The 72,089-nt window shown below is 38.6% G+C and overlaps 3 protein-coding genes and 1 long non-coding RNA gene across 4 annotated transcripts; 3 read left to right on the forward strand and 1 right to left on the reverse strand.

The window, feature by feature from the left end:
* The first annotated feature begins 21,617 nt into the window (after positions 1-21,617).
* On the forward strand, positions 21,618-38,367 carry LOC122658758. Its single transcript, XR_006332492.1, has 4 exons — positions 21,618-21,627; positions 22,189-22,192; positions 23,925-23,930; positions 37,980-38,367. It is a non-coding gene; the product is annotated as an uncharacterized LOC122658758 (long non-coding RNA).
* On the forward strand, positions 22,987-37,330 carry LOC122658757 (serine/arginine-rich splicing factor RSZ22). Its single transcript, XM_043853856.1, has 6 exons — positions 22,987-23,068; positions 24,016-24,119; positions 30,744-30,832; positions 35,738-35,954; positions 36,314-36,427; positions 36,925-37,330. Exons 2-6 carry the CDS (start codon positions 24,031-24,033, stop codon positions 36,959-36,961), a joined length of 546 nt encoding a protein of 181 aa, XP_043709791.1. The 5' UTR covers positions 22,987-23,068; positions 24,016-24,030; the 3' UTR covers positions 36,962-37,330.
* Positions 38,368-49,738: 11,371 nt separating the features above from the next.
* Positions 49,739-54,597, forward strand: LOC122659167 (cyclic nucleotide-gated ion channel 17-like). Its single transcript, XM_043854309.1, has 6 exons — positions 49,739-50,314; positions 51,314-51,526; positions 51,618-51,925; positions 52,621-52,732; positions 53,435-53,671; positions 53,851-54,597. Exons 1-6 carry the CDS (start codon positions 49,739-49,741, stop codon positions 54,595-54,597), a joined length of 2,193 nt encoding a protein of 730 aa, XP_043710244.1.
* Positions 54,598-70,939: 16,342 nt separating this feature from the next.
* Positions 70,940-71,464, reverse strand: LOC122659168 (zinc-finger homeodomain protein 11-like). The gene has a single exon (XM_043854310.1). It carries the CDS (start codon positions 71,462-71,464, stop codon positions 70,940-70,942), a length of 525 nt encoding a protein of 174 aa, XP_043710245.1.
* Positions 71,465-72,089: the final 625 nt, after the last annotated feature.

Consider the following 72,089-nt stretch of genomic DNA (forward strand, 5'->3'; position numbering starts at 1 on the left):
AAAGATAATAAATGAATATCAGAATACAATGGAAGATAAAAGAAAAACTACCCAAAAGATAGATTATATTAATTATAGTACAATCCCAAGTACTTATGTTATATTATATACATATCCATTTATGTTCAAAGTACAATACATAGAAAAAAGATTATGCTTCCGAAGGTATGGAAGCAATAAAACTATAAGATCTTCACGAGGCAGCAAGTACGAAAGTTCTACAGCTTCATCACGCATTGTTAAGCGAATCGGTACCTGCAAAGTCATCTAAAAGAAACAATCCACGAGGGATGAGCTCCATCGAGCCCAGTAAATGAATAATAAATCATATAAGCAGGTACAACCATCATCATCATCAATCTATATGCCAGGTTCAATTTTATTACTATAGTCCACCTAACATCACAACTAAGTCACTAGGTATATGCTACTTGCAATGATTGCGGTTGCCACCTCAATCATTGCGGGTGGAACCCGCGCTGGGATCAGGAGCACCGACTCCCTCCCTTGGTAGACCTCAAGTTAACCATGACAACCTGACCCGGCATCTGCTACCCTCGACTGTTCAGGAGGCCATGATCACACAACACCTGCACCCCTGTTGGGAAGGGCTGTAGCATAAGGATATGTTCGCCTAGCCCAATGATCTACATGATAAGTATGAGTTGAGTGGTGTCAACTGTATCCCATTCTATGGGCTACTACAAACCTCATTTTCAGTATGAAATGGATGATGCTCCCGCATCCCATACTATGGCTCACCATGCCTTTCATTTCCAAGCCGTCTATTACGGCATCTAATCTAATAGTTCATATAGCATGCATTTTAGTCATCAATCAAATTATCAACATGCTCATAATCACAATCCACAGTTACATCTGAAATCTTAATGTCCAAAAGTAAATAAATAATCATATAACACAGATATTAATAATGAAAAGTAGTTTTGTATCTTTGGCATGTACACAAGGTTACACCCACAAGGATGATCCAATATCCACTCACCTTGACAATGCTCTGCCGGATCCAAAGACTGTTGGCCCACAAGAGTGCACGGATACGCGTTGTCGGACGAACAATCAAAGCCTAGGTAAATAAATTAGAAAATTACATTAATACACACTAAATTGCCCTAGAAAATTAGGGGTGACCCCGGTCAATCTTCCAGACCAAAGTAGGACTCAAAACTGCCATGACAGTAGTAGTGGTTAATTGGTACTGGTCCATCTAATGGACCAGTGGCAATGGACCAGTAGGCTGCTGTGGCCCAAAATCAAAAGGGGTTTGAAGCTTTTAAACCCAAAAGGTTCCTAGGTACTATTTTAGGTTATTGCAGGGGTTAGGGTCATGTTACTCAACCATATTTTGTACTGGTTGATTGGACTGGTCTATCCAATGGACTAGTGGCAATCAACCCATAGCTCTAAGTGTAGGCACAGGGTTGAGTTAATGAGTTTTAGGCTAGGGTTTACACCAAAGGCCCATGAAAGGGTGTTTCAGACCTTGGGGTAGGTCAGGGTCAGCACAGGCTTTGATTTCCTACAGTGGTTGATTGGTACTGGTCCATTAGCAATGGGCCAGTAGGGGTTATAGTCACAGATTTGGAGAGGGTTCCCACCAATGGCTTTAGATGGCACAACAGTACTTCCATCAATGATTGGGGTCATGGTTCCATGTCAAGTACAAGTTTGGTTGCCCAAAACTTATCCTGGGGAATCAGTTTGGCTCAAAACAGGGTTACAAGGCATCATTTTTAGCTGGGATTTCATGTAGGACCCTATGCAGGGCATCACAGACCCATAGACAGGCTAGGGGTTACACAGGTTTTAATTTCTTGCAGTGGTTAATTCATAGTGGTTGATCCAATCGACCACTGCAATCGACCAGTGCATGAATAGTTCAAACTTTTAAAGGATAAATCTATTTTGGCTTAGATCTACAGATTAGGAGCATGCATGGATGATTAGGAGTTGCTGTGGGGTTCCATGCATGACATCCAACATATACATGGTGATAAATCCAACATGCATGAGGTTCTTGGGGGTTCGGGTCCCTATGCTAGCATGCTTGGCTTGTACACTAGATTAACAGATTTTTACACATTTATCAGTTCTGTAATAGCTCTGGTTCAGGAAATAAGGCCATGAATTCATCATACATTTAGGTATTAAGGCTCCTACACTTATATGGACCATTCAAGGCTAGCAATGGGCATGAGAATCAGTTATGCAAGCTGTTAATATCAGTTACAACATGTATTTATCATGGCAGAGGTAGATGATAGGCCAAACATACCAGATTCATACATGCATGTAAGAATCTAAGCATCTAAGGTTAGCAAAACATGATTTTTATTATGAAACTCATGGGAACATGGCTGGACAGCCAACAACAGAGAAGATTCAGGGATTACAGCCATGGTAATGGCTATGAAAATAGCAGGGAATAGCTGGGTTTAGGTTTACCTTGAAGGATCCAAGCACAAAGAGGTCCCGAGCCTTCTCCTTCCTGTTCTTCTCCTCTCTTTCTCCTTCTCCTTCTCTTCCTTCTCTTCAACGAGATAAGCAAAGGAGGTTTTTGGTCTAAGGCTGGCTTATTTATAAGCCCAGCCACTAAGGGCTGTTTGGCTGAATCTGTCGGTATCCTAATAGCTCATAAGTATAAATACTAGAATGGGCTTAGGACTTTATAATTCTTCTAATAATATTATGGGCCTAGTAGTATAATGGGCCTAGTAACTTAAAACTTGACCTATGGATAACCTCTACCCCAAACATGTCCTAGCAAAATGAACCTAAAGACCTAAGACCAACCAAGCAAGACCTAATGCCTAGATGGGTTATTAGAGAACCTAAATCACTATTCACCTCACAATACAACTCAAATCGTGGAGAGGAGTAGAGAGAAAGAAAGAAAGAAGAAGAAGAAGGAAGGAGAAGGAAGGGGGAGGTGAAGCCAATGTACATCCTTAGTGAGCATACTCTCTCTCTCTCTCTCTCTCTCTCTCTCTCTCTAAATCCTATTACTTCTTTCCCTTCTTCACTCATTAATGAGGGGTTTGATTATGAATCTCCTACCATTAATGGTCTCACCAACCTTAGGGTGGAACTATTAATGGAAGAAAATTTATGATAGCCAGTGGGGATTATATAAATCCCTAAAATTTCACTCTACTTCTTGCTTGAGACCCCAACTTCATGGGTAAACCCTAAATTTGAGACCAATGGTTTGGGGATCTATGTAACTAGAAGGGGGTGATGTTCATAGAACTTGGATTGAGGCTCATGGAGAGCCTTACGTTTGTTTCCACAAATCTAATGACCCTTCCCTTTGGACCCTCCAAGTCTTGATGCCAAAATCCTAGAAGCACCCTTGAATTGCAACCCATTATAGGGTTGGGATCTTAACCCTTTAATGGAGTGTAAACCATAGCCAAGAAGCCCTAACTAACCCTAAGAATACCCCCATTTTAGCCCAAGACTTTGGGGCTGCAAAACCATTCTCAGAATGGTATGAACAGCAAGACTAGCACATGGATAGGCACATGATGTATGTGCCAGTCCTTGAAATGTTGTAGGTGTCATGGCTACTACCAGGGGACAGGCACATGGACAGGCACATGTAAGTGTCAGTCCCTGAGAAACTAATTCTGTCGGTGGAAAGTCCCGAGAGGGACAGGCACATGGACAGGCAGATGACATCTACCGGTCCTGGCCTTGCTGTATGTGTCGGTCCCCTGTTTTCAGCCTTGTTTGATGACTTGTTGGGCCCAACTCTTCTGGCCCTAAGACACTAACCTCACCCCACATTATACACCCTCTTTAGGTTGACTTACCTAGCTCGGGGGCATATTAGTATGTGGGACGGGGTGCTTGGCATCGATCGTCGATTTGAAGAACACAGTATTGACGACTGACCGAGAATCAAGGTGAGTGAGTTAAGCAAACGTCTTAATTTATGGAATGTTTGTGTGTCGTGTCTTGCGAATGCCATTCATGCATGTGTCCTATATTGTATAATTAGATGTAGGATGATATACGTGTTTAGATGTTGATAGGACTTTACATTCTTGTCTTGTGATATTATTTATTCTATTGTACTATGGTGCAAATGGTATCGGATTTTGTTATAGGACTCGGGTGCCGGTTGGTGCTGGACCTGGGGTTTCCATAATGTGGATTTACTCATAGCATGTAGATTTTGGGCTTTAGAAGCGGGATCCAAGTGTCTGTGGGTGCTGGGCTTGGGATTGCCGTACTTATAGTTGCAGTAGAGTTGTCCATTGCAATGGGTGGAAAAGGGATGGTGACCGGCCGACCGCCCTCGATATTCACATCTCGTACTTGTATGTGTACGTATAGGCTAAAGGGGCGAGAGGATAGCTGGCCGATTATATTTCGGTATCTATAGACTCGGCCTCTAGCCTATGCACATGCGTACCTCACTCATACAATAGGTGAATGCTGGCTAGGATAAATGTTTACCCAATACTATGACCCTTACCGACAGGGGGTTAAGTGTCGATTAAATCCATGGGTTCTGACCGTTATTTGGGTATACCCACTCTAGAATTTCGGGCACTGACCGTATTTTGGGCCGAACGCCAGGATGGGGTTTGACTTGGGGGTTTGCGTATAGCTCTAGGTGGAGATCGGTACGGCAGGCTTCCAGCGCAACTCGGGTTTGTCATCGCCGGTATACCATCCGTTTATGGTACTGATGTCAGGGTTGCTACCTAAGGTATTGCTATAGTACTATACCTAACTTAGATGTGTTGTTAAGTGGATAACAATAAAACTATACATCATCATTCATTCATGTAGCATGATTGTAAATTGTATGTGATGTACGATCTACCTTGGTGGCATGGGACACCTTGGTATCCGTTCATCATGTACGGTTTGCAGTCAACCCCATTTATTATTATTGTGCATGTTTATATGGCTTAGCTACTCATTGGGCTCAGTGGAGCTCACTCCTCGAGAAAATATATTTTTAGATGATGCAGGTACATTCAAGTGAGGGGTGGAGCGGAGTACGAGACTCTCGATACTGGTTACGTTGATTGGTGGACTCCGGAGATCGTGGAGCATGGATCGGAGTGCTGCTATGATGTGTGTTCCTCGGTGGGTCAGTGATTTATGGCCGGTGGCCATCTTTTGATATGCTTAATTATTCCTTTTTTATTTACAGGTGTATTCTTTTGATTCCTTTCATGATAAATGTATTATTTATACAGTAGGTAATATATAGGTCCTAATTAAAATGATCTGTAATGGAACGGCAAACTTAAATAAACATTATATAAGTTATCACGTAGGTTTTGTAAACTCTGATATTACTATTTTAACCTGTTTGATCTTCTGTGGTCGTGTGTATGACTTAATCTTGTTTACTGTATCTGTGATCTTGGCGGTTTTGGAAACGTATTGGTACGCTCCAATTGCATTCCCTGTGGTTCAGGGTTGGGGGTGTAACAACTTGGTATCAGAGCATGATGCTCTACTATGGGACTAACTCGAGATTCACACAACCTGATTTACTCTTTATTAGGATTGTGTAATAAAAGCCTTATCAACACATAAGATGTAAGAAACCAAATGAAAAGACAGAACTTAGTTAATAGTGTTGATACGTCGACGACGTGTACAAAAGAGGTAGAGAGTATCCATAGAACATAAACTAATTGAAATAAAGAGAACAAAGTACATGCCAAAAAAAAAAGTGCAGAAAATACATAAAGTCTTAAGTGGTGTTCCCGGTACAAAAGCTATATAGGCAACAAAATGGGGAACAACTCCTAGGCTGGGGTCGGGAGAATCCATACACCTTTAACGCCGCTCCACATGGACCATCCTGTTGTAGATAGCTCTGTAAAGACTCTGCAGCTCTTTGATGTTGGTGGTGTTACTCTGTGCAACCTCAGTCAATGTAGCCAGCTGGGCAGCAATGAACCCCAAGCTAGGCTCTGCTACTCCTGAAGATGAGGCATCGACATTGTGCCTACCTGCTAGCCAGGCGCGTCCACCGCGGCGCCTAACTAGAGGAGAAGGCTCTCGACTATGTTGACTTTCCTGAGGCTGCACATCACCTCCCTGCTCCTCACCTACCTCCCCATTTATTTCCTCCTCGCTCTCGTCATCATCATAGTTTCTGCCGGCTCGTCTCTCTATAGGCTCTGGGTCATCCCCACTACCCTCATCACCTTTCATGCGCATCTTCCGCATGGTGACAAGGTCGAACCACGACTCTCCCGTCTCAGCCCAATCTTCCTCATCAAACTAAATGCCAAAATGATGGAAGACTTTTGTCAATAGCCTTCCGTAGGGTAGGTCGCTCTCTATGGGTCTATATCCTTTGTGGGCCATGTTGCACATGATGATGTTGGGCAGGTTGAGTGGTTGCTCCTCATATAAGCATAGAGCGATGTAGGAATGCATTAAGGAAGCCTGATGTAGGTGACCAGTTATAGGGATGAGATTTTGCTGCGCTAATCGAGCCAATACCTTGAAGGTGGGGTGGAACTTTGAAATCAATAAAGCCTTATCCGTACCATCACTCCTTAAACACTTCCTAAGATCGGAGTTCTCATCCTTAGTCAAGTGTTTTAGCGGATTGCTCTTACCAGGGAAGTACCGGATCTTTCCTTCGTTGGGAACACCAATGATGGCCGCCAACTCAGCCGCACTGAAGGAAAAGTCTTGACCCTTGACCCGGCTGGATATCCAGAATCCCCTTCTAACATGCTCCTCGGCAGTGAGATTGTTGTATAACTGTCTAACAAAGTGGGGGTACACCGTGTCAGGAGGATGAAGCATGCTGGTCTAACCCTGGGCTGCGAATCGTTGTGCTATCTTAAAGGAACAAAGCTCTTTCTCATCAACTTTTCGCTCACGAAGGACCGGCTTTTCTGTGAGGGAGTTCCAACGGTCAGCATGCTCTACTATACGGAACATGACATGGTTGAATTCATGGGGCTGTGGACCTCTACCTCTACCCCTACCTCCGCCTCTACCTCTACTGCGGATCTGGCTCCTGTCCAGCCGTGGCAGGACCTTGATGGTCCAGCACCCCTTTTAGATCATTACACCTGGCATCAAATATAACCAACAGTCATCAATATGATGGATATTTTGATCCATCTCTCTCTAACTCTCTCGTTTGAACTCTTGAATCCGACCCAACTTCATTCCTCAGAACTTCTCGTATCTCTTTCTCTTCCCCCTTTCTGCATCTTCTTCACGGGATCCGGTGACACAGGTGTATGCGATTGAGTGACTCTGCTTTGTAAACCTAAAACCCTAACAGATAAAAAGAAAATGAGAGGAAGACTAAGGTTCAATAGCTGGAGCCTGGTACCTCCCAAGCCTTCAACAAACTTATATACAACAGATATCAGATCTTGAAAAGAACTGGAACCTCCCAACCCTCGATTCAACAAGCTTTTATACAATAGAAATTAGATCTTGAAAAGAAAATCATGCATTCTAGCGACATCTTCGCCTAGATCTGACAATAAGACTAAGAAGAAAACAAGATCTGCAGACCCTAAATACACCTACACTTCATATAAACTACTTAAATGAAATTTGAGAACTACATCGTACACACAGAAAAGGGAAATAAAAGCAAAATCTCCATTGGAAAGTTACAAGAAATTGGTGGGGGATAGGATACGGGAAATGAGGTCTACCTTTTTCAAGTGATAACGCATGAATCAAAAAGTGGTGATTACATTGATGACAAACCCTCTGAAAGTGATGAATTCATACATCTGATTCTAAGTTTTGGAAATTTCAAGGGGAGAAAAAAAAAACCAGAGAGTTTGAGGGTTAAAAAGTGTCATAAGGGAATACTGCAAGGGGAGGAGGGTGAAAGAGAGAAAGGCGGATTGAACAAAGGGAAAAATTTCAGGGTTATTTTCCCCTGAAATTTTAGGTGGATTAGTCTTTCTCTCTGCAATTATTTCCCTTTTTTAGTGGCGTTCCGTAATGGGTTTCGTCTATAATTCATTTGTTTAATCCTCTCATAAATCGTGTCCCTTGTTTGCAGGTTGCATTCATTATCATAATTCCACCTTTTCCTTAACATGGCCCAATCTACTCTCGAGTCCTCATCTCCCAATTTCCTTTTGCTTCTGTACTTCTTCTCTATCTCAGAGGATTAAACCATAACCAGCTTCTGGGTAGTGGATAACCCTTTCACTCTGTTTTCGTCTTTGCTTGCAATCGAGGTGACAAACATGCGCTTTCAATCGTCTCTGGGGGGGGTTGCTAAAGCTACTGCTTCTGATCTTTTTCTCCCTCTTGGTAGCTATAGAGAAGAACGAACCGGCGAGACTTGGGCACGGAGGTGTTAAAGAGAAGCAACATCAACAACAATATCCCTACCCTGGTTTGCAAATTTTCATTATCTAATTTAGGTTCGTAGAAAAGGGGAAGACAAAGAGAAAAATGAGAGGTTTTGAGGAATGGAGTCGGGTCGTGTTCAGGAGTTGAAACGATAGAGTGAGAGAGAGAGATGGATTAAAATATCCATCATATTGATGACCGTTGGATATATTTAATGCCAGATGTAATGATCTAAAAGGGTGTCGGACCATCCAGCTCCCGCCATGACTGGAAAGGAGCCAGGTCGTTCTACTGCCCCCACCTTGGTCTCCCCCTTGGTCTTGTTGGACTTGAGCCCTGCTTCTTGCTGCCCTTGGTGGCATGGTAATGACCTATACACCATAAGAGAGAAAACATGAACGACAGAACCCAAAAAAAAAAACCAGCAAGCATTGCTTCAACATATTCACCAATATATATATATATATATTCAAGAAGTGGGTGAATGGATGTGGGTTGTATGCTCTATGTGTAGGAGCTAATTAAGGTGGGGTTGGCATGAAGACTACATGATATTAAAAAAATAAATAAATAAATAAATAAAGAATGAATAAACCCATTTGGACCTTCCTTCAAGCACCTCATGTGCACAATTTCAAATTAGTGTTGATGAAGCCAAGGGAAGGGGTTTATGCATATATCGGGTGGATGCTATCACATGATCAAGCAATATAGGGAAAAAAATGTATAGGAAAAATACCCATTTATATAGAAAGATGTTACAATTAAAAAAAAAAAAAAAAAAGGGTGAATAACACAAAGAATAACCCATTTAAACCTTTCTACAAACACCTTGCATACATGAAATAGAGCTATTTAGTTTGAAGTCAAGTATGTGGGGTTTTTGGGTAAAAACCAACCCAAAATCTAAGTGCATTACCCTACCTAACATGACCTTATGGATAATCACACAAAACAGCATTGCTTTGTTTTCTTTCACCCAATACGCATCACTTGCATTTATTTATTCTATGCATACTATCATTTAAATTATGTATCGTTTTATTTTTATACAACTACATAGAATTGTACACACGTACATGAACAATAATTATTCATTAAGCATAGAAGTTGTATTAAATATAACTCATTATATTTTAGTATTTGTTAAACGTCTTTGTTGCATACAGTGTCAGTTTCAGCACGTTTGTAAGCATTGACCAAACATGCTCATCACACAATACAAAAATCCCAAATCTCAAACCCCATAATGAACAAATCGATGGGGGCATAGGGAGGATTTCAAATATAATTCATGGGTGTGGTGTTGAGTGTACCCATTATACTTAGGAATAGTTGGAAGTGATGAACATAAATCTATGAGAAAATTCACAAGACACCAAGCAACCACTAAGCCCATCCTCCACATTTAAAAAAAAAAAAAAAACAAAAAGGAAAAACCCCAATTTTTCAAGACCTAGAACTATAGAGAGATAAAATAACTACATTTTCTATCTAATGTAAGTTTATGATGAAAACAAATAAAACAGCAAACATTGGTGGAGCATGCTCATCACAAAATATAAAAAAATCCTAAATCCCAAACCCTATCAAGATGAAATCGAAGTGGGTATTGAGAATATCCAAAAGTCTGATGCGAGTATGTGTGATGTAAAGATGCAATTACTATGCATAGTGGCTAGATGGGAATGAAGGGGTATGTACTTTAGGTATGATTAAACCATAGAAGGAGATGATGAAGAATAGAGATCGTAGAACTCAAGGACACTAAACTGAAAATGGAGATTTCAGGTTTTGGTGTTTGCATTGGTTGTGTTGGTGTGTGAATCTTGATTAGAGCCCATAAAACATTATGAAAATACCAAAGGAAAAGGATCAGGTAGATTCAAAATATCTTACTCAAAAGAAAGAAAGAAAACCCAAAATTTTGTTCAACCTAAGCCAGAACACCCAAGAGGTTCAAAATTTTTTAAGGACTTACCTCAAGATGAATGTGGGAGGTGGATTTGTAGTGCCAAGACCCTAGAGAACTTGGGAGTGGCAGGAAATCACCTCTTGGTGCTTGGAGAGTTGCCCTCTAGAAGATGTTTGAGTTTTGAAGTGGGAAGAATAAAGACCCGTATGGGTTTTAATTTAAAAAGTGGGATCGACAGGAACAGGCTCAACAGGATAGGCACATGCAAGTGCCTGTCCTTGAGAACCTATTCATGCCGGTGGAGAATCCCGAGAGTGATCGGCACTTGTGACCGGCAGCAACGCTAGGACACCTTCCTGCCGGTCATGGCCATGACCCATCTATCGGTCAGAAAAAATAAAATAAAATAAAATACATATGAGATAAGATGATGTCAAATAAAATATATAGTAAAAAAATAAATAAATAAATAAATAAATAAAATAAATATATAGTTATAAAATAATAATAGTAATAATATAAAGTAAAATAAAGTAAATGTAAAAAAAAAAAAAGGGGTTTCATTTTATTTTATTATTAGTTAAATTGTTCTTATTTTATTTGATTTTATTTATTACTTTTATTTTACCGTGTTTTTGTTAGTTATACCCTTGTGGGACCCACCGTCATACCATGACATGTATGTATGCCTTGTATTTTACTCATGTGTGATTTATGCGTGTAATACGATGGTTTTAATTGATTTATGGCATAGCTGAAAGAAATAACATGACGTTAACAGAAAGAACCCGACGTTTACAAAAATGTTAAACTCCATGTTATTAACAGTTGGCATGCCCTCTTGCTATTGGGAAGAAGCAGTGTTGACTGCAAATCACATTCCAAATAGACTACCACATTCAAAACTGCCTTCTATACCTTATGAACTATGGCGTAATAATCTTTGTAGATATGACACTCTTAAGATTTGGGGTTGTATAGCTTATGTTAGGATACAAGACCCTAGGAGACCTAAGGTGGGAACTAGAACAAACACTTGTGTGTATCTAGGTTATACAGAAGAGAATGCTGCAGACCAATTTTTAGATCTATCAACCAATGTGGTGATAAAATCTAGGGATGTTATATTTTTTGAGGATAAATTTCTCAGAGATAAAGGCATGACCTTGCCTGGTCTGACAGAAATGATTACAGAATCACTCATAGATACTGAACCAATTGTTTCTAACACTCACCCACAATGGTTATTGAATCAGAGTCGAGAAGAATATCCACTAAAGAAAGAGTACCCAAAGATTTTGATGAGAATTTTATGACCTACCATCTAGAGGTCGATCCATCCACCTATAAGGAAGCAATGAGATATAGGGACTCATTGTTATGGAGAGAATGAGACCTGACAACTTGTTGATCTGCCTAGAGGGGCTAAGCCAATAGGATGTAAGTGGGTGCTGAAAAAGAAACTTAATCCGAAAAGGTCTATAGCTAGGTATAAAGCACGGTTAGTAGCTAAGGGCTAAACCCAGGTGCATGGGATAGATTATTTTGACATCTACTCCCCGATCTGCCATTTAGCAACGATAATGATTCTTCTTGCCATAGCATTTATTAAGCACTATGTTGTGTATCGAATGGATGTAAAAATGGCTTTCCTAAATGAAGAATTAACAGAAGAAATCTACATGAACCAACCTTATGGGTTTGCCATGGAAGGTTCTGAAAAGAGAGTCTCTAAATTAAACAAATCTCTCTATGGTCTTAAATAAATACCTAAATTGTGGCATGAGAAGTTTGACAAAACAGTGAAGAGTCTTGATTTTCGGACCAGCAATTCGGATAAGTGTCTTTATTTTTTATCTGAGTCAAACAAGGTCGTGATTATTTGCTTGTACGTAGATGATATGTTGATTCTAGGTTCTGATCTCTCTGTAGTGAGTGACATTAAAGAAATCTTGTCCAAAGAATTCGATATAAAAGATCTTGGTGTGGTAAACACCGTTCTTGGGATGAGAGTAAGCTTTAGTGAGCAAGGGATCATCCTTAGTCAATCTCATTACATTGAGAAGCTACTTTCTAGTTGGGGATACAATGATTGTAAATCGATTGAGACACCCTATGACTATAACAAATGATTGAAACCTAACACAGGTGACACCATGAATCCGTTAGAATATTCTAAACTGATTAGTAGTCTCATGTATGCAATGAGTTGCACTAGGCTAGACATAGCCTTTACGATAGACATGCTGAGTCGTTTCATTAGTTTTCTGAAAAAGAACATTGGGATGCCCTGATGAGACTAATGAGATACCTTAAGGGTACTCTAGGTTATGCTCTCTATTATACTGGAAATCCTCCAACTTTAGAAGAATATTCTGATGCAGCTTGGTGCTCAGATTTGGGAGACAGCAGATCCACCAGTGGTTATGTATTTACACTAAGAGGAGCAGCTGTAGCATAGAAGTCCAAAAGGCAGACTGGCATTGCTTTTTCATCTATGGAATCGAAACTTTATGTTCTAGCTTCTGCGGGAGATGAAGTAGAGTGGATAAAAGATTTGATCATGGCTATTCTATTGAGGAGTTTAAAGTTAAACTCCATATCTATATTCTGTGATAATCAAACAACAATGACAATAGTAAATAACTCACTCTTTAATGGAAAGCGGAGACACATCAGACTGAAACAGGCCATGCTGAATTATCGAACAGAACAAGGGATTATCACTTTGATTGATGTGAGATCAAAAGATAATATGGCAGATGCCCTTACAAAGGGATTGAACATAGATCGAACATTCAAAACTACGAGGGAGATGGGGTTAAAGACCATTTAATCAGGTTTTAACCTACCCAATATTATTTTGAATTATTTGAATCTCATCTAGCCTTGGAAAGCATTCGGGACAGTTTACATGTTTCAGATAACTTAGTTAGATTACTAAGTATGGGGGTTTGTGAAACCATTCCAAACTTGATGGTGTAGAAAATTTTTCATGTGAAGTTTCTTTACTTCATTATTTCACAATGGAATGTGAAAAATGTCTGATATATTTCAATGATACCGTGCTAGTCTTTATGTCATTCCAAATTTGATGACATGTCTTTCATAGTATGGTGTATCATTCCAGATTTGATGATACAACATAAATCTATGACTGATATGACGAACATAGTATTCCATATGAAAACATGATATGGTCCTTGTAATAGAGACTATATAGGATTGAGTTCTTGTAAGGAAACTTGATGATGATGCTTATTGATTTTTTATTTACTTTCAGCCATATATGGAATGTACTAAGTTCTTATTGTTGAACTTGATACTATTGTTGCAAATGATTGAATTCATGTTATCTTATGAAATTCATATTTGACAAATTACAGAGAATGACGAAGATGGAGGAGAACAGTTGAACCTGGATCACGATGAGGATGACTTACTTGATGAGTAAAGTTATATGGATTGCAAGGACTTTTTCCTTTTTCTATTTCTTTTGGTTTAGCCACTTGTATGTGAAACTTTGGATTTGTTGTTCGGTTTAGTTTTGACCTAAAACCCTAGTTTTATTTCTTGAAGTTTACTTACTTGATTTATTGGATTGTTGATTTTCAACTTATTCCATTTATTTTGATTCAGTTACTGATTGAACAATGGTTTCTATTTATGTTTGGTAGATATATGTAGAACATAGGAGCAGAGTATAAGGGTATTATGATAATATTCCTTTATATGTTCTAATATAATTCTACTTGTGTTATGGCTCAAGCTGTAAGGGGCAATCTATTAATTAGTCCATCTAACCTAAATCCGAGTTTCTCTATAATTACTAGCTGGAAGTATAGTTTGGGTATTCCAAACTTGATACACAGGGTGTAATGCTTTAAACAACCAGTGCTTAAACCCATTACCTTCAACAATTAATAGTTGTATACAACCCCTATTAAAATCCCTCAAAACCCCTACTTAAACATTGTGGAAGTAGGTGAGGTCACTGGAGTAAATTCGATTCTGGTAAAGCTATCAACACACATTAGTCAGCTTTGACCCCAATTTCTAGGGCCTTCCCCTTAGATTTGGTCAAAGGTCTCCCCTATAAAATGTATCCCTTTAAGTCTAGTTTACAAATCAATTTGAATCACATCGATTGAGTATATATCGATCAAGTTATGGTTGAAACAATGGGCAAAGGTCAGTCTGACCGACAGATGTATTCTGCCCAAACCGGCAGATGTATTATGTCAAGCTGGCAGATGGGCTCCTTGGCACATCTACCGGTTATCCCTGATTGCATTTGTCGATTTCAATAAAACTTACATTTCTTGTTTTGGTTTTGTGAGCTTGGGGTTTTGGCTCAAATGGGGGCATACCTCAAGGTCTCTTAAGTCTTCCTAGTCATGAGGATCACCTCAAACTAGAGTTTAATGCTCTCCAATCAATTGGATTCATAAACCCTATGGTTTTAATTAGTTTAAACATCAACACAAGTTAAAGGGAAGTACATGGGGATGTACATAGGGATAGGGGGACTTAATTAAAGTCCTCAATGTAGTTTAGTACAAAGCCATATATGAAACACTAACATATCCTAAGAAAAGCCCTAATTTCACTTGTTCTTAACCTAAATTTCATGTACATAATTTTGGTTTTAAATGTAAAAGGAAATGGAGGTCTCATGGATTCATATAGCCCTACTTTTAAGGCATTAATGTTTTCCATTAATGGTTCTCCCATTTTGGTAGATGGAGCTCCATTGATGGACTTGCATCCACAAATCCAAAACCTAACATGGTCTAGGTAAAGGAATAGATATAGGAATAGGGAATGAAAGCACTCACCGAGTATTTGATGAGCTTGATTTCAATTCCACCTTCCCTTCTTCTTTTTCTCCTTCTTCTTCTTCTCTTCTTCTCCTTCTCTTCTTCCCTTCGTCTTTTTCTTCTCTTTCTCTTCTTCCCTCGACAATTTAGGTTTTCTAGCAAATGGGGGTTTCCCCCAATACTGAACTAGTATTTGTCTTTATAATGCTAAGACCCACTAGGGCCTGTGTAGCTAGGTCCTAAACCATAAGATCCAATTGGTTAGGGCTTGTTTGGCCAGACGCAAGTCCTAAAGTCTAAAATGGTTTATTGGGTCATTAATACATTTAGGACCACAGTCCAAACACTATTTAGAGTGGAATGACTCTAGTGTTTCTTAGTCCAGTTTAGTATCAAGTAGGGGTAGCCCCCACTCGGGTCTAGGTAGCATATACGTTTATGCTCTGGTTCATAATCCCTATAAGTTTATATTCTAAGCATCATTTAGGATGCAATGACCTTAGTACCCCTAGTCTAGGTTAGCATTAAGTAGGTGTAGTGCTCGCTTAGGTCCAGGTGGGACCCACATCCATTTAATTTAGTTTTAAAGCTTAAAGGGTCTGTTTTGACTCGGATCAAGCCGGGACCTCCTCCAGAGCACTCATACACATCCCAGGCATTAATGAGATGAATTATACTTATTAAATTCCAATTGCTATCATGCATGATTAAATTAGGTTATTTATGGTTAGCCACTCATCACTAATTATCCGGGTGGGCATTCGGGTACCCCTCTCGGCTGACTTTACACCACAGCACGTGCATAGAGAGTAGTTGACAATTCTACCACAGTAAATGTATTTCTCCTCATTTCCATCGATAATTCTATCCTTGACTGCTACAGTCCAAGGTCACCGATGTCGACAGTTGTCGGTACCGTTACACCTATTATTAAAATTTTAAATTAACCTGGAATTTGGGCATGGTTGTAACTCTATATGGTTTACAAAGTAAGTAATAGATCTCACAGTGTGGTGAGACATAAGCAAAAAGGCCTGACATAAGGCATGTGGGTCCCACAGAGGTTTAATGTTGACTGACAATTCAACACCACTGGATGATCTGAGATGATCAACCTCTCAGATCGACTGATAGTTGTTGTTGAGCTTATTCAACAAGTCGTTGCCTCAAGACCTCAACCAATACATTAAAGGGAGTATAAAGCTTACCTCATGGTCCTCAATGGTCATTGTCCATAAATCACTAGTGTCAATGGGTACCATGTGTGGTGGGACCTACATCATTTCAAATTAATAATTAGACCCGGTTCAAGTGCAGGTATGACAAAATGTGTAATCCAACCCACTTTACTAATTTTCACTTATTAAGGGTCTTTCTTAATAATTTATTTAAAAAAAGCATACTCTAAAATTTTAAAATTCAAAAGAATACAACTTATCTCAAACATAAAATTTTAGTTTAGTGAATCATTCTGAGGTCAAACTATTGTTATATATCACAGAATTTTGATGAATTTGACATAAAGTTTTAAAACACCATAACTACCCTGTTGAAACCCACACATAGATGTGCATAGGCAATTAGAGAGCCTTTGAATTCTAACAATTTGGATGGTCAAGAGAGATTATCTATTGGGGAAATTATTGGACATTCATAAATAGGTAGGGAGACATTTATAGTCATTAATGACCATTGTTTTGAAAAAAAGTTTTAACACACCATAACTACCCTGTTGAAACCCACACATAGATGTGCATAGGCAATTAAAGAGCCTTTGAATTCTAACAATTTGGATGGTCGGGGGAGATTATCGTGCATCAATTGGGGAAATTATTGGACATTCATAAATAGGTAGGGAGACATTTATAGTCATTAATGACCATTGTGACAAAACCAAATGTAAATTCAGGCCTTATAATTCAAAATGCAACCACTCAACAGACCTCTTTTACATTTCTCCAACCTTGTGTGGAAGAGAAAAATAAGACAAAATTTCCTATGACAATCAGCCAGTTGGATTTCTCCTCTATCAACCAAGAATACATTTTGCTTACCCAAAAATGGCCACAAACAAAACCGGCCTCAATGGTGCTACCTAAAAACAAATGTATCAATAGAAATAAAAGTACTAGTAAATGGTCTAAGCACTCCATTGTCCATTTGAAAATCTATAGTTACATTGCTAGCAGTCTCCAAATAACACACATCATGATCATCACCATACATTTGATAGACAATCCTGCTCTGCACTGATCTTAAATCAAACCTTAGTTCCTTCCAAATGGATGCAAGAAGTAGCCGACAAATGTTGGATGGTCTAACAACTCAATAAGGTTTATGAAATCAGTGGTCCTATTTGCAAGTATTGTAGCAGCCTCATTTGTTACAGAATTTACCAAATGGAACATCATCAGACTTTGGAAACTGTAATTTCTGCATCTTCATTTGTACCTGAAAGAAATAAGAAGGAAACTACTCTTATTAGTTCGATGGAGATGTGATCAATATATAGCTTTTGTGCTAGCTCCAATCTTAGAATTAATGCTTGTAAAATCGAAAAATTTTTATAATTCTTATGCAGCCAGTACTCAGCAATGACGTTATTAAATTTGCATTTTGATCCTAAATTGTGTCATCTATTCCAACTAGGTTTGATCCGCCAACTATAGCCTAAGTACAACAATAATTGATTTCCAAGAGTAGTTGAGAATCACTTCCAAGCAATGAAGGTGTTCAATCTCTATTTGAAGTTGAAATACACACTTGTGAATTCATGACAAATTAGCTACACTAGTCAAGAACAAAAACATGAAGAAAAAGAAACTTTAAAAACATGGCCTAAAATTAGGCTTAGCAATCAATGAAGTAAGACTACTAGATTAGGTTTAGCCATTAATTAAGACTGCTAGGACCTTGCAGTAACATTTAACTGATACTAGAACTGTTTTAGCTTCATACTAAAATAGACTTTGCCCATAAAGAGAATTGCTAATTCAGGAAGCCAAAATTGAAACGTATACGGAGTTCAACACAACAATTTAAGTATTCTAGTCCATTAAGACAATGCAGTGGGCCACATAGACAACAAAAATGTTTATATCTAAGTGGATATGGGATGACTGTGAAAAGAAAGTAACAATGTACATAAAAATATATAGAAAATGAACGACATAAAAAATATCAGCAAACACCAAACTTCAGTAAATAAAAGATCCCCACAAAACCAGACTCCGTGAAACAGCAGAACCAGCTCAATTGTTCAACAAAGTTCAGCTCTAAATCCATATGCATAGATCTATCATTTCTTACTTTATCTTAACTTGTTTTTCCACTCATCCATCTTACCATCCTCATCTCTGCCACACTGAGCTTCTCAATATGACATTTCTTAACTGCCCAACATTCTACCCCATACATCATAGCTGGGCGAACAATGGTCCTATAGAACTTTCTTTTAAGCTTTAAAGGAATACGTCGATCACATAACACTTCGGATGCACCTCTCCACTTCAACCATCCATTTCCTTGTTTTACAACACTATGAACTTCATAATGTCTAAGTTACTGCATTTAGCAACACAGGCAGCAAATCTACTACCTGACAGGTTAGGCAGGGTCCAAAATTTCACAGTAGATACCAGCCTCCCTTATACATTTGCTAACTTCAAATCCAGCTAGGCACAACTTTTCTCTCAAAGCAAAGAAAAATGGTTAAAGCTACAAATCATGGAAGATTTTGGTATAATTTAAACAAAGGAAATGACATGGTCAGCCTTATAATTGAAGCAGGGTCTGAAACTTTACATGTGGACAATGCAAGTTGTTATCTTCCCATAATGGTCTTCATTGGTCCGACTAGACCAATAGCCTGCCATGTGGCAAAAAATGTGTGACTACTGTTGAGGAAAAATTCAATGAGTACAAGAATGGTTATGAATTGGTTGTTCTACTTACCCTATAAATAGTAGAACAAGGGTTTACATGTTCACAGTGATCTATTTCAAACCCAGAGTCATGTGGTACGATACAAATTGGCTGCTAAGTAATTTGGTTGGATTCAAGTTGAATTCGTTAAACAAATCAGAACTACTTTGAATTATTTAATTATTTTAACAAACTCAACTAGCCATTAGGAATAAACAAGATCGAATTACGGAATTGGAAAAGCATCAAAGGCACTTAATTCACTGATTCGATCATATCAGTCCTTAAAAGACGAATATAAGAGTCCTGGATTCAAACTAATCCTGATCAAGTTGTGTGTATGAACCCTCTTCATTCAGGGTTTTAATGTACACTCTATATGTGACAATCCTAGAGGAAACTTTTTTAGGGCTAAACAAAATAACATTTTAGGAAGAACTCAACATTGAAGAAAGCTTTTATGAGTGGGAGATCGAGGAAAGCTCAGAAGGAGAAGACTACAAAGGAATAGGAAAGAAGGTGTGCTGCTTATTTGAGGTTGCATCTTTGTTTGCTTGCCTATATCAAAGAGACAACAAAGGGGAACCAAGGATTTTTTTTCACTCATCAAATTGGATTCAATTTATTTAAATCTGAATCATCAAAATGCAAAAAATCTAGTATCTAATCAGAGCAGAATTGATGAAATTTCGATCAAATCAAAGCTTCCGAGCTTCTAAGATAGAGACCAACCTTGCTCAGAGCTTCCAAGCCTCTCACATAGAAAGAGAGCCAGTTCCTTCCGAGCTTCTGAGAGAGAGAGAGAGAGAGAGAGAGAGAGAGAGAATTGGATCTTCCAAGCTTCTCACAGAGAGAGAACCAAAGCCATCAGAGAGGTTAGAGTCTCAAGGTTCTCCAGAGACTTAGGTTTTGAACTTTCAATCGAGAGAACAACCCCCAAAGTTGAGAATCCTTGGGGTTTTAATTTACGTGTGTTTTTTATGGGGAAATAAAAATTGCAATGTTATTTGAAAAATAAATTTTATTCTCCATGGGAAAAACATTCCCTGGCAACTAAACACCTAGAATTATTCTCTGAGGGAAAAAAATTTCACTTTACATCAAAATTTACATTCCTCTTGCAAACAAAGCCCAAGAGAAGAGCAAAATAGTATAACGATTAAAAAAAGGGCATTATTGGTTATTTATTTATTTATTTATTATCCAAACATAACAAGACACCAATTACTCTCTTAATTACAGTTATGGACATGCTTGAAAATAACTTTGTAAGGTTTATTAAGTGAAATAACATTCATTGCAGAAAATAAATAAATAAAACCAATAACTTTGACTATATTTTTTTAGCAAAGGGTTAAAACATAATTGAACACAACCCATCGTCCCATTTTCCTCAAAATCATTTACCCTACTACCCAACATCTCTCATTAAAATGTAATTGAACCTCGCTTGAATTTTTTTTTCATGGCAAGCTTGAAAAACCTTAATGTGGTTCTAAGTTCAGGGTTGTGTTAAATTAAAATGATGTTTGATTTTGGGATTTTACACAATCTTCATATTGAATTTTAATGATTCGTATTAGTTGTGCTGGCTATTCTTATTCAATCAGAATGATCCTTCATTTGCTTTCTTGTATATGAGTTTTTAGCTCAAAGAGGTAAAAGACTTGGCGATTTTGCAAGAGAAATTATCAAATATTCTGTAATGATCAAATTATCCATATTTAGATTAGAAATTCATTAGCATGCCCCACTTGACCAAATTCATGTTTGAACTAAGTACGCCTAGTTGACTAAAATTGGCCAACATACTGCAAAATTGACCTAAAAACGGTATGTTTGACAGAGATTAACAAATGTTTAGGATTTGAACAAATTTTCGTATTCAAAATGTAAATATCACTAATATGCTCTAAATGATCATAGTATTCCATTTTTTAATATTATATAGGTCAAGGTTGACTTAAATGACAAAATAATCTTAATTTTATCAAAATCGCTATCATTTGACTTAATTTCCACGAGTTTGACGAAGATGTCCAAATTGTAACTAAATTGCCTAAATTTTATTCATTTTGATTGGTGATACAAGACCCTAGGTTCGCAAAACAGATCCATGCTCCCCAATTTCAATTTTTCATCACTCTCCTTTAACCAACCGCAGCCCATGTTGGGCCTAAAGGCTCCATTCACAACCCAGAAGAAACTCTAAAGTCCAAGGTTATATTTATCATTTGGGAAAATCTCACAGACACCCCCTAAAAGTACCCAATATCTCATAAATTTGTCAAATTTGATCAAAATATCACAGACACCCCCTATTTGTATGAATTTATTTCAATTTAGTTCACTCCGTTAGTCTCTGCAGTTAAGTGTCTGTTAATTTTTTTTAAATGGCGAAATTACCCTTACCTGTGAAATCTCCATAATACCCTTAACAGTAAAATCCAAAATACAAACCATTCTCTTCATGGGACCCACCATTTCTTCTTCTTCTTCGTTTCTTTCTGCTCCACCACTGCAACCTCCGACCACCACCGATTCAAGAACATCTGCGTTACTGCGTATCATGGTGGGCAGTGGACACCAAGTTTTGCCATCCATCCCACTTGCATGGTGTGAGGGCCATGGTGTACTCCTCTAATTAGATGGGTAAGAGTGTAAGATGAAGCAATGGCTATCCGAATTCCAAAACCATTGGCAAAAACGCCCACAGGTTAAACTTAGTTTTAGTGATCCTCTGCTACTTATAGTTTCTGTGTCTACCTTAGTCTTTCAATTTCATTTTAATCTGCTTTCTCACAGGTTCATAATCCATCTCTTCTACTTGATTCTTGAGATTCAAAGAGAAGCACTAACAGTAGTGAGTGGCGAAGAACAGAAAATGAGTTCGACAAGCAGAGCTTGGATCGTGGCTGCAAGCGTTGGGGCTGTAGAAGCAATGAAGGATCAAGGGTTCTGTAGATGGAATTACACCTTCAAATCCCTCCATCAACACGCCAGGAACAATTGCGGATCTCTTTCCCAGGCCAACAGATTTCTCTCTTCTTCCTCTTCTACAATAACGATGTCTAAGAAGATGGTTCCGAGCCATGAAAAAATGAAGCAATCAGAAGAAACTCTCCGAAAAGTTTCATCTAAGACTCAGAGCTTGCATTTCATACAAGGTTGAAGGAGCAGGGTGGGGTGGAGTTGTAGGAAAGAGGTTGCAAGAGGAGAAAGAAGAAGAAGAAGAAGATGAAGTCCCATGGCCCCCCTTCCCTGTTCTTGCTTCTTCTGCTGTCAATCAAAGAGAAAATGAAAAGGGTTTCAGATGTTGGATTTGGATTTGGTTGAGTGGGAGAGATAAAGAAATAAAAGAGGTTTAAATGGGGTGTTAGAGAAGAAAATGGGACCAGTGATAGTATTTTGGATTTCAAGAAACAGACAAATAGAAAAAATGGAAGAGAAAGTGGGTTAGTGGGTTCAGTGATGTGAAGAAAAAATAAAAGGGGTAAGAAAAGATGAAGAAGATGAAGCGACAACGGCAATGACAGCGACAGCGATCAGCGGTCAGCGGCAACGGTAGCGGTTAGTGGCAACGACAGTGGCAGCGGTTAGTGGCAATGGCAAGATGATGACGAGAATGATTTGTATCTGAGGTTTTAACCTTAAGGGTATTATAGGAAGTTCACCATGTGGTAAGGATAAATAACTAAGAGGGTAAAATTGATATTTTATCTTAGGGGTAACCCTGCTTAACGTCAGGGGTGTCTGTGACATTTTGACCAAGTTTGGTAAATTTATGAGATATTGGATAATTTTAGGGGTGTCTGTGAAATTTTCTCTTATCATTTTAGTAGCATCTGAGTCCTTATTTGCAATTAGATAACTCTTGGGGACCCCTTTTGTTATCTTCCCTCCACTTATATGATCAGGCAGTCGGGGCCTCGGGGGTGTCCTTTGCATTTCTTACAAAGCCTAAAGGGCGAGCAAAACACATCCTCTGCTAACAAAAGCTTTCACCTTTGGTTCTTCCTCTGGAAGAGAGGGCTTCGTTTTAGGGTTATCAGATCAGGTATGACTTGTAGTTGTATAAATTTCTCTCTCTCTCTGCTCCGTACCTTGTAGGGTTTGTATCTTCGCGTTGATCTCTGGATTCGGATAAATTAATCTTCGTTTTATGCAACTCAAGCCTTTAAGTTGTCACCTTTTGGGTAGGAAAATTGTTTGAAAATGTTCTAATTTAGTGCGATGTCTCCTCAATCTATGTTTATTTATCTGTATGGACCTGGTGATTTCTAGGGTTTCTGTTGCAGATTCAGAGTTTGTTGATTAAAAAGATCTAGTGAGGGAAAGATAGAAACCCTAACCGTTCTAATCGACAGAGACCTTTCTCTGGGTTTTTATTACTCATTGTTTTATTACTTTTGTGGGGTGTAGACCTGTTGTGTCTTTTTTCATATCTTTGGTTCTGATGTTATTTGTGATCCCAATAACATATTCTACATGCTTTGAAGTCTTTACCTAAAGCCTGTTTTTGTCTATTATTTGTGAAGTGGGTTATTGATTTCATGTTCTCCTGTACATTGTTATTAAGATCTATATGCTTCCTATGCATTACCGTTATGGCAGTTCATAGGTTGATATGATCTGATTCTGTAATTGATGTGAATGCGGAACTAGGTAAATGACTGAAAGCTCGGAGTTGTTCGTTCTCACAGTTTAACAGACCCTTATTTGAATGCATGATAACTTTGTCTTGATAAACTCATATGGATATTTTTAATTTCATTTAAATTTGCAATTTCAGTGTTTTCATGTGTGCTTCTGATTTGCAACCTGCATTCTTTACATGCAAATTATCAGTTATATAAACCCATATGAATGGGTCTGGTGGGTTAATATAAGACCTATCATGGTCATGAATGTAGTAGGTTGTTATCTTATGCATCATCTTTTGCTAAATATCTCATTTTTGAATTTGAACACTTAATTTAACTATTGTGCACCTCTATTTGATAGGTGCCTTCTTTAACAATGTCTCGTGTGTATGTTGGAAATTTGGATCCACGAGTGACGGAGCGAGAACTTGAAGATGAATTTCGTGTCTATGGAGTTATCAGGAGGTAAGATGAAGTATAAGTACCTTTTGGTGGCTGTCTTATGCTTAAGAATCTATACATAAAAATCAATTGCAATTTTTTAGATGACCTTTGACCATACTTTTTATATCTTTCAAAAAATCAATGAATATTGTAGACAGGGTTTGTTTCTATAATTTTTTTAACATATTTGCTATACTATGATGCTGTGCTTCTGAGTAACTTCATGACTTAGGAACGTGAGATTAGCAATTTGCTCAGGAAATAATTTAAATTTTGTAAGTATGCCACATTAAAAATCAGGAAAAGATGATTCTATTAGTGGCCAATAAATGTGACTTTTATTTTTATTCCTTCCTCACCCTTCTTTTTCTGTCTCTTGCACCCTATCTGACAGGTTTCTAGAAACCTAAGATTACTAGTTTCAGAAATCCTACGAAACTAGAATCACAATGAAGATTTAGAAACCAGAATTAAAGAGATCTATAATAATGGATAATCCAAGGTTCTGATTTGATCCAAAAGCTGGTTGAAATTCATATGGAAAAGAATGGTTTCCCTAAATCTGGTTCAAATCTGATGAACAGACAAAAACTGAAGAATTTAAACAATATAGGTTAATCTTACTGTGATAGGGTTCTAGAAACAAAGTTCAGAACAGTAGCCGAAAACAGTATATTCAGTAAACTTCAGACAGCAATGACAGTGAACTAATTTGATGTATAAACAGTAATTAGTAACTGTAATAGCAAACATAACTCAGATCTGAAAGATCAGCCATAAAGCTGAAGAATTCAGAAAATCCTAGTGAGAAGGATTTCCGGAAATCATTGTAAAAATTGGATCTTTAAATTCAAAACAGGAGCAGAACTTGAGAGAGATTTGTGAACAAGAACGGCAAACCAAAATACTCCAAAAAGCAGTAGAATCAAACAATCTAACCATGAACAGATAATTGAAAGCTTCAAAATACTGTCCTGAACCGATGGACGGATAAAAAGACGAAGAATGGAAGAAGGGTAGAAGGATATGAACCAAGCTTCTCACCTGGAACTAGATTGGGTTCCCACCTACCTGCCTTAGCATCTCACTAGGGGTTGCTACTGCATCCCACAGAAGCTATTCTGAACCATGCAGAACATAGGGGAAAAAAAGCCAAGTTTTATTCATCAAATTCGTATGCCTTAATGGCTGGTTACATAAGCATATCTAGACACTGACAATATGGCTCCTAACATGACTAGAAATAGCCTAAATTAACTAGGAAATGACATAATGAAAGGAAATCAATTCATAATAGGACTGGACTTACAGATTTCTAATCCAGCCTGAACTAGGACACATAAACATAGGAAAAATAGGAAAGAAACTAAAATCAGAACTTTTTTTAAAATAGAAATCCATAGTAGACTGGGAATAGGATTTCCAGTGAGACTAGGACTCCTAGAGAGACTATTCTGAAATTTCTAAATTTGCAAGTTCTCCTTCTCTTGGCACTTCTGCTAGTGCCCAAATACTGCATCACTATCTAGTCTAAGAATTTATTGTTGAATAGAAACAGAAAATGAAAAAGACATCCAAAATCATTCTATGAACTAATGGTATGAAGAAATGTTTTTGCTAGTTGGCAAGAAATATGATTCCTTGTCCCTCTTTTTCTTTCCCTTTTCTCACCTCCTTTCTCTTTCTCTCTCTCTCTGATGTAGGGCTTCCTATAGGCCCACAAAGCCCAACCACTAAGAACTTATGTGCATAGGCCCAAGCCTGGCCAGCAGCAGCAGGCCTAGCCCATGGCTAGTCCTCTTGGGCCTAGGACCAGATCAAACCACGCTTAATCCACCTTCCCTAGCTCTCTTTATTTCAGTCTTTCGAATTTCCTTAAAGTCATTGGTGGTAGGTTATTAAAATCATACTTGTAACCTGAAGTCATTGGTGGTAGGTTATTAAAGTCATGGTTGTAACCTGAAGTCATTGGTGGTAGGTTATTAAATTCGTGGTTGTAACCTAAAGTCATTGGTGGTAGATTACTAAAGTCATGGTTGTAACCTAAAGTCATTGGTGATTGTAACTTATAGGCGTTTATGCCTCTATCCTTATGCTATCTAAAGAGACCTTAGCTGCTCATTGCAACCATGAATTACAACCAGCTAAGTCAATCTCCTTGTGAGTTCATTACTTGTTAACAAGTGGCATTGGGTGGATGTCCCTTGGTGGACCATTGGTGGATTTCCAAAGGTTGGGTTACCTTATATCTCCTATTCCCTTCTTCCTCCATCAGTCTTTACTACTTGTTCACTGTTATTTTTGCTGCTACTTTTGGTTGCTGTTCACCATAAATCCATCTAGCAAACCAAGATCGAAAGTTGGTATAGACTAGGGTTGGTGTAGTCTAAAAGACTACGAACCAGGATACTAATGGTTGAGGCTTAGGTAAGTAACAGTGGATTTTGTGGTTTCGACAGTAGGTTCCAATGGAATGGTTAGGGGCTGGTTTTAGTGGTGATAAAAGAGAGTCGATGGGAATTGATGGAGGGTTGTTAGGTAATGTCGGTTAGGGTTTATATGGATGATGGGGAGGGCTGTAAAGGTGGATTTATGGTGAGCAACAATCAATAGTAGCAACAAAAAATAACAATGAACAATTAGTAAGGATTGATGGAGAAATAAGGAAATAAGAGATATAAGGTAACCCGACCTTTGGAGATCCTCCAATGGTCTCCCAAAAGGGAAATCCACCCAAGGCCACTTGCTAATAAATAATGAATTCATAAAGAGATTGATTTTGTTGGTTGTAATTCATGGTTGCAATGAATAACCATGGTCTTTTTATATAGTATGAGGATAGAGGCATAAATGCCTATAGATTACAATCACCAATGACTTTAGGTTACAATAATGACTTTAGTAACTTACCACCAATGACTTTAGGTTACAACCATGACTTTAATAATCTACCATCAATGATTTTGGGAAAATTCAAAAGACTGGAATAAAGAGGGCTAGGGAAGGTGGATTAAGAGTGGTTTGATCTGGTCCTAGACCTAAGAGGACTAGCCATGGGGTAGGCATGCTGATGTTGGCCAAGCTTGGGCCTACGCGCATAAGTTCTTAGTTGGGCTGGGCTTTGTGGGTCTATAGGATGCCATCATCAACTCTCCCCTTAGAAAAATTCAACGTCAAGTTTTGTAGAGACGAGGAATTATCTTCATGTGATGAATGTCCAGCTTCAGCCCATAATAAAATTCTTGCAGCTCACGGTAGTTAGGGATGTAGTCGATCAATTGTGGTCCATTCTCCTAAAAAAGCTTAGGTGGAAAGATAAAAACCACATGCTCCACCTTTGAATCAATGTTATGGTCAAAGGGAATAACCACAGGATTTGCAGAAATTGTGACATCCACCACTTCGACTGTAGTGACGCACTCATCGACCACGATCTCACTGGCAAGTACATCAACCGCTGCAATGCAATTGTCTACAATAGAATCTTGAGACATGAACTTTTCAATGCAATCGTCGGTTGGTAGTTCAGTAACAGACAGACTCTTCGTTGCCTTCCATGGCGACATCTGCAGTGGATTCTTCAAGTACTTTCTCCACCATGTCATCGGAATTTTTAAGAGATGCTGTATGCTGGATTATCTGCTTAAGTTGTTGTACTATGTTGTTACACATAGCTCTGGTCTCTTGCAATTTCGAACTAAAAGTATCCATGGTTGTAGAAAAAGTTTCCCTTTTAATTTGAAATGCCGACTGGTGGTAATCATGTCGATGGGAGAGCTTATTGTTGACACGTTGTGGAAGATACTTCTTCTTCAATTCGTACTTCATCTTTTCCCAAGTGTGAGGCTCACGTCGTCTGACTCTGAGCTTCTCTTCATGGGATCTCCACCAAGCTTTAGCATGATCAGCCAATCGAAAATAAGCAAATATGATCTTCCGTGTTTCTGTCAAACCATGCCAATAAAAATATTCTTCCAAAGAATCTATCCAATCAAGGAATAGGTATAGATTTCTTTGTCCGGCAAAATAAAAAACATTTGAATTCATTCTCTTTACCAATTTGAGCTCTGATACCAATTTGATGCAGACCAAAAATGGTTAGCACGCCAAGATCGAAAATTGGTAGAGACTAGGGTTGTAGTCTAAATGACTACGAACCCGGATACTAATGGCTATCAGGCTTAAGTAAGTGACAGTGGTTTTTGTGGTTTCGATAGTAGGTTCCAATGGAACGGTTAGGGGCTAGTTTTAGTGGTGATGAAAGAGAGTTGATGGGATTTGATGGAGGGTTGTTAGGTATTGTCGGTTAGGGCTTATATGGATGATGGGGAGGGCTGTAAAGGTGGATTTATGGTGAGCAACAACCAATAGTAGCAGCAGAGAATAATAATGAACAATTAACAAGGATTGATGGAGGAAGAAGGAAATATGAGGTATAAGGTAACACGACCTTTGGAGATCCACCAATGGTCCACCAAGGGAGATCCACCCAAGGCCACTTGCTAACAAGTAATGAACTCACAAGGAGATTGATTTTGCTGGTTGTAATTCATGGTTGCAATGAGCAGCCATTGTCTCTTTATATAGTATGAGGATAGAGGCATAAATGGCTATAGGTTACAATCACCAATGACTTTAGGTTACAACCATGATTTTAGTAACCTACCACCAATGACTTTAGGTTACAACCATGACTTTAATAACCTACCACCAAACATACCACTTTAGGTTACAACCATGATATTAGTAACCTACCTCCAATGACTTTAGGTTACTATCTGGACGTACAGATTTCTAATACAGCCTGAACTAGGACACATAAACATAGGAAAAATAGGAAAGAAACTAAAATCAGAACTCTTTTTTAAATAGAAATCCATAGTAGACTGGGAATAGGATTTCCAATGAGACTAGGACTCCTAGAGAGACTATTCTGAAATTTCTATATTTGGAAGTTCTCCTTCTCTTGGCACTTCTGCTAGTGCCCAAATACTGCATCACTATCTAGTCTAAGAGTTTATTGTTGAATAGAAACAGAAAATAAAAAAGACATCCAAAATCATTATATGAACTAATGGTATGAAGAAATGTTTCTGCTAGTTGGCTAGAAATATGATTCCTTGCCCCTCTTTTTCTCTCCCTTTTCTCATCGCCTTTCTCTTTCTCTCTCTCTCTCTGATGCAGGGCATCCTATAGGCCAACAAAGCCCAACCCAACTAAGAACTTATGTGTGTAGGCCCAAGCCTGGCCAGCTGCAGCAGGCCTAGCCCATGGCTAGTCCTCTTGGGCCTAGGACCAAATCAGACCATTCTTAATCCACCTTTCCTAGTTCTCTTTATTCTAGTCTTTTGAATTTCTTTAAAGTCATTGATGGTAGGTTATTAAAGTCATACTTGTAACCTAAAGTCATTGGTGGTAGGTTATTAAAATCATGGTTGTAATCTGAAGTCATTGGTAGTAGGTTATTAAAGCTATGGTTGTAACTTAAAGTCATTGGTGGTAGGTTACTAAAGTCATGGTTGTAACCTAAAGTCATTGGTGATTGTAACCTATAGACATTTATTTTTCTATCCTTATGTTATATAAAGAGACCATGGTTGCTTATTGCAACTATGAATTAAAACCAGCAAAATCAATGTCTTTGTGAGTTCATTACTTGATAGTAAGTAGCCTTGGGTGGATCTCCCTTGGTGGACCATTGGTGGATTTCCAAAGGTCGGGTTACCTTATATCTTCTATTTCCTTCTTCCTCCATCAATCCTTATTACTTGTTCACTTTCATTTTTGCTGCTATTATTGGTTGTTGTTCACCATAAATCCTTCTTTAAATCCCTCCCCATCATCCATACATAAGCCCTAGCCGACACTACCTAACAACCCTCCATCAAATCCCATCAATTCTCTTTCATCACCACTAAAACCAGTCCCTAACAGTTCCATTGGAACCTATTGTCGAAACCACAAAACCCAATATCACCTACCTAAGCCTCATAGCCATTAGTATGCTGGTTCGTAGTCATTTAGACTGCACCAACCCTAGTCTCTACCAGTTTTCAATCTTGGCGTGCTAACCATTTTAGGTTTGCACCACTCTCTCTCTCTCTCCAGGGCATAATGTTTTGTGGTTGAAGGAGAGTAAAAGGAAAAACTCCCAAAACTTATCTTCATTGAAGCTTGTGACTTGTAGGGTGCAAAGGGAGTGAAGCTTTGGAAGTGTCTTTAATGTGGCAATTAGAAAATGGTTCAAGTGACTTAAAAATTGTGGGAAAATATATCATGACCCCATTAAAGCATTTAACACGATGCAAGAAATGCAGTGCTTTTCTGTTTTATCATATTCTACTGTTTCATGCAGACTTCATTTTGATTGTGTCATTTGTGATGACATTGATATCTTTTTGAATAGATGTTCTTGACATGTGTTGCTTTCTCCTTTTTCTTCTCGTCTTTTTTTGGTCTTTACCTTTTCTTTTATTATTACTGTTTCCAATTCTAATTGGTACTCATGACATGCTTGTGGAATTGCTTACTGTGTTTGGTTTGTGATGTTTATAAGCCATGCTCAAGGTTTTGTAAGCACTCTTAATCACCAAGCTATTACATTTTCATTATTTTTTTTTGGTTTTTTTTGTGTTTGGGATGCAGTATATGGGTCGCAAGAAAGCCACCAGGTTATGCTTTTGTTGATTTTGATGACCGTAGGGATGCTCAAGATGCAATTCGTGAGCTGGACGGTATGCTCAACAATTAGTTGTTTATTGAACTTCCATTTGAAATCTTATTTAACTGTTGCAATTTGGTAGGTTTTAACTTTCGTAGTAGTATTCTTGAGAACTTCTAATTGATGGTATATGTGATTAGTTTCTGCTAATTAACAAGTGCACTTTAAATTTTATTTAAAGGATCTTGACCAAGGTAATAAGTATCGATACATGTCGAGATATGGCTTATTGAGATAAGATACACTTCAGAGATCAGAAAGAAGGAATAAAACTACCTTTTTTTAAAACCGTATCGACACATATTGGTCAATATGACCCAAGACTATTGTAGACTAGTCACAAGTGATAACCGGCAACAGTAAATACTTCGATCATTTGCAGGAATTTTCAGAACAATAAAATAAAGAACGTCCCAGTGCATGAGAGTCTGGGAGGGGCAAATGTATGTAGCCTTACCCTTGCTTTGCAGAAGAGTCTGTTTTCCAAGTTTTAAACCTGCAATCAACGGGTTGCAATAGTGCAACTTAACCAGTGTGCCAAGGCTTACCCACTGCAGAACAATAAAATAAAAACAAGAAATCGAAGAAGGGAAGAAGAAGATAGGGTTGTCTCTCTCAGACTCGATTCGCTCACCCACGGCTCTCACCGTATTTTGATATCTCACCAATGGCATCCTGCCATGCTCTCTCACAGAGCAAAGTACAAAGGTATTTTTTCCCCCTCAATCTCATGTTCTGCCAATGCAGCAGCTTCTCCTTTGTTTATATTATTGAAGTCAGTTACAGCTCTCTAGACCTTTACCTAATTAAAAACCAATTATGAAGCAACCCAATTCCAATTTAATTAGTTAACAGATAAAGAAAGTATCCTAAAAAAATAAGGAACTACTAACAACCTATTAAATAGATATTCTTAGATGCGTCATAGAATGATGCTGACTTTATTCGCTGTCGCTCATAGGATTCAGCTCATTCAATGGGTTGCCGCACCAGCCTCAGATCTCTACCCGGGTGAGAAACTGCCAACTATGTATGCCTTTGTGGGTGATGCTCATGATCCTACACCTTGTATAGTATAGTGTGTCATTAACAGAGGACATGATAAGCTCAGAATCTGAGAGCCGGGAGTTCTTAGGAGCTTCTCCATTGGGTAGAATTCTCCTTTAACTGTTGGTCAATATCCTCCCAAATAGGCAAGCTCGATAGCTAACCCTCGGACAGAATTCAACTGGAACTGGGCAGCACTCGATTATGAAAGTTTCTCCTTGAAATCAGCAAGTTCAATAGCCATAACAGCTCGAAAATATTTCTCCAAATAAATCTGGTCAACCTGGAATTAATCCCCCCTTCAAATCAGCAAGGTTGATAGCTATATTCTCTCCCCCCCCCCCCCCCCTAAAAAAAATGAAAAAAAAAAGAAAGCTATCCTTGAGCAGAATATAGGCTGGGTAATTGGAATTAAATAATCCCATAGTATGGGCCAGGTATGGACCCAGTTTGAAACCCAATCAGTTATCAATGTACCAATTTGTATTGAGATGGCATTTGGCTGGGTAGATAGGAGAAAAAGAGGAAGCGGCTGCAGCAACTGACACCACTGCCAATTCCGGAAAAGAAGCTGGGAAAGAAAAAGAAGACTAGAAGAGGATGCAACTGTAGCACAGCTGTTGCCACCACTGCTGGAGAAAAAGAGGAAGCAGCAGCAATTGCATTGGCAACCTTCGTTTCCATTATTGCCGGAGTAAGAGAAGTAGAGAATGGAACAGAGGGAGAGAGTATCCAAATGGAGTTCCTCAAGTTAGAGAGAGAGAGACCTGGGGTTAACGAAGGAAAAGGCAATGAAAAGTATCATGTAAGAAAATGATACAAAGATCAATGCCTGGTTGTGTAGCCTCTACACCAGCGGGGGGGGGGCAATGAGAGCATGTGCAGGGGCATCAACATAGATGGGGTTTTGATGTCACGGGGGTGGGATGGTAATTTCTCGTGCTTCTGTGTCTCGGCACAGGATCTACGCGACCAGGCAGAGTTCTTTTTCCCTTTTTTATATTTATAAGTGAAGGTAAATATTTTTCTATTTTACATATAAGCCCTTTTGTATATATGAGTAAAAAAACCCGACCTTTTTTTTAATATAGAAGATCGCTTTTAAAAAAACAAATGAGTAGATGAAACTCTGACATTTTATACCTAACACCCCCCATTTATAAGTTTTACAGAATGCCCTAGTCGCCGAGGCAATGCTTAGGTGCACGCCTAGACTGCAAAGCACCCAGTCAGCGCTACGCTTACCTTGTAGCCATGATAACTATTAGTATGTTAATACTTAATAGTATAATTAAATATTTAGTGTATTAATAGTTACATACAGTTTACTTCAGTTGCTTAGTAGTATACTTGTGGCTCCATTTGGTTGGAAGGGCAATTAAAGGGAAAGGAAATGAAATTTTTAAACCTAAAAAGAAAACTTTTGTAATCATTACCGAACATGATTGTATCAATTGCTTAAATTTCTTACCATATTTAGTAATGATATTTTTTAATGTATTTTTTTTTTAAAATTTTACTTTTCAAATCCAAGGGATTTGGACACAAAGTAATGTGGAATTTAATAACTGAATATGGAATGATTTGAAGTTAGTGAAATAATCATATGAGGTAATGATTACAAAAGTTTTCTTTCTTAGGTTTGAAAATTTCACTTCCCTTCCCTTTACTTTCCCTTGCAACCAAACACAGCCTAAATGGTTAGTATAATTGTACTTGTTTAATATGTTTATACTTGCATTTTATGTATGCTTAATTTCTTCTTTTTACTTCTTACTTATTGATAGAATTGATAATGCAATTACCATTGAGTATTTGAATAAAAATATACCACGAAAGGAATTTGAGTACTCTGGACTCGTAGCATCATGTTTTAGTGATTAGAAACCATTATTTGCTGCTTATTTATGGTGTATTATGCTTAAAAAATGTTAGTTTTGGATGTATCCATGTGTATCTTTAGCATGTACAGTGTCGCTTAGTGTCTGTCCTATACATCTCCAAGGCATCTCTTAAAATGAGCTTCCTGATACGTTGTCCGATACTAATACTTGATACCTTGTCTTTGATATGCTTTGTAAAATTTGCTGATGGCACTTAGATGCTGGTTTGTTAGCATCCAATAGGAAGTTTGCATTTAAGAATTTAAAACCTTGTAATTGATGTTACGTGATTAGTTTCTGGGTTACTATTTGATGTGTTCTAGGGTAGGTAAAGCAAGACTAAGAGAACACAATCATAATTGTCAAGTCATCTAGGCGTCCAGGCGCCTTTCTCTCACCTTGATTTCTGGTGTCGCCTTGGTCGCTTATGCGACGCCTTGTCGCGTTGGTTTTCTACTCCCTCATTTGCCTTGGTTCGCCTTGGCACCTAACTATGAACACAATAACCACAGGACAGAAATACAGCAATCCAAGAAAGAAGCAAAAGGACAGAATATAGAAAGTTAGAATATCCCAAAATCTAACGGCCTGATGGGGCTGATATTAGAGTCAATTAAAAAAAAAGGGCGTACCCAGGAATCGTTATGGTCTACGGTTCCCTGACCGGTGCGGTTCCCTAGTGCCTCTCACAAGAGGGGGGTGGGACCCACCCGGGGCACCTGACTGAACACTCTGCCCGGGTGAGGTCCACCCTCTTGTGAGAGGCACTAGGGAACCGCACCGGTCAGGGAACCGCATACAATAAAAATTCGCGTACCCAGTGCCCAAGGCTCCCACCACTGTGGGGTCTGGGGAGGGTATAATGTACGCAGCCTTACCCCCGCTTCATGGAGAGGCTGTTTCCAGAGATTAGAGTCAATTATACCCCTTAAATATGTTCAATCCCTCCAAATATCAAGCTGATCCAATGGTGGGATCTGCTAGAACAGTGTATGACAAATAGAAACTTAAAAGACATTAGTAATTAGTACCAGTGATATCTCCTAATCCATGGGTTGGATGACCCTCAAATTCTAGTCGAAGGTAGAGAGGACATGGGAGTAAAGAATATCAGAAAAGAGGCCAATCTGATGGCTGGATTGATAGTTCGAATCCCTGCAGCCAGAATAAATTAACAGCACAGAAAACAGAGAGCTAATGAGGAATACATGCAAACCAGTGAGTAAAACAATGATAGGATAGTATTAGAATAAAAGGGTAAGGAGGGAAAAGAAAGGGGAAGAAAATAACCAAACATAAGAGCCAATGGTTGTTGGAGCACAACTCAAACAGAGACTGGATGGAGGAACTGAGGAAGAGATTATGATAGAAACCTGCAGGAAAATATTAGTAAACAATAGATATAATAAGTTAAATAGGGTGGGACTTGGTGCAACGGTAAGTTTGCTCCACTGTGACCAAGTGGTCACGGGTTCGCATCTGGAAACAGCCTCTCTGCAAAAGCAGGGGTAAAGTTGCATACATTATGACCCTCCCCAGACCCTGCAGTGGCAGGAGCCTCGTGTACTTTGTAAAATTTTCGGATGGCACTCATACTTTGTTGTTAACGTTCATTGGGAAGTTATTCACAATGAAGACATAGCCAAGATTGTGTGTACATCACTAGCAGGTCTTGGAGTTCTGCCCTTCTTCAGAACGCACAGGTTTGCACCATATCATATGCAGCGATTACTATAACAACTCAGTCTTAGCCCAACTAAATGGGGTCGGCATATGCAGCGATTACTGGATAAGAGAAATTAGTGTTATGATCTTTCTATGTATACTCTCGGTACTTTTGGTTCAAAAAATTATGTTTAATTTCCGTTGTTTCCTGTTGTTGAACCTATTGTTGAAATAGATGACACCACATTGTGTTGCACATCCTTGTCCAGGTCTTGCAACAATGTTTGGTGGAAAATTTAATGATGTGGTTTTACTTGGAATAGGTAAGAATGGATGGAGAGTTGAGCTGTCTCACAATGCCAGGGGTTATGGTGGTGGTGGCAGGGGTGGTAGCCGTGGTCGTTCAGGAGGTTCTGACTTGAAGTGCTATGAGTGTGGTGAGCCAGGTCATTTTGCTCGAGAATGCCGCTTGCGTGTTGGCTCTGGAAGGCGTCGTAGCCGCAGCCCTAGATACCGCAGCAGTCCAAGCTATGGTCGCAGGTAAGTTTGTGGGCTGAACTTGCTACCTATTGCCTTTGATCATTTGCATATTCAATCCCAGTTATATGTAATGGGTCTTGTAGTAGATAGACGTTTGAATGCACTCCAAGGATGGTTTTAGTGGGTTCCATCTTCTGTGCCTTGGGTCGAATGCCAACTATAGCAGTAGTGATGGTCCGAGTCAATCTTAATTCACTCATACTTGTCTTTTGGTTATTTTTTATTTACCGATAGAAACTGAATTTGTCAATTCCTCTTATCAAGATGTTCTTGTGTACTACTTAATGTATTGTCTGCTACTTTAATTGGTTGGAGATTAGCTATGTTTTATTTATATTGGTAACCCTTTCTTTGGACAGGAGTTACAGTCCTCGTGGTCGTTCCCCAAGACGTCGTAGTCCATCACCTTATCGTGGACGTTCAAGCAGGTCACCAGCTTTCCGTGGCAGGGAGGATTCACCGTACACAAATGGGTAAAGTCTATAATTCTTGGGTTGCTATTTCATATGATGAGTTAAAGGCTCATGTCTTCTAGTAGACTGTAAAGATGTTCCACCAACAGTTTGATTGTGTGCATCAAGGAAAGTTGGATCGTCCATTTTGTGATCCCTACCAATCTACAAGGGGAGGGTTGAAAACCATCTGGATTGGGTGGTTGAAGCTATTTAGTGCTGGACTTTTTTCTGGAGCATTTGATAACAGAGATCCGAACTGGCAGCTATGAATGAAATTACTTCCCCCCTCCCACCCCCCCTAAAAAAAAAAAAAGAAAGTATAAGGAAAAAAATGTGGGCTTTCAATTCAACTTCTGTTTTGTGCCTTCCAAGTCTGATCAGGTGCAATGTGGGTCCTTCCTGCTAATTATTCCTTATTGCCGTTGCTATTTTGTTGATAGAACTTTCTGTTGTATCATATGAATGCATATTTGGACCTTATAATACTGAATCATTGTGTCTGAACTGGTCTGCAGTCATGCTGTTAGAGGTCGACACCGAAGCAGGAGCTGAGTATTGGGAGTGTTCAACTCTTTGGTGTCAAGAGCAAAAACATAGATTATTAGTGAGCTATAATGATTCCTGGACATCATTACTGTTGGGCGACGCCCTCGGTTCAACTTCTCAGATTTGGTTAAGTTTCTTGCTAACTTAGTATTGCTCTTGTTATTTACTTCTCTTTTATCAATCATTGCACTTAGCTATAGTTATATATATATATATATGGAAAAGGGTTTAGAGGAGAGTTGTAATAAGGTGAAAACAAAGAATGTGACTGAGTTATATACCTTCTTTTTTGTGTGTCGAGGATGCGTGGTCCCCGCTTGTAAGACTTGGTAGAGAATCCATGCTGCTTCGTCATACAATGGTTTTCTGCTTCTACACCCCGTGGTTTCATCCACTGCTGGTCTTTCCTCTGGGATTCTGATTGATTATGGGTCTGGTCGTCTACTTCATTAGATGCTTCTCTCCATGATTGATTCCCTCCAGCTGTGATGGCATCTCCCTCGAACTTCTAATGGCAATTTTGTTTATCTTACCTAAAAGGGTTGAAGAGCTGCATCAAACACTTGCGTGCAGGTATTTCACTGTTTATTAACAGTTGGGGTTTTGGTTGTCTTAAACTTGCTGGGTTTTGAGGGCTTTTTTCTAAAGCAATTTTTACTCAACTTGAATTTGGAAGGAGGGACAAACATTCTAGGGAAGTAAAAAAGAGAAACACATCACAGGATGGGCAGAGTCGCTTGACTGTTTAGCTAGTCCTGTTTTTCTTTTGGTAAAAATTTTTTTTGTTTAGTTCCTACTAAAAGACCCCTCTTAGGGCTCATTTCTTAATCTTTTGGTTCTTAGTGATTAGGTGAGGTTTTCAAATTTCAGAGCAAAATTTGTTTCTCTTTCTTTTGGGTGAGTCGGGGTTGATGTGTTCTTCAGACTTGGTAGGATTGCCTTCTAAAACATTCTAGAGAACTGCTCAGCAAAAGTGTTGAGCATCCTCACACCTGCAATGGGCTTCTGGTCCTGATATCTAGAGGTTGATTTGCGTAAGCTTTCCACACCCAGATAGCGTTATGGTTCTCCATGATGTTCAAGCTCAGGTGGGCTGTGGCTATGATCTGTTTTCCCGTGATGGCTTCTGATCTCTGGAAGCTGAATGTGCTTGGCTCCAACCCAAATTAATGGTGTGGTGCAGTGTGATCCAAGCCCTTGGACAGGTAATGCATTCAATCTGTAGCTCTGCTGCCCTCTGGGGATAGTGCCCTCTGAATGTTACGTTTTTAAAGTGAAACTGGATTATTTTTTCCTCCTGAAATTTCGTGAAGCCTGCCATTCGTGGGGATTTGAAACCTGCTATTTGCTACATATCTACGAGCAAGAAACTACTCGCCCGTCCTGAGATCCTTGGAAGCCCCCCAAATGTGAATGTGGTGCCGTCATGAGTATGTATAATCAGTTTGACTTGATAAACCTATTATATGCCATTACCACTTGAGTTTCTCACATTGATTGTTTCTGGGTTGGTAAAATTTACCCTTCTGGTATGATCTATCCGATTGTCTTTGTTCCAATTTTCGACCATGGTGACATTACATAATTGCTTTTTTGGATGGTCATATATTTAAAACAAATTTCGGATGAAGGAGCCATTTTCCTGAACTTTAGCTTTGAACGTAGGTCTTTTAATAAAACATTGTGTAATAACTTTATCGATTAGCTTATCATTTTCAAAATTGTTGTTTTCCATCAAGTGCTGGTTCGGGTCTCAAGAAATGTGGGAGTGAAGGGTGATTTTAATCCATTATGGTATATCTCATAAATAAAGTTTAGAGATAAGAGGAAGAGCCACTGTGGTTGGGACTTCTGGGGGGGGGGGGGTTGGGCTTCTAAAATGGGTGGATGTGGTGGGTGGTGTCATTGGCTATTAAACCAAGTTATCGTTTGGGTTTTGAATTTGTTACAGCAATATGGTCCCGTCCTCTGTTAGTTAATTTGTGTTTAAAATGCCAAATTGTGTTTTGGCGTTTAAATTGTGAACAACCGAACTGTGCTCAAAGCGATGGGAAAAAACGTGGACGGGAAACATGAAAAAAAACACCGAAGTTAAAAAATAAAGCATTCCCGATGACCCAAACCCAATACCCTAACCTCTTAGTTCACCACTTCATCCACGACCAAAAATAAACTTCCCCCAATATCCTAACAACCCCTTCAGTTCCCCCATTTCTTCTAAGAGTCGCAGCGGCCAAAGCCAAACCCAACTGCTCTCCTTCACTCCCAGCAATGGTGACAGCGTCTTGGGTATCTCGGGAACCAGCGCTTTTAGAGGCAAGAAACAATTAACAACCTGCCTCTCCTTCACTCCCAGCAGCGAGCCAACAATCTGCAGATTCTGTAATGTACCTTTCCGCTCTTCCTCACTTTTAGACCAGCGGAGGCGATGCGTTTTCGGAGAGAAACAACAACCCAACAACCTACAGAAAAAGGTTAGAGGTTAAAACTTAAAACAAACAAACCTTTCCCTCTGTTATGCTTCTTCATTTCTACTCTCTTTCATGTTCTTTTATGGGATGTGTGTGGGCAAGGGAAACCTGAGAGAATAAAGATCCGTTCCGCATTGGGGAGCAGTGGTTTTGTCATCTGTAGAGACTAGGGAACTTGTATTGGAAGGAGGGGTACTAGGGGATTTGTTCATGTAGAAGCTTTTTTAAGGTTTCTTTCGGCTTCTTCGTCTTTGTCGATGAAATGTTGAAGCTGGACACAATGTTGGAAACCTTTCAGGTCAGACCATCCAACGAAGTCTTGGCGATGCAAAAGAACAACAGGGACTGTTGGAAATGAAATGAAGGCCCTTTCTTTGCAGTGTTAGAAGGAGATGGAAGTCCTTTTCAACTCAATTTTAGCCTCAAGTAATGGGAACTTCTGGTTTCTAGGTGGAAATATTTAAGCTGAATAACCCCATTACTTAGTGGCAATGTGACACCATTTACAATTCGTGCCAGTAAGGGTGTCAAAAGTGAACCGTAATTGAAACCAACCGTTTCAACCTGAACCAAAACAAATCGATTTGGTTTTTGTTTTAAGTGTAATTTTTTTGGGTTTAATTTCAGTTGTGAATCGAAAGCCGTCGATTCCATACCCATTTAAAACGATAAACTGAATAAAACCATAAACTGATAAAATGAATATAAACCGAACTGAACCTTGGTTGGACCAATCCAAAACCATCATTGCACCCTAAAACATTAAATATTCTTCAATTTTGAGAGAGATCCTCTTCCATACTTTCGTCTCAATGGTGAGTTGAGAAACTTTCAGATTAATGGGCTTTTACGTAATGAATTTGGTTAATACTTTAGAGGACCAAGTTTTCCTTGAGCAACGATGATGGGAAATCTCTTTACTACGGTTTTCGGATGGGCGAGAGAGGACATTGCATAACAATGGGGCGTATGATCGACCATTCACAAATAGGGAGATGTTCTAGGAACCTAGGATGGTGGCTGAACCCTTCGGCCGATTAGGAAAACTCTCTCCTAGTTTAGAATACTTTGAAGTTTATACTTTATACCCATTTTGATTTTATCTGATTGATTGTTATGTGCAATAGTCCCACATCGGTCCCATAAGGGATTGGATGTGGGCATATATGATATTGGGTTCCTTCCCCTTGTAGACCGGTTTATGAGGGTGAGTTTTTTCAATCGTAACATTGGTGCTTTCATTGACCCATCTTTTGCGGTTGGCTATTTGGGAAGGGCGACCTGGTGCCAGAGTGAGAGCCGCTAGGAAAGGGCTACCTGCGGCTGGGAAGGGTCCTGGAGCAAAGTGGAGCCGCCTAGAAAGGGCTACCTGATCCGGAGTGGGCCGACGAGGACGTCGGCCGTTAAAGGGTGGGGTAATGTTATGTGCAATAGTCCCACATCGGTCCCATAAAGGATTGGATGTGGGCATATATGATATTGGGTTCCCTCCCCTTATAGACCGGTTTATGAGGGTGAGTTCTTCCAATCGTAACATTGATCCTCCTAGAATTTTTTTTGGGTGATATTAGATTTAGATTTTTGGTTTATTTATATGACATTGAATATGTTAATTGTAGTTTAAACCTTCAAGGCATTCCAATGATTTTAAAAATTTCTTCTACCTCAATGTTATTACAGAATTTATGGAATCAAGATTCAAACGAAATCGAATTTAAGCTGAGTAATCAAATTGGATGACTACATTGAAGTTGAACAGAATAATTGAAATCGAAATCAAACCAAATAACCAAAACCAAATAATAATTAATTTTTGTTTAAAAAATTGGAACTGAATAGCATTCTATTCGGTTTATACTTGTTACATTATAAACCGAACCGTTTAGCTATAACCTAATCAATACACACACTTAAAACTTGGGGGCAATGCACGCCTGTGATAGTTATTTTTTTGTCACCAGCTTTGTGACAAGCAGATTTTTTTTTTTTGGTGAAAGAAAGAAAATTTTATAAAATTAAAAAGGGGACAAACTAGTACATTGTTCAACCATACGAGGGATGTTCTGATTCGCAGCTACAAGTGCCTTAGATTTCAGCCAATTTAACAACCTGATATCATCTATTTATCTGAAATAAACATCCTTAGAAAGTTGTGATATCTGCAAAAAAAAAGGTTAGCATGTCGTATGGCTAAGGAGATCGGGATGGAGTTGGAAGAAGTCCAGGCAAGGATTTATCACCACACCAAACTTCTTTCAGCTTCACTCCTCTCTTTTGTGTCAGAATTAGTCCATTAAAAATGCCAGTCAGCTCAGATTCCAAAACATGATGTTTCCTAATGAAAGCAACATTTTCCAAAAAGAGTTTGCCACCTATCAAAATGCCAACGGCCCAACCCACGGATTTCAAGTTGGCGGAGTCAACCCCTGCGCATAACAAAACAGCAAAGTCCAAAATAAGTAAATCAGGCATGGGTGAAGGGATGAAATCCTCATCAATAGAGTTAATTACAGGGAGGGGTGAAGTGTAGGGGGGAGAAATGTGACAAGCAGATTTCCCTTATTACGGAAAAAGCCTAATACAAAGGGTGCACTGAGCTTAGCCCTAAGGCTATGTTTGGTAGTCAAGAAAAGAAAAAAAAAAAACAAAAAAAAGACAAAAATCATGATGATACAATGATTGATTTATTTGTCTATCTCTCTCCTCAAATTTAAATTTTTTTGAATTTCTTCTTTTCTTGGCTACCAAACATAGCTTAAGAAAATTAGACTAGTAGGTCCGCTATTTAGTGGGATAGGATTAATAAATAGAGAATTTGTGTAGTTCTAAGTTCTAACCAAAGTAATAATAACAAAAAAAGGAGATGGATTGCTGCTAGGCAATGTGGCCCTGCATCAAAGCGGGGACCAATGAAAATGCACGGGGATTCAACAGGGGTGGAATTTTTCATTTCACGAGGGGTGGGCCTAGGGCTGCAACAGGGTCGGGTTGGGATGGATCTTTTAAAACCCCAACTCAACCCTGAGTCCCCTTAGTTGGGCCCAAGCCCGGCCCAACCCTGACTCAAGGCCTAGAAAGTACAACCCTAACCCGCCCTCAGGGTCGGGGCGGACTGACCCTAATTGACCATGTTCGTGGAGTGGGGTTAGGGAGAGATGTATGGATTGGACTGCGTTGGACTGGGTCGGGGAGAAAACTATCAATTTTATTACTTATTATCTTCATATATAATATATTATATAACAAAATATGCATGACATTTAAAGTTTATCATATATATATATATATATATATATATATATATAGTATAACTTAACAGGATCGGGCCGGGCCGGACTGAGGCCTGAACCCTGGCCCAACCCTGGCTCAGGGCCAGAAATTTCCAACCTTGACCCACCCTCAGAGCTAGGTATCTCAGCCCAGGCCCTGTTCGGGCTCAAGGTGGCCAGGGCAGGTTCGGGTTGATAGGGCCAAACTTGCACCCCTAGGTGGGCCGGTTATGTTGCCATTCCTACATGGCCTGACAGCCTTCTTTTTCCCTGTAAAGAGCATAAAACTTCATTACATTATTGATTAGAGTCCCATATAACTCATTATATTCTTATAATTCTCATATAAAATGGAAAGCCACAACCTGATCATCCAACCTAGAATAATAAGCTTATCTCATTACGCTTGTGTAAGACTAAAAGAAACATCCAACATGCCCTACTCTTATAAATCTTTATCTTCAACTTCTTCTTAGTACTAACACCTCATTAAATGACATCCTAGAGTGCTATACGGAGCTGGTAATCCTTGACATCATAAAATTAAAGGAGGAACTAGTAGTCCCATTTACTAACTACTAACTCCTCTCCTTGATGATCTCTTTGATGTTTCTTTGATCAATTACGTACATGGGCACAGAGGGAACAAGCAAGACAAACAAAATTCTCCCTCAAAAGCAAAAGCAAAAGCAAAAGCAGCCACACTATAAGCTGTTCTAACCACTCTCTTATATGTGAATTGAATAATAAAATTTCACAACACATTTACAATCTTTTTCTTGTAGCTGAGCTCATGAGATTTTGGTGGTTTCTTCCATATTCTTCACGTCTATCATTCACCAGTTTCTTCTGTGTCAGCACTTACCCACTTAACATATCCCATGAAATCAGAGTCAGCTTGGAGATTGGAATTTGAGACTTAACCATGCCTCTGGATCTTTTAGGGGAAATGTTAAACTATTGAGGGGGATTAATTAAGTCAATTAATTCTTAATTATGGAATCTTCAATGATAATATGAGATATTAAGTGCGAAGGGGAGCAAATGAAAAATTAAAAAATTGATATTTTTCTCTTCTACTACTTCCCTTTAAACAAAAATCAATTTTGGTTTCTAATGGACATCATCGACTTGGATTATAAGTATGATTTGGCAGTTAGGTTGGGACTCAAATTTCAGTCCTCCCCGTCATCTATAAACAACAAACAACAACAAACTCAGCCTTATCCCAACTTAATAGGGTCGACTACATGGATCCAAACAGAACAAAATAGGGAAAACAGAGTTATTATTATTAAAAAAAAAAAAAAGAGATAGTAAGAGGAAGTAGGCACAACTCAGCACGTCAAGAGAAACTCAGTTAAATGGAGTCTGCAACATGAATCCTTACTCTCCAAAAGGCTCTGTCCGATGTCATACTTGGTACAAGAACTAGGTCATCCATGTCCTTCCTCACCACTTCCCCATGGTCATTTTAGGTCTGCCCCTAGCTCTTTTTGTTTTTTTTGATGGAATTGCCCCTAGCTCTTTTAACTCATTCAATTGGAATCATATCACTTCTCCTTACTGGGACATTTCTAGGTCTCCGTTGAATATGGCCATACCACCTCAAACGACTCTTGTGGAGCTTGTTGTTGATTGAAGCAACTCCCAAATCTGCTCTTATACGTTCATTCCAAATTTTATCCTTCTTTGTTTTTCCACACATTCATCGTAACACCCTCATCTCTGCCACACAAAGCTTATCAATATGACATTTCTTAATTGTCCATGAGTTGGTCACACATTACTCTGAACGCACCTCTCCACTTCATCCAACCCGCTTTAATTCTTTGTGAAACATCATCCTCAATGTCACATTCTTTATTTATGATTGACCCAGATATCTAAAATAGTTACTTTGCGGTATCTCTCTCTTTCCTCAATTCAAACCATATCAATACCCATCATAGTGTGACTAAAATTACACATCATATACTCTGTCTTCCTTATACTAATCTGAAACCCTTTTGTTTTCAAGGTTGACCTCCAAAGATTTAACTTAGACTTAATTCCTTCTTTTGTCTCAGCCACCAAAACAACATCATCGGCAAAGAGCATACACCATGGGACCTCGTCTTGAATGCTCTTAGTTAGCTCGTCCAATATAAGCACAAAAAGATAAGGACTTAAAGTAAAACCCTGAGGTAACCCAATCGTATTTGGAAATTCCTTGCCCTAATCTCTCACAGATCTCACACTAGTCACTATGCCGTCATACATATCCTTAATGACATCCACATATTACTTGACACCCCTCTCTTCACTAGGACATGTTAGGTTAGATCCCTAGGCACTCGGTCATAGGCTTTTTCTAGATCGATAAAAACCATATGAAGATCTTTTTTGCTATCTCTATATCTTTCTATTGGCCTCTTCAATAAGTAGATAGCTTTAGTCGTGAATCTACCTGGCATAAAACCAAATTAGTTCATCGAGGTATGAGTCTCTTTTCTCAAACAAGCTTCAATAACCTTTTCCCACAGTTTCATAGTGTGGTTCATTAGCTTTATGCTTCTATAGTTATTACAGTTTTGAATATCATCTTTATTTTTGTAGATCGGGACTACAATGCTTTTCCTCCATTTATTTGGCATGTTTCTTGTGTTCATAATCCTATTAAACAGATTGGTTAACCAATAAACCCTATAATCTCCTAGGGTATTCCAAACTTCAATTGGAATTTCATATGGTCCTGTTGTTATGTGTGCTTCATCTTTCTTAAGGCTTGCGTAGCTTCCGCCACATTAACCTTTCGTACACAAGTATGACGTGTGGAATCATGTTGACTAATGTGATCATACGGGTAATTTCTGCTCGACCTATCTCCATTTAGTAGATCACAAATATACTCATTCCATCTCTTCACAATGTCCTCATCCCTTATCAGAATTCTTTCGACATCACCCTTTACACACCTCACTTGATCGAAATCACCCTCCCCGTCATCTATCAATTAAAAAATTTGCGATTTTCTCTTCTATCACTCCCCTTCAAACAAAAAACAATTTTGGTTTCTAATGGACATCATCGAAGTATGATTTGGCAGTTAGGTTGGGATTCAAATTTCAGCCCTCCCTGTCATCTATCAATAATCAAAATTGCAGACCAATCTAACATCTCAAGAATATGAGTCATATTCTTGAGATAAGCCAATGAATTTAACAAATGTCTACTACGGGGTATCAAATTTATTAAATGGTTAGTCTGTCAAAACATTAGTCCAGATGACTGAGAATTGGTAGGTATGAATTAAAGGCTCTTAGCATAGATGTGATTAAACTTTTTTTTTCTTTCTAAGAGAAGAGGGAATAAAAAAATTGGATAAAATCATAACAAATTATCTGAATAAAAATTGATTTAATTGCTAAGATCCTGATAATCTATTAAATTAGATTATACTTTGAGGATACATTTACAATCTCTTTGTATAACTAAAATTGATAATAAAATGTCATTTGATTTATTAGTGTAACACAAAAGGCACTTTGAATTGAGAAAGAAAGAGATGATTAATTAGCTCATATTGTTAACGAAAAGGAGGGACATAAGGCTCTCATCTTTGAGTTTTTTTGTGCCACTATGATGTTAATGGTTGGGAGAAATCTTTAAAAACCATTTGATTAAAAATGATTTAAGCATTATTATGACATGTAATGGCAAACTATATATATATATATATATATATATATATATATATATATATTTCTCATCTATTAAACTAGATTAATTAAACTCCACAAGAAACCTATAATTTTTATAGTGGAAACCTGGTACTGACTGATACTAGGACAGTCTCTCTCTCTCTCTCTCTCTCTCTCTCTCTCTATATATATATATATATATATATATATATATAGAGGCACTTGAATTGAGAAAGAAAGAGATGATTAGCTCATCAACTTAACAAAAAAGAGGGAGATAAAGGAATGTCATCATCTTTGAGACGTTTATGGTTTGGATATTCCCATTTGTCCTGTAAATTAATTAAGCTCTTCTCGCGTGGTATCAAAAGTTAATAATATTCACCTTAAAGATTCTGTCGTGTTGCTCTATTAAAGGACCAGAAACATTTCTTTCAGCCATGAAACTCCAAAGAGAGAGAGAGAGAGAGAGAGAGAGAGAGAGAGAGAGAGGGTGGGTTGATATATGATGATGAGTTAGCAACAGAGAGTTGTCTATGTTTGATTGGAGAGTGAGGAGCAACTTGATCTTGTAGCGACTTTGCTTGTTCTTATTATTTGTCTTGTAGATGTGATTAAGGTTTCTCATAGGGGTGTCAATCGGTTGGTTCGGGTTTACTCGGTCCCCCCTACTTTAAGATTCCACAACATGATCGGCCCATTTAAGTAATGGGTCTTCATAGGCTAGGCATGGTCCCATTTATAAACGATCGGTTGGGTACTAGTCTATAATCGGGTTTCTACTAAATGGGCTCATACTACATGGATTATAATTGGACTATGCAAGTTCCTTACTGAGCTAATGGATATAAATCTCAAATTTAATTAGAGCTCTATGGCCATCAAACTCAATGGACATACATATGAAGGCATTTTGAACAATACAAATAGCCTTGATTTTATCCTTCGTTTATTTTTTGCCAAACAACTTCAATAATATATAATTATTAATTCTATGCTTTTACTTGGCCCATAGTCCTTTATTCATAGTTTAATGAAAGATGATAAATTAATCAAGAAGATTAAGAAATGGTATATTTGAAATAAAATAGAAAATTTATGGGATAATTGGGGTTAAAAACAATCCATAAACGGACTTAAACGTATTGGGTTTTGTTGAGCACCCGTCGGTCCATCCCCTTGCACCGTGACCGACATGTTCAGCTAACGTACCGAACCTTAGTCCAACACATTTAGCTAACATGTCGGGTCAGTTTTGGGCTAAAGTTTCTCATGTGTTAATTTTATTTCTTCTTTTATTGTAGAAAACAGATTAACAAAAACCAAAACAGAATTAATTAAGACTGCTCATGTATTAGTTGAGTATGCTTTTAAGATTATTAGAACTCGTTGGAAACTAAATATTTTTCTCTTTGTTTGATGGACATGTTGAGAGACTAGAGAGTAGAGACACCTAATCTTTTTTCTCTACCTAAGTACATCTTGTCCTACAAAATAAAATTAAAAAAACCCTTAGACAACCATGGTCATTCCTCTTCAATCGTTTCATGCATCCTTTAATCATAACCCGAACCAATGGAATAATATTGAAAACAATTCATTAATGTTTCCAATCCATGATTTAAAAGATTCATCTTTTAGCAACACTATTTCTTCTTTTTCTGATTAAAAAATGAATTTATTCAAAAAGATGTAAAAACCTCATGGATAAAGGATTACAGTGATCTTGGATCCATGGATCATGAATAATAAGAACAAGCAAGGTCTCTATCAAATTAACAGTTAAAACATGCAATTGCAAGTTGTAACTTGTAACCAGTGATAGTAGCAGATTAGCCCCTCTCAATTGATGTGAAAAATATAAATCAAATAAAAATAAGGGAAAAACTTCCCTACCATTCCAAGGATAATTTCCTTCTCTCATATGGATTATATATATATTTTTTCTTATATATTTTGAATATGTGGGTCTTATATGGAAGATAAAATTTTCAAGACAATCATTTGTGTGAAATATAGGTTGCTTTTGATGCATTCTAGATCAATTTTGCATTCTTGAATGATAAAAATAGTTGTTTTCATTGTCTGAGAATGCGAAATCGACCTAAAATGCATACCAAACATAGATTCCAGAAACCCTCTTCATAAAAATAATTAATTGTCCAAAATTGAAAGTATAGGAGAAGACTGCAATATATGGAATTTTTATCTTCTCAACTGCCCGTGCTTGACGTCAAGTATATCTAATAGAGGGAGGTGGACCACACGTGGACACCTCGAACAATGTGTTCGGGCAAGGGGTAGGATAGTCATTTCTGCCTCCTCTGTTAGATGTATTTGACGTCAAGTACGGGCATTGTAATTGAGAGGATAAAGATCCAAATATATGGTGCATGGATATATGAATTAGTTGAACCATAAGATTTGACTGGCGAATCTAAACAGCAATTTGGATCATCTGCTGCCACCTGCCCAGGTAGTGGGTAGGACAGACATTTTACCCCTACCTGTATGAGGCCGTACGCCGACCGCACGGGCAGGCGGCAGCAGATGATCACGATCCTCCAAACAGTACTTCACCCATATTTTGGTGAGAAAATTACCAAATCAACCTCCACGTGGTAAAATGCTTGTTGGGTCCCCTACTTCAATCTCGGTTTGGGTCGTCCCTCATGTCCATTCTTATTCTCCCTTGGGTTTTTTTTGTGTTAAAGATATTCTACGTTGGATTTGGATCCTCTACTACCTTACCCTTACTTGGGCAAGGCGCTCGGGCAGGGGTAAGGCGGTCATTGTGTGTCTCGCCGTGTCTTGACAGCATAGTCCTTCCAGACAGCTCCACAGTAGAGGATCCAAATTTAGTTCACCGGTTTTGAGAGAGAGAGAGAGAGATAATTAATTATCTCATGTCTATCTTGGTAATTCAGCAGTTACAACTTTTGCTGAACAAAGAACCTATGAATAGAGATGGAAGTAGTGGTGGGTCTCAGTTCTCAACTGTCAAACAGCAACATAATCAGTTTGGGTTCAGTTCAGCTCTCTGCAAGTCATCACTGAAATCCCCCCAACTGGCTTAAACATTCTCCAAATTTGTAAAATTTCTCATATCCTCTGTTTGTAAGATCTCCAAAGTATTTCTATTAAGTTTGGTTGTGCTTGTTGGGTTCTGGAAAATGTTACTACCACTCCTTGGTTTTGTCCCAACTGTATAGTTCTGTTCTAGAGTTACATAATCTGGTCATTTTGAGGAAGCTATATATGGATCTCAGGAAGGAAAAGATAAGGAGGTAATTAATTATGGTTAAGAGTTCTCTGCTTTATTCTCTTATTCTTCTTTGGGATTTCATTTTAATTGGTATAATGGGTTTGTTTTACACAAGCAGGATTTATCCAGATGAGAGAAATGATTTATCCCCACAGCTTCAAACACACTCACCCTTATACAATACAGCTTCATCTCCTCTGCTAAAATCTAATGGCCGTCGCCGAGGCGGTGTGAGAAGTAAGATTACTGAAGTTTTGAAACTTGGGTGGCCTAAAGTATTTTCAGAGGAACAAGATGAACCATGGAAGAACAAGATACTTGATCCAGGGAGTGATATTGTATTGCACTGGAACCTGGTTTTCGTGTTCTCTTCTTTATTGGCTCTAATAATAGATCCATTTTTTTTCTACTTGCCAGTGTTAGTAGGAAATGGAAACTCATCTTGTGTGAAGATGGATATGAATTTGGGGATTATAGTGACATATTTCAGAACAATTACTGATCTCTTCTATCTATTTCATATCCTCATAAAGTTTAGAACTGCATATATAGCACCTACTTCTCAAGGATTTGGAAGGGGTGAGCTTGAATTGGATTCTAGAATGATTGCCAAAAGGTATTTAAGAACAGATTTCTTCACCGATCTTGCAGCTGCACTACCTATTCCACAGGTTTTGTGATCTTTAATTCTACTTCTCTTGACAAAATTTCTGTTCTTGGTTGTTTATTTATTATGCACAGTACTGATTAGAACACAAATAATTTCACTTTGGATGCAATTATTGATTTTTTTATTTTAATATGTAAATCTAGGCTGTCATGAATTTTCATGCTTTTGGTTTCATTTCACAAGAGAATTTTCTTTTTCTTGGATTATCAAAATATCCAAGTTATTAGGAGACAGTAGAAGGGTTCACCCAAAATCCTAGGGTCATTAATTATATCCTAGTTGTGAACACTATGGTCCTGTTTGTTTGACAGGGAGAATGGGGTGGGAATGTTATGAGACTAGATCCCACAGTGTAGTAGGTTGGGGGGAGGGGGTGGGATTTTGAAGTGCCACCACGTCAACATTTTCCCACCCCACTAACGGGTCACAAGAAAAGCAAACAATATGTTTTAGGGAACATATTAAAACCCTATAGGGATTTGTGAACCTACTAGAATGGTATGGTCCATCCATTAGACTGGTGGAGTAAAACGTGATCCAAATATATATTAGGGAAAAAGAAAACTACTTGGTCATGCACCCCTACGCCTAGACACGGGTGGCAAAATTACCCCTGGTGACTTTGGGTTTTCAAAAACCCAATGCACCCCTACACACTACCTAAGGATCCGCATGACGGCATTGTGTGGATTCTTTTACACGTCCCCTTACATTCTCTCTCCTCTATTAAAAAACCCCTATTTCATGACTCGAAATCCGAAACTCCTATTGGTGTAAAACTACACCCAAGCTTCAGAGGAAATCCTCTCCCCTAAACAATTTACAATAATTTGTTCATATTTATTTTTGGTATACTTACCTTCAAGGTTTGATATCCCTAAGGGTTCTGAAGTGCAAGTCTAAATATATATACCCTTAGATTCTGATAAAGATTTTACCAAAAAAAAAAAAAAAGATTCTGATAAAGATGATATAACTTAACTTTTGTGGATGTATGCAGGTAGTGATATGGTTTATAATACCAGAACTTAGAAGCTCCCACACTGATCATACCAACATTGACCTTCTGCTCATTGTTCTGATCCAATATATTCCAAGATTATATCAAATTTTTCCAATGGGTTCTGAAATTATTAAAGCTACAGGAGTTATTGCAAAGACTGCTTGGGTTGGTGCAGTGTATAATCTACTACTCTACATGATAGCTAGTCATGTATGTAATTTATATAAATATCTGTTTAATTTTCTTAATTATTTGTTTATGATTATTAATTAATTTCTACTTATAATTTTTTTTTTTGTAGGTTTTAGGGGCAGCATGGTATTTGTTGGCAATTGAACGTTACACAGTGTGTTGGAAATCAGAATGCAGAAATGATCAAATTGAGGCTTTAAAGTGCAGTCTTAGTTATTTAGATTGTAAATCTTTGAAGAATACTAATCGAACAATTTGGGCAAACACTACAGTTGTGTTTGATAATTGTGATGTTAACAGTCAAAATCTCACTTTCAATTATGGAATCTTTTCATATCTACTTATTAATAATGTTTTGTCTACAAGTCTCCTCAGGAAATACTTCTTCTGTGTTTGGTGGGGCTTGCAAAACTTGAGGTAATTGATTATATTCTATCAAAACTTAATTAACTCTTTCTTTAATTATATGCTTTGGATACTAACATTTTTAATTTCCAAGTGAACCACGCATCACTTATTATAAACTGGATGGATTGTTTAATAAATGGCCCGGTGGCTGGTTTAGACCGATTATTATTCGGGCATTTACGGTTCTAGGTTGTAGCCCAATGGAGCCCAACTTGAACCAACTCGTTTTCAGTTTGGTTATAACCCATTTATAGCCCAATTAATCCATTTAAAAATGGATTATATCCCAATCAACCAAATTAACTTTACCCAGATTACGGACTTCTAATCCATAGCCAATGTCTTGGGCTCTGTCTTCGTGGGTGGAGTAGGGCCCATCATTGAGGGAGGCCCAACGTACTTACTCTGATACCATTTAAGCTTCCATCTTAAAACCAACTGGTTCAACGTGAGGTGGCCTCTTGTGGCTCTCAATAAATGCATACCCTTAAGAGTTAGAATGGCGTGCTTGGGGGGCAGGGGAGGGAAGAAGATCAAACCCAAGTGGTTGGTTGTATTAAGTGAAGCAAATTCCATGTCTAGCTAATAGATTGTTCTTCGCCATGAAATGCAATATTATTAAAGTACTGCTTTTGGGTATCTTATGTTCATTCAAATAGTATTTTGATCCATATTAATCTGATTTTATTTTCTTATTTTTTCAGTTGTTATGGGCAGGTTTTGATAACAAGCACCTTTCTTGGGGAGACATCATTTTCCATATTCGTTGCACTTGCTGGTCTGGTATTATTTGCCCATTTGATTGGAAACATGCAGGTATTTACTTAGAATTATTTTTCAGTTTTCTAAGTGACTATTTGGTTATTTATTTACTTTTAATTTACTATGGTATGGTCTTGGCAATGCATGATCGATCTGTTATGTATATCTCGAATTCTTGTACCCCGTTTCGAAGAATGACCTGCTTCACCTTTTTTTGGCGGTGACCCAAATGAAACTTTTTTGGTGGCGACCTGATCAGATGGAGGAGTATTTGTATTCTTTACTTTCTTTGTTGTAAAGTGACTGAGATTTGGGATTTTCGATTTAGGGTTTATAAGAGTGAGTAGCATCGCCGTTTTTGGATTTTCTTGAGAGATCTCCATTGTAACTTTCTCAGATTTACATTGTGAAATAGCTTCAGCTTCACCCGTGGATGTAGCACACCATATTGGTGTGTGAACCATGCAAAATCTCCGTGTCATCTTGCTCTGTTTTCGTTTTTGTTCATGTTTTGTTTGGTGTTTCTTTCAACACGATCCTTTATTTCCTTTTGCTTGCTCAGGCTTTGTCATTGCTGTCTTTTCATTTTTATGGCATTATTAGGCCTTGCATGATAACACTTTATGTTTCTCTATTTCTCTGTTTGTTTTTTTTAAAATTCCTGAGAACAAAAAAATAATAGAAATCCATTTGTTACTGTCGATTCATTTTTTTATTTATTGTACATATGCTTTGACTTTATCTTTTCTTGTGTAGACCTACTTGGCATCTATCACTGGAAGGGTTGATGAATGGAGACTGAAACAAAGGGACACAGAAGAATGGATGAGGCATCGCCAACTCCCGCAGGATTTACGAGAACGTGTTGAGAATTATAACCAATATAAGTGGCTTGCTACCCAAGGAGCTGATGAAGAAGCTATCCTCCGTTCCTTACCAATTGATATTCGTCGAGACATCCAACGCCACCTATGTTTGGACCTTGTTTGTCGGGTATGATCATCCCTATCAACCGAACTTTCTATCTATTGTTAATCTTTTGGATCAAGCGCTTACCATTACACTAAAACCAATTGGTGGTAATAAGTTGAGGGAGCAACTTTATTTCCTTATACATGGTGGACAGTTAGTCCCAGAGTTGTGTCTACTTATTAATTTCCTCTAATTTGCAGGTCCCTTTTTTCTCACAGATGAATGACCAGCTGCTTGATGCCATATGTGAGTGTCTTGTATCTTCCTTAAGCACTAAAGGAACCTACATTGTTCGTGAAGGTGACAAAGTAACTGAGATGCTTTTTATCATAAGAGGGAGACTGGAAAGTTCCACCACTGATGGAGGGAGAATAGGTTTCTTTAATTCCATTACTTTAAGACCAGGTGACTTTTGTGGGGAGGAGTTGCTTGAATGGGCTTTACTTAATAAATCCACTCTTAACTTGCCTTCATCCACAAGGACTGTCAAAGCACTTAGTGAAGTGGAGGCATTTGCCTTGAAAGCAGAAGATCTCAAGTTTGTAGCAAACCAGTTCAGACCCTTGCACAGTAAGAAGCTACAACACACTATTCGCTTCTATTCTCACCATTGGAGGACATGGGCTGCTTGCTTCATACAGGCTGCTTGGCGTCAACACAAGAGAAGGAAGATGGCAAAGGACCTCTTCATGGAGGATTACTCCTTATCTTGTTCATATCCATTAATGCTTGAGCAAGGAGCTGTTGGAACAGGAGAATTAGGAGAAGAGACTAGTGATGTTTCAACTACATGTCCTTCTATACTGAAACAAAACCTAGGTGTCACAATTATAGCTTCAATGTTTGCTACAAACTCGAAGATGGGAGCTCAGAAGATCAATGGCGTTGATATTTCCTTACAGAAGCCTGAAGAACCCGAATACTTTACTGAGCCTGATGATGATTAGCAAGGAGTATAGTATAAAAGGGGCGTGTTTGAATGATACCTCTGTAGGTGTATTTAGAACTTGACACCGCCTTCTTTAATTGACTTTAGTCTTATTCTCAAAAGTTCGGTCTTTAAGTTAAGGGCATAAAATGATTTTTAAAAATAATTTGAAATTGATTTATCATTATGTCATTATCAAAATGTGTCATTGTTATACACATATTTCAGAGTATATATGTGAAATGACAATATTTAACCTGATTAAAATAATTGTGTGTAATACCAAAAAGGTAAAATAGCACGGTTACAAATTATTTGACACCTTGAAGAGTGTCAATAAGAAAATCCCATTAAAAAACACTTCACCCTGTTCAAACTATAGCAGACTACATGTGTTGAAAAGCTTCTAAGTCCTTTCTTCCTACTTTCTTGGCGTAGCTGATTTGTTAGTAGATATATCTGACAGTATAAGGTTAATAACATCTTTTGTACTATAAGATCCCTCACCATTACCCCAAGGGGTCAGCTCATTTGGCAAAAGACCAACTCTTCAAATAAGAGGTCATGAGTTCAAACCACCTTGGGGACTATCCCCATCCCCTATCCCACCCCCCATTAAAGCTCTTCAATTCTCAAAAAAAAGATCCCTCGCCATTGAAAGCTATCATTTGACTCTTACTAGAGTCAAGCTCCTATTTATGTGATTTTGTCCATTTATATACATGATTCATGAGGATATTATTCTCCTCTTTATCTCAGTTTCTGTAGTTAGATTTTCCAGTTAGAAAAACAACGCCCAAAATGACAATTTTGCAAAAGAAAAACGAAGAGAAAGAGAAGAACAATCACACAATCACACAATCACACAAGACAATAAGTTTACGTGGTTCACCCCCAAGTAGGAAGGCTACATCCACGGCCGAGCTATAGAGTGGTTTCACTACTTCTTTGAAACAAAAATTACCAACTCTCATATTTCACATCTCTCTCAAAGAGATAAGAACATTTTATAAGACAACCCTAACTCTAAAGTACAAAACTGTCCCTAAAAACCCAAGAGATCCACTCGATCTGGTTCGGACCTAAACGCAACATATGTTGAAATACATAACAAATCAAAGATCTCGACGAGCTCTACAGGAATCAAAGCCCACGACGCTGATTTATGTACTTTTAGGTCATTCTGGCGTGATTCGAAAGCGAAACAGCCCGCCAAAGAATCACCACATCACTTTCTGGACTGAGATCAGAGTTTTCCGATAACATTTCCTCGGAGATTCTTTGCTTTCATTAATTTTCCACAAACTACTAGAGGTTCATTCTTTGACGACAGAAACAGTAGGAGTTCAATATAAACTGACACAGCTCACCTGTCGCAATTTATCCAATGCAATATTGGTACCAAAATGTTTCATTAGCCTGTTCAGGTTATCTTTGTCGCACTATATTTGTGTGATCAAAATCTTTATTGGCAAATGCAATATCGAACCTACTAACAAGTATTTCATGGAAAAAATATCTACTAATAAGTACTAAAAACAATTAAACAAAAAGATTTGAAAAAAAAAAAAAAAAAAAAAAAAACTCTAATTGTGTATTAAGTACGAGGACAGAGTTGATGCATGGGATATTCCGTACATCAACGATTTGTCAAATAAGGGGTGGGTTTTGGTCATTTTGATCCCGGTTTTGTTTCCATCACACGGTATATGTATGACCGTGCACCATGCACAACCATACATATAACCCTTTGCCTTAAGACTTAAAGAAACCCATTTAAAATTCAAAATAAGCAAACAATATGTTAGTTTAAACTAGGGGTGTCAATTCCAGGCATGGCCTGGCAGACCCGATCGAGCCCAACCGACTAAAGCCCGGCCCGTTTACCAAACGTGTCGGGCTCAAGCCTAACATGTTTACTAACCGGCCAGTCCAGGTGGAGGATCCTAGCCCGACTGATTCCAGGCCCGACCTAGCCCAACCCTTTAACTTGCAAAATTTTCTATGGGCTTGGGCCTTGTTTGACTTATTGACTCAAATCTGTTTATGACATTAACTTTCTCTTGGGCTGGGCCTGATGTATTAGGTATATTTTTATGACATTAACTTTCTGTTGGGCTGGGCCTGATGTATTGTGTATACTTTTAAAATATTTTTTTATCTTAAATTTATATCATGGGACATAGTGAGCAGGAGTTGCACTATTTCAACCTATTTCTAATGAATTGACCATGTTCGAACGGTTGGAATGTTCAATTTTAATGGGAAAAGACAGAAAATAGGTGGCAAGATGGTACTTAATGGGCTGCATGGTTTAAAGCCTGAAGCCCGACCGAGCCCTACCAAGCCCGAGCTGAATACTTAAACGAGTGATCACGGTGCAGGCTTTAAGCACCGTGAGGCCTGACTAGGCCCCATTGAACCCGACTGAGCACGCCCGATTGACACCCCTAGTTTAAACATACTATTTTACCCAAAAAAAAGTTTAAACATACTATTAAGTATTAAATAATATACATTAAAATAAAGGATAATCTTTGTGTCACCATGCATGGTGACAATGAGTTGTAACCTCTTTTTATGCCACTCACTTTATGACGTGGAGTAAAATAAAACAAAGGATAGTTGTAGGTATGTTTGTCCCAATGTGTCATTGACATACACCAAAAAAAATGTCATTGAGAGGGAGTGAATTAGGGACCCAAAAAAACTCAATCCAACTCGATTGTTTCTCAACTCACTTGTCGGCGTAATAATTACTCAACAACGTAGTCACATACATACACACGACTATCAAGTACAGATTGGTTGGCCCTGACCTTTTTATCAATTACACAAGTTCATATGCACACTCACCTAATAACAACAATATGACCAAGTATACTAGGTTGTGCACACCCACTCTGCAGACCACATACTCCAATATTCAAATAATAAACAAACCATAGAGATAGATGTATCATGGTTCGGCAGTGCGTGCCTATATCAAAGGAGCAATGCCCTCACTAGGATTTGTATATTGCTCAATACTCAATCACAATTCAGTTGCTAAATGACCAAGGAACTACCACCCCTATTCACCGTTGCTACAACAATGGCTAGGGCTACAAACCCAATTTACACAGGCACAACTGTGAATGTGCTACAACACCTGGCTTTAGGTAGCCATAACTACCAAGGAACTAGAACCCCTTTTTGTCCGGCTCCCACTGGACATCTCGATTACAAATATAAAATGGGCTTATATAATTTGTCCCGATTACAAGATCAATCAAATACAAATTCCCTCTAATTACATCACAAATATTGACTCAGGCATTTTCCCAAACATCTAGACTATAGTCAAATACAAAGTCAATGGGAATTTGTCAAGCTGGGTTACCTATGTTATTGGGTAATTAACCTCAGGAGATGTTTTAGATTGGACGTCTCCAATCAAAGACTATCTCGTCCATCTTCTTCCTCTTCTTCATAAACCCTTGTGACGTCTCGTGAAGGCATTTCACCAAAACTCCACACAAAAGCTCGGAGCCATTAAGGAACACGAAGGTTGGTAAGCTAGGGTTCCACCTCTTGAAACTCTGATCTCCTTCTTTTCTCTGTTCTTTTCTACTTGAGGCAGCTCTCACCCTTTGTTTTTCACTTTGTATGCTGAAAATATTTAGGTATTAAAACCCTAATAAAATAGTAAATAGGCTAATAAAAGCCCCAATCCTGTGCATGGTCCAACCACTTGGTTCAAACCAATGCGTGTCTGGCAGATTGACCTTTGCTCAATCAGTTCAGATGGTATAACTCCCTCTATATAACTCTAATTGGGCTGATTCTTTTTTTCATCTGAAATTAGACTAAAAATATATAACTTTTATAGAAATATCCATCCTCCAATTAATTCTTCTTGGAATATGCACAAAAATCGAACCAAATTCAGATGAACTGAAAACTTCACGTGTTGACATAACTACCTTGGATTGCATCCCTCAAGGACGTCTGTCAATGATTCACAGAAGCCCGTCAATGTAAAAATTCAGGTAGATTACGCATTATCTATGAAAATGGCCATATCTTCCTTGTCCGAACTCTGATAGACCCAATTCTTTATTTTATGTACAAAAGACTCGGAGGGTTAATTTTTCATTAAGAAGCCGACAACCCAACTACAGTGTACGGATCCCAAATCTGGCTTGAACCTGACTATGTTAGACACTTAGTACTTCATTTAGCATATGTACCATGCATGAAGGTTATGCCATAACTTTTTCACTCTGATATCGGATTGACCCGATTCAAATTTTCTTGGAAAGCTTTTTCGCAGAGATTAAACCAAGATTACAAGTATCATGCTTAATGTGTTCAGAGGTGTTTAACATCCATTAATATAACTTATTTTGCAGCGAAATCCTCTCTCATCTATTTAGTACGAGAATTTTGTTTCCCTTTCTACGCAATTATTCTGAAAGTGACCAATTGATTCTTGTTTATCCCTTCATGTCCAATGGCTCTTTACATGAGTCCATTAACTGCCAAAGCCTTTTTGTAGATTTTAATTCTTATTCATAGTTTTTGTGATTAAAATTTTTCTTCCATAGGGGAAGCAACGAAATAATAATTACTAGATTGGCAAACAAGATTGTCCATTGCACTTGGTGCTGCTCGAAGCAAGTAACATGGGTATTCTCACTCTTTTTGACTTCTTATATTTTAATTTACCAAAAATGTGCAGAAAAAATTACAGAGTACAACTTACATCTTTTAATGACAACAATATTATCGGTCTTTGTATACTTTACAACAATAAGAACTTTGTATATGTCTTAGAGATGTCAAGGTTGGTTATGCCATTAGGTTAACTTCCATGGTATTTGATGTGGGATCTAGAAAGTGCTATTTATGTTTATATGTTTTGAATTTGAAAACCATTGTGTGATATGTGTTTAGGTGTCTAACTTGTGTGTTAATATACTAAGAGTTTGATGTAACCCAAGCTTCTACTGAGGTACATTCGAAGAAAGAACAAGGCATGTTGATTGAATGAAGAACTGCTAAAGACGGTCTTCCGTGAACAAGGGACAGTCTTTTGTGAGCTTAAAGAATTAAAGAGCTAAAAGCTACATTAAGAAGAAGATTCCTTCAAGCCTAGTCATTAGGATTTGTATTTATTTTAAATATCATTGTAATCCTAATATACATGATCCATAAGATGAAAAAAGCCCAAAGAAAAGAACCTAAATGAACAAACCCAAGAAACTAGGTGGTTTGAGTTAGAAAGTTGTCTAAGTCTGATGTCCACAGTCTTCCGTGAATAGAGATGGACGACTGAGCTAATGGTAAATTATGAAAAATTTTATAAGTCACCTTGAACGGATAACCGTACTTAAAAGTTTGAGTCCGCAGAAGGATCTAACGATTTTCCATGACATCTCCACGCATGTCAAAGAATAATGAGACTATGTGATCTCAGGATGGATGGTGAGAAAATGATAGTCTTGAATCCTTACAATCGTGGTCTTCTGTGGCAGTCGTACGGTCTTCCGTACGTGAACATTCAATGTTGCTTGGTTTTAAATTTGAATGGAACTTGACTTATATTTTAATGACGACTTGGACTATAACCACTTGAGTAGAACTTTTAAATATCTTCACTGATATTGAGGAGCTCCAACAACTAGTTTTTCTTGGTAAAGATGAAAAGAATATTGAATACTAAAATGGATTAATGTTTCCAACCATTTTGATTTACGCGTGATTCTCAAATAGATAATTTCTTTTGGAAATGACAAGAAAATTGAAATGTTGAAAGAGAAATTGAGCTTGACTCTAACGGCTAGTTTGTTTGCCTATAAATACATAGTCTGAGTTATTTGAAAATAAGAACTGATAATATTTAAGTTTTGAGCTTCAACATTAAGAACATCAAATCAAGGCTATCTCGTGATCATCTAAGCTTAATGTGTAAGTTTTTGCTTGAAGAAAGAAGCCTCTACTACGCTATAAGGTGAAGCTACTGCTTGAAAGAAGAAGTTGCTATTATGCTACAACGTACAACTACTACTTGTAAAAGAAGCATTTGTATTGAAGCCTATGCAGCTTACTGTAATGAAGAAAGGAAATCCTTAGCTTGTGTGGCTTAGGTGAAAATCCTTGGCTTATCATGTAGAGAAAAATTGACATAGTTCTTGGACTCCCTAGATTGACAAAAGGTGACCCGGTCTGACAAAACATACTAATCTTCCCAGGGCTAACTTCCAGATGGCATAACTTAGTCCACACTTGGCAGAACCACAATTATAATATGTTTTTCGAATGCACTATCTATCATATATGATCTATAGTTGTTGTAGACACCTCATTTTGTCCTTCCCTCGGAGGTTTTTTGTAACGATGATGAGCATCCTCCAAGGTCTAGAGCCAGTGTATCTATTGATGTAGCGTTAGTGTGCACTACTCAAATTTGTATACCAATCGTCCATTCCCCTTGCCGGAGTCCAATCCATAGCCTCCAATCCTCCAAGAACCCATGGAAAGGCTAGCCTCGACTCAGACCCCTTGGAACCAGCCTGTCCCAGCCCAAAACCTGGTCCAAACAGTCCAAACCATGTTTGTCGACACTAGAACCTGATTCGACACTCAAAGGCCCCAAGTCAACACTGAACCCCCCAACCATCGACATCGAGCTATTCCCTCTCACTGTCGAACAGTGTACTTCTACTACCTATCTCACTTCGACATTCAATTAATGGCAATCGAAACCCAAATACCAATCCTCGATGTCGAGTCCTGTTCATCGATAGCCAATTGATGTCGACCGTACCCCACTTTGATATCGACTCAGGCAGTTTCAATGTCGAATATCTGCAAATCTGAGAAGCCCAAACTTGTCATATTTTACTCTGATTGCGATACCTTTCGCATCCTAGCCTATTTTTGGTACCTGAGATCCATATTTTGGCTCCCTTAGGCCCCAAGAAATGTTTCCTAAGGCAATAAAACACATGCCACTCATCTATTGGTACTTACCTTGACTTTACACCCACCGTCGATGCAAAGACACCTCCGTTGGATGATCCGGATCAACCCAGCCAACCCTACATGAATTTCAGAGTGCACACACCCCTCTACATCTATAAATACACCCTCTCTCACGTTGAGGAGGGTTACTTGCACTTACTTGGTTACACAATCCATACATGCACCTTCTATGAGCTTTGTTCAAAGACAGTGCTCCCCTACGCCTATACTTAGTCTACATTCAAGAGCTTTCAGGCATACCATTCCCTTCACCTCTTGAGCACTACAATCCCATTTGAGACTTCAAGATCAAGACTTGAAAACATCAGTCCAACAATCTTGGCTTGACAACGACGCACTCAAGTACAAAGAGACAAGAGAAGCCTTTCAAGCGGCTAAACTTGCTCAATGTATAAATCTCCTGAGTTACGAAAGGGAAACCTCTACATACTTGTTTTGACTTTCTTCTAACTAGGTAGGCCCCTCTCTCTTCTTTATTTAACTCTTTTATTATCTATCTCTTTTATTTTGCCTTGCATCTCCGGAGACGAGTGATCCCATCTCTCTAGATGGTGATCACTCATGCCTCGTTGTTGTTCTCCAAGTATCTTATATTGTATTCTTGCATATATTTACATGCATCTCATCATTATTAATGTAAGATTCTCTATGCTTGCATCCATCATGTGTTTTCATATGTCTTACATATCATTTGTATTTCTTTTATCTCCATCATCTTTCAAGCCTTATTACTCATCTCCATCACTAATCGTGCTAGCTTAGTATCACTCGTGTTTAGGTCCCATAGGTTTTGAGTCCTTTATTTTACATTCTTGTATACTAACCATGGTTTTGCAGCCGAACCTCCGGGTATGTGACTCCTAACCCTCCTTTGTACGTTACTTTCTTATCTTCTCGCACTGCACATCATCATCACAATCATGTTATTCATTCCTGTTAAGCATAGCAATAGAAAGACCGACAAGTCCGGGTGGACTGGGGTGCCTAATACGTTCCCCGGACCGTAACATGACCCGTACCCAGACCAACGAACCATTTGTCCCCCCAAATCATTACATTACATTTTTTTGGGTCCTAGACCCTCCTTTAGGTGGCGACTTCCTGACATACATCATATTCTTTCATCTTTCCCCCTACTACCAAAGGAGAGAGGGTGACAAGGTGGAGCCCGCGTGGTGGACCCCCGCCGATTGGGCCATTGTCTTCAGCTGTCAGTAGATTAGGTGTTGTCATGTTATAGACAGAAATAAGAGCTAAATGTGCTTGTAGTGGAGAACAACCGCCTAGTATACCATATATGAATGTTTAAGGTTTGTGTTGATGAGCTAAAGGAGACAAAGACATTCCATAGCCCAAACTGATCATGATTCTCTCATTTTTATGTTTGGTAGTCAGGATCTTGTCGTTCTTTAATCTTCCCTTCAAGTCATAGAAACCTATGATCATGGTTCAGGAATGGCAACTATCATATTACAGTTTATTTATGATCCCTGGCCTCTTTACTATTTTACACATCCCTCCCCCAAAGTAGTCAAACCTCATTTTGTGTTACCGGAATTTGTTTATATGTGGGCTTACCTTTCATCTTTTACAACTTTATTATTACTGTTCAATGGAAACAACATTGGTTTAGGATTACCTCAATGTAGATTTCCCACACAGTGAAAAGGATCCAATTGCCCTATGGGTCGATCCACATGAACTCTGATGTCACAAGCTTCGCAACGATCCACGAACTCGTTAGGTTTCTCCAATGTAGATTCAACACTCCAAATCCAAGGGAACAAGATAGAATCCCTAAATGATACACATGCACACAAATGCGGGATCAAAACACAGAGAGAGAGAGAGAGAGAGAGAGAGAGAGAGAGAGAGAGAGAGAGAGAGAGAGAGAGAGAGAGAGAGAGAGAGAGAGCAGGATGAGAGCTAGAGAGTGACGGAGAGAGAACGTGAGACAAGGGATATAGAGGGGTTATGGCAATCTCTTGTGCACAACCTCCCTCTTATTCATTATATATATGTGGTGCGATCAAACCAAGCTCTGGCTTCTGAAGTAAGTGTGACAGGGAAGGCTCTGCACATGATCAGATTTGGAGCTCCAGGGAGTAGTATCACGGTTTTGAAGTTTTTGAGGTGCTCCATCGGGTCTATAGTTCCTGTTGGTCAAACAACGGTCCAGGGATCAAAACATGGTTCCCTAGGGAAACCAATTATAAACCAATTAGGGTATTGCACGCCCTGGGGTATCCCATGGTGTCCCTTGAGTGCCCCTAATAAATTTTAGGGTTTCCCATGGTTGCCCATGAGAACCTTGGTGCATCCCTATTAGGGTTTCTCCTTCCCTCATGTGTCCCACGTAATTATAGAACACATTAGGGACAGAGAAAATACATCTCTAGTCATCACATGGCAAGAGGGGTCATCCCATACTCGAATACGCAGCGAAAATAAATCGATTCGAGTTTCTTTCGCATCCCATGAATATTAATAATCAATGAACAGAAGGAATTAATAAAGAACTGCTAACCTGGTGAGCCTCAAGTGTTGCTCCTCCAATAAACAGTGGTTCTTCCTCCAATGAGCGCTCCAAGCAAACAGATCTGAACCTCCAATGGTGCTACCAAGGTTCTACACGCCAATCCCAGATGCCTTCAAGCTCCTCAGCACAGATCTAGGGTTTCACAAACCCTAACTCTCAAACACAGGTGAGAGAAGAAGCAAGAAGAAGAAGAGAGATCACAAGAGGGAGAGAGAGAAACCAAAAATGCAGGAGAGAGAGTGTCTGCTCCAAAAACATGGAGAGCTTCTCTTCTGCGTATTTTTGGTCCCCTATTTATAATAATAGGGTTTAATTAAATCCTAGATAGATTTAATAGAGCCCTAGTGAGAGTCTGACTCTCTCTCTCTCAGTCTAGCAGTTCTGTTTAAACTCAAAGTGCTACACAGATGAAGAAGCAGAATCTAATAGGGAAAGTATTAATTAGATTCTTTATTTAATTATTAATGGATAATTACAATTAGCACCAAATCCATTAATTAAATAAAGAGCCAATTAAATTAGCAAATTCCAAATAACTCCCTATATGATAACAATTTATCATATACAACCCCCCCACTAATCAACACCATCATTATGGAATCTAGGGCATGTACACATGTACTGCCAAACCCCAATCCATAGTACATGTCCATATAAGAGCATCTGTGTATCCGATCGGGTCCCGCAAAACTCGATAAAACACTTTATTTGAAATAACTATACATAATGTATCATTTTATGTAAAATAAATTTTGCAAAACCATTTCCAAATGGTGGCGGATCCGATTTCGATCCGACCATGCACGAGCAGTCTCTATCTTGGTGTTCCCCAATCGGACAGTGGTGACCGTGTTGGATAACTCCTTCACTCACAAAGTGTTCACGCATTCCCAAAACACCGGCTTTGACTCGCTTGAGTCTCAGTCATTGATGAACCAAAGAATGCGATCACACTTTGTAGTGACAGGGTTCCCTCAAGTACAGGGTGTCGGTGACACATGTCTATCCCTTCCTACATCTGGCAGTAATACATGAGGGAATCAACAAAGTAGATTCTTCGCCAATGCAAACATCAAACATGTGAGCACTTGCATTCGTACCCTGACATCACATGTCTAGGCATACCCAATGCGATGACCATATGATAAGGGTGCCCGGCCCAAACCCTAGTCGTGACTACCATTTTAAGTATAACTTACGGACACATAATGCTCAAAAAATTTATATCGCATGTGACAATATTAAACTAAAATGTATAAATGTTCAATACAAAGGTGAACCAGGTTGAACCAGACCGAACTGGGTTTGATGGACACACACTTGTCCAATAGTTCCATCATAACTCTTGATTGTCGACATCTTGAAATCTTGAGGGAGCGACGCTCTCATTATCTCATCAGACAAGGCCGCCTCAGTGGAGAAGTTGAGATCATTGGTCTCCTTCGATCGGGGATTTTGGATTCAAAAGCATCTTGAAACCTTAAGGGAGCGACGCTTTCATTATCTTATCAGACATGGCCGTCTCAATGGAGAAGTTGAGATCGTTGGACTCCTTTAATCGAGGATTTTGGATTCTTTGAATCCACTCCATTCTTCTGTAATTCCTGGACCTTGTCAGCCAAGTTTGGTTGATTCTTTGCTTCCAAGGTTCTCCTAAGGGCGATTTCTTCTTTATGAACCTGTCACCAATTGTTCCTGTGTGGTACTTGTTGTTGCGATGTTGTTGGATGTTTTCATGTTGATTTGGCTGATCTTCACAATCTGGATGGTCACGAGTAGGCGTGGGGTGATCCCGTTCGGATTTGCTGGAGTTTGACTTGCTATCCTCCTCCTGGGGGTGGTTTTGATGAATTAGAGGATTGCGACCCTTGCTTCCTAGTTGCTCATTGTTTTACAGGATTATCTTCATCATCAGTTCCATCCTTCGCTCCATAGCTGCAAACTGACTCTAAGTAGCTGGAGCATTTGGATCTGTTCCACTATTGTGGAGAAAAGCTTCTTCTTGGTGGTTGTGATGGTCACCACTATAGTCTGGAGAGTTCGTCGGCAATTGAGCATCCAACTACTGATTAGTCATCATCGGAGAAAGATTTTTGTTCTTCGATCATAGCCTCATTTTTCTCTCGTCGATCCTACTTGTCATGATTGATAGATCTCTGCTTTGTGGCTAATTTCTGGTCAGGCCCCACGGCGGGCGCCAATCTATTGTTGTTGAGATCCTCCGACGGTCTGGTTTAGACCTGCACACATGGAAACCAAACTAATCGATAGAACAGATGAGTAGCCCAAACCTAACTCCGTGAGACCTTCTGATGCCTAAGTCAGATCTTAGAGATAAACAACAGTTATCGGGGGTCGGATACAGAAAGCCAGTGTCAAAGCTGTACGACCAGCCTCCAATGGAGAATGTAGTTTAGAGAGAGAGAGAGAGAGAGAGAGAGAGAGATTGCAGTCCACCTGTGCTTACTCTTACTTGTTCTTACCTTTTGTCTGGTCATAGTTTCCTTATTTATATGATGTCGTCGAAAATGTCCTCTTTGCCTTGGAGTGAAGTATTCCTTAAGCAGGCCAGGAATTAGGGCGGGAACTATTAACAAAATTTGTCAGTGGCTGAGCTGGTGTTGTCAGTGATCGTGTTCTTTATAGTACACATTTAAAGTTCCTTGCGCATGATTCTGGTGTGAGACTGTGCTTGAGGGTCCAACCCAGTCCAACTTGATCTCTGGTACTTACCTTGTAAGTTGTATTTTGGCTTGCCTTGTTACACGTGTCACGGTATCATTAGAGACCAGATCCTATACATATCATAAGTCCCCCACTCCTTCGAGTCTCATAGAGAGTTAATGGAGTAAAGTAGAAGTTTGAAAAAATGGGGTGCTTCGTGGCGAGTCGTGTCTTGCTAATATATCAGATATCACCATAGAAAGTGATAGGCCTATAGATTCGTTCGCATCATTTGATTCTTCCCAATTAACATGGCGTGTTTGAATTCTCATTGATTTTACGTGAGAAAGAGGAACCCTACCAATGCTAAATTGTAGCCTCGTTCCTAATAAATCTATGAGTCCGATTTTGATAGTCACGCTAAATTGGGTTTTAGGTTTAAGTAATTTAAGAACCCTACACATGATTCTCAATCTTTAAAGATTTTTGATACATTTCATACATAAATTAATGGGTTTGAGCTCCACCCCACCTTCATCTGGTTTAGCATCACAGGTGTCTCCACTGTGGTTGCAATCATCATAACAACAATACAACATCAGAGAGGGACTATTCCTCTCACAAACTCATTAAACAATGATGGAGGTGGAAAATTTTGATATATAATAGAGGGCATTATGGTCATTTGAATCGACATTTATCTCCTTACTCTGCTGACAGGAGTTGGCTTTTTAGAATCAACCACCATCTCCTTCCTCCATGGTCATGAAGACCCAAACAAGTCATTCTTATTGTAATTTGCAGAAGTATTGAACGAAAGTGTAGGGTTGGTCTTTAGCAATTGCAAATGAGAATTTACATAATTAAATTTGCTTTGAATTTAAGATAGTCCAATTACAAAATTATCCTCATTTTAAAAGATTGTAATTTCTTAAGAATAATGGTAAAAAAAAAAAAAAAAGAAAGTCGTTACAAAATCTATTGTAACCAGCTTGGTTACTAACAGATCCTCTCAATAGAAATAATCCTCCATTTACAGTGGGACTCACACTAAGTTGAAGTGAGAGCTACACTATTTTGTGAAAACATTTTTCATTGCGCTAGAGTACTATTTCTGTCTTAAAAAAAAAAGAGTACTATTTCTCTCTCACATAGGATTCTTTATTATTTTCCCTCTTCTATTCTGACTGTATGGGTAACATGTGAATGATTCTGTCATCCGCACCGCCATTACTCTTTCTCTTTAAAATGAAAGAATATACCCCATTAAAGATGGGATTGAGGTGTAGATTCTTCCGCACTATTATTCATTGGAATCAAAAGAATTGGATTAAATTATTTAACAACTAATTAAAATACAATAATTAAGTATGGAGACCATAATCAGAGAGTAGATCAAGATCTAATTTAAAGATTTGAGGTTTTGTTTTTGGTTGGGGGGTGGGGAGGGGGAGGGGGAGGGGAGGGAGAGAGAAAAAAAGAAGTTAAACTTTTGCATAGAAGAATAAAAAATGGGAAGAAACATGGCATGGCTATACAAGCTTACATGCAGGCTACCAAATAAAACAACACTGACTCTGCATAGAAAAAACGAAAAAGTTATATACAAGACACCATATCTACCATGGGGCAGACTATGATACGGCTGCCCACTTGGAAAAAAAAGTGTACCCTACCCCCAACTACCCAAATGACCAACCTGAACCGGACCCAAATGAAAATCATCAATGATTCTTATGGTTGTGGAGCCAGACCTTGAGAACATACCTGGACACCCCAATTTACTAACAAAACTTGTTGATATCATGCCACAAATTTCTTTGCATTCTCCACCCAAGCCTTGTTGCAAATGCAGACATCTAATGCCTCTGCTCCTCCGTGAACTTCCTTCTTTCCTTGCTCATCTGCTCCACCACTGGATCCTTTTGTTGTTGCCGTAGATGCTCTTCTACCATGAGCTCTGCAACTTCTTCTCCTCCTCCTCACTGTCCTCACTCACTTCCACCTCCTCTATTTTAACCTTCATAGTGTGACTGTTACTCTCTCCCTTCTTATCATCACCACAACCGCTGCCTACCACAACTATCTTCTGGTGGAAGTTTTGGTGGCACTCACATGCTCCACATTGGGAGCCACTAACGGTTGGGAAGAATACTTGACAACCATTTGTGGCATGGCCGCCAAGCTTTGCTGAATGATTTCTAATGTAGCCACCGTACACACACTCTTGCTTGGGGTTCTACATTTTTTTTTAGTGTTCAAATATCTGAACCTTCTCTTACATATATAATAATGCAGTCTTAGTGATAACAATGGTGTAATAAATACAGTTTTGGCTTTAGCTTGTAGGAGTTAAAGTTAAGAAGGTATGGTTAAATTTACTTTGGGCATTTTTTTTATGAACATAAAAAACTAATTAGATTAAAATAAAATCCAACAAATCTAACATACAAAGTGCCGAAGTGTTGTGCCAACCTAAGAGATGGCAAGATAAGAGATTTTGGTTGCTTAATAATAGTTATAGACCCATAAGAAGAAAATAAAGTCTAATATCATATAGTAAATGGAAAAGTTCCCAAGGCCACGGATGTTTAGCATTATCCATCAGCCAATTCGTCACCTCCATGTTAATGCTTATCTGTTTGGTAAGTTTTCTTTATTTCGATAGTTTGAGTCAAACTGTTTGACTTAGGAGCCTTTAAAGATATTCTTTAAAGATCTTCATTTTGGGCACGTTTTAAATGCATTTTTTTTGTTTTTTTAGAGGGCAGGCCTTGGTGGAACGGTAAGGTTGCTCCAATGTGACCAAGTGGTCATGGGTTCAAGTCTAAAAACAGCCGCTCTATAAAAGCATGGGTAAGCTTGCGGACCTTATGACCCTCCCCAGAACCCACAAGCCTTGTGCACTAGGTACACCCTTTTTAATTTATATTTTATAAAACATCATATTTAGTCAGTCCTCTGATTGATCAATCAAGTAGGATTCATCAACAATTACGTATGTTGTTCTGTAAGAGGGCCTGATTTTCAATCTTTTATCGTTAAGAGTGTTTGGTCAATTGAAAACTTTGATAGATAAGAAGAATGTCTAATTGTATAATGATTTTTTCAAATGAAATCATCATACATGCTGCAAGTAAAAGGAAGGGTAGGGAAGTGAAATTAGCTTTGACAAGAAAAATGAAAGTTTAGTAACTATGACAGTGTAACTTACTCAGAACTCTTACCATATGTGGTATTATACTTTGTGAAAATTCTCTACATGGCACCCACTGAGTCTGCCCATTAATGTAACCCATAAAAAGGAAACAAAACATCCCAAAAAATACTCCACAATGCCCACAAGAAATTATACATTGATTCAAGCATACAAACAAAGCTATAGTGTGAAAGGGGAAAGGGACCAAGTCAATATTTGGGATGATCAATGGGTTCCAAACCTACCCGACTTCAAGCTACAACACCCTCGCCCAGATGCATGTCCATTCGCTATTTCTCTCTCACATAGGATTCTTTATTATTTTCTCTCTTCTATTCTAACTATGTGGGTCCCACATGAATGATTCTGTCATCTGCACTGCCATTGCTCTTTCTCTCAAAAAAGAAAGAACAGACCCCATTATAGTTGGGAGTGAATTGTAGATTCTTCCCTACTAATATTCACTGGAATCAAAATATTTGGATTGGATTATTTAACAACTAATTAAAATAATAGAATATCACTTAAGAACTCAATATAGCTCTTTTAAGTGATAATTACGGAACAAAATGAACACCATAATTAGGGAGTAGACCAAGATCTAGTTTAATGATTGAGGTTTTTTTTTTAATTTTTTTTTTCTTATGGGGGGGGAGATGGAGGGGGAGGGGATGGAGAGAAAAAAAGAGCTAAACTTTTTGCAAAGAAGAACCTAAAATGGAAAGAAACAGGACATGACTATATAAGCCTACATGTAGGCTACCGAACAAAGCAACATTGACACTACATAGAAAAACGAAAAAAGTTATATACTAGATGCCATATTTGCCATGGGGTAGATTATTGATACGATTGTCCACTTGGGAAAACAAGTGTACCCTATCCCCAACTACCTAAATCACCAGCTTGAACCCAACCCAAATGAAAATATCAACGATTCTTATGGTTGTGGATCCAAACCTTGAAAACATGCCTGGACACCCCAATTTGTTGACAGAACTGGTTGATCTCATCCCACCTATTTCTCTGCATTCTCCAACCAAGACTTTTTGCAAATGCAAACATCCAAAGCCTCTGCTCCTCCGTGAACTTTGTCCTTGGCCTCCTCCCCTTACTCATCTGCACCACCACTTGATCCTTATGTTGCTGCTGTAGCTGCTCCGCTACCATGAGCTGCTGTAACTGCTTCTTCTCCTCCTCCTCCTCACTATCCTCACTCACTTTGATCTCCTCTGTTTTAACCTTCACAGTGTGACTGCTACTCTCTCCCTTCCTATCATCACCAAAACCACTTCCTACCACAACTTTCTTCTGGTGGCACTCACATGCCTCACAATGGGAGCCACCAGCGGTTGGGAAAAATGCTCGACATCCGTCTGTGGCATGGCCACCAAAGTTTGCTGCATGATTTCTCAAACAAGCATCGTACACAAACTCTTGCTTAGGGTTCTCCATGTCTTTTTTAGTGTTTGAACATCTGAACCTTCTCTAACATATATAATAGTGCAGTCTTAATGTTAACAATGGTGTAATAAATATAGTTTTGGTTTTGGTATATACGAGTTAAAGTGAAGATGGTCTAGCTAAATTTACTTGGGGCGTTACTATCTGTTTGGTAAGTTTTCTTTATTTCGGCAGTTTGAGTCAAACTGTTTGACTGAGGAGCCTTTAATGATATTCGTGAAAGATCTCCATTTTGGGTACGTTTTCAATGTATTTTTTTTTGCATTAGCGGGCGGGTCTTAGTGCAATGGTAAGGTTACTTCATTTTGACCAATTGGTCACTGCTTCGAGTCTAGAAACAAACTCTCTATGAAATTAGGTGTAAGGTTGTGTACATTATGACCCCATTATGACCCTCCCCACACCCCGTAGTGGCGGGAGCCTAGTGCACTGGGTACACCCTTTTTAATGTACACTATAAAAAACATCTTATTTAGTCAGTCCTCTAATTGATCGATTAGGTAGGATTGATCAACAATTAAGGATGTTCCGTAAGAAGGCTTGACTTTCAATATTTGATCGATAAGAGTGTTTAGTCAATTGAAAATTTTGATAGATAAGAAGGATGTTCAGTTGT

This window comes from Telopea speciosissima, chromosome 4 (genome assembly GCF_018873765.1).
Source record: "Telopea speciosissima isolate NSW1024214 ecotype Mountain lineage chromosome 4, Tspe_v1, whole genome shotgun sequence".
Taxonomy (NCBI): domain Eukaryota; kingdom Viridiplantae; phylum Streptophyta; class Magnoliopsida; order Proteales; family Proteaceae; genus Telopea; species Telopea speciosissima.

Coding starts and splice junctions, on each gene's coding strand:
- LOC122659167 (XM_043854309.1), top strand. CDS start 49,739: ATGGGTTTGTTTTACACAAGCAGGATTTATCCAGATGAGAGAAATGAT. Junction 50,315..51,313: donor CTGCACTACCTATTCCACAG/GTTTTGTGATCT, acceptor GGATGTATGCAG/GTAGTGATATGGTTTATAAT. Junction 51,527..51,617: donor TCTACATGATAGCTAGTCAT/GTATGTAATTTA, acceptor TTTTTTTTGTAG/GTTTTAGGGGCAGCATGGTA.
- LOC122659168 (XM_043854310.1), bottom strand. CDS start 71,464: ATGGAGAACCCTAAGCAAGAGTTTGTGTACGATGCTTGTTTGAGAAAT.
- LOC122658757 (XM_043853856.1), top strand. CDS start 24,031: ATGTCTCGTGTGTATGTTGGAAATTTGGATCCACGAGTGACGGAGCGA. Junction 24,120..30,743: donor GTCTATGGAGTTATCAGGAG/GTAAGATGAAGT, acceptor TTTGGGATGCAG/TATATGGGTCGCAAGAAAGC. Junction 35,955..36,313: donor AGTCCAAGCTATGGTCGCAG/GTAAGTTTGTGG, acceptor TTCTTTGGACAG/GAGTTACAGTCCTCGTGGTC.